Below are 67,921 nucleotides of genomic sequence, written 5' to 3'. Positions count from 1 at the left end.
CGTATTCAGCCGAAATTCGAATCATACGAAACTAAGGAATATCGCATTTGATCGAATTAGATTCAAAGTTTTTCCCAAAACTTTTCCACCAATTGACTCCAAATAGGTTCTAGGAGGTCCCCCATAGGCTAAAACAGCAATTCGGCAGGTTTTAGATGGTCGAATGGTAAAAGTTGTATTTTTAAAGAGACAGCACATGATAAATTTTGATATTCAAATTTTAGAATTTTTAGCAAATTTGAATCGAATTTGGACTATTCCCTAGTCGAAGTACACAAAAAATAGCTCGAAATTAGAATTTTTTGCATTTGAAAATTCAGCTCGACCTTTGATAAATCTGCCCCTAAGTGTCTCTGTTGTCCGTGTAGCACAGTGAATCCCTCAAACTCTGGATTGGGACCCATAATCGGGTAGTATGCTGTTTAGCGTGGATCTAAATTCATGTATCAGAATTGTCGTGCTATATTAGGCAATAGTAATAAAGATACGGTGAGTAATGAATACTAAACCATTGTGCTGGGAGTCCCCAAGCATCTCCCACACTTAGGGGATTATTTATCAAAATCTGAAAACTTCTCAGTATTTTCTGAAAACCACTCCAACCAAATCCATTCCCCCTCCCTATTTATCAATACATATTCACAAATTTTTCTTGTATTGAAAAAGTCACGATAAAATTGTAAAGAAATCTGAATCCTATGATTTTTTCAGATTTTGCGCATGAAACCCACGATTTTTTCTTAAAATCGCCCGAAAGTAACAATATTTTCAGGAAACCCAGAGCAACAAAAATCTTCCAATTGTTATTGGGCCATGGGACATCATCTAATGACTTTTACATGTTCTCGGCAGGAATACTTTTTCATCTGACTTTTTACACCATTGGACTTTAATAAATCCCAGAAAAATTTTTTTTTTTCTCAAAAAAAAATGGTATTCTCCACTTTAAAAGTCAGACTAGAAAAATTCTGATCTTAATAAATATCCCCCTTAATATGGGTGCCCTCCCCTGATACAAAGGTTATGTAACCTATTTTGCTAACCTGTTATGGACCTATATTCAGTGGAATTGTCAATTAAACAAATCTTTTTTATTAATCACGATTATATTTACAACTTTACTACAAATCAGAAAAAAATAATTTTAATAAGATGTAAATGGAAAAATTAAGTACAGGTATGGGACCTGTTATCCAGAAAGCTCGGGACCTGGGTTAATCTGGATAATGGATCTATCTTTAATTTGGATCTTCATACCTTAAGTCTACTTGAAAATTATATAAACATTAAATAAACCCAATAGGCTGGTTTTGCTTCCAGTAAGGATTAATTATATCTTAGTTGGGATCCAGTACAAGCTACAGTTTTATTATTACAGACAAAAAGGGAATCATTTAAAAAAAAAAATTTGATTATAATGGAGTCTATGGGAGGCGGCCTTTCCATAAATTGGATCTTTCTAGATAATGAGTTTGCGCATAATGGATTCCATACCTGTAGTTTTAGGGGCAGATTTATCAAAGGTCGAGGTGAATTTTCGAATGAAAAAAAAATTGAATTTTGAGCTATTTATTTTTTTTTGTATATCATAATTTTTATTGAAAGAAACATTGTGGAAAATAATTGGGGTCAAGCTATTTTTTGTGTACTTCGACTATTGAATTTTCTGAATTCGATTTGAATTTGAAAAAAAATCGAAAATTCCAATATCGAAATTTATCATGTACTGTCTCTTTAATAGGGATGCACCGATTTCTCGTTTAAGTCCAGGTGGCATCCAAGTAAGCCGAGGGCTCCTCCCGAGGCCCAAAGGCGGTCACACTACTGGTGAAGCACGAGCCGAGACCAGGGTGCCTGGTGTTTGTTCTGGTGTTGGGTGCCGACCGTTACACTAGTGCAGTCTGCATATTCTGATTCCTTGCTGTATCTGCTTCACATATTATTTGACTTGTTATGTTTTAATAATTTATGACGATCCCTAAGCAGCCCAGACCACACTGAGCATGTGCACAGTCTTGGTCTTGCAAAGATGTATAACAAAGTTACAAGATGGTGAACCCCCTGTGGCCAGCTTTGAAAGCATAAATTATTTGTTTGGTCGATAAAATTGTAAAGAAATCAGAATCCTATGATTTTTTCGGATTTTGCGCATGAAACCCACGATTTTTTCTTAAAATCGCCCGAAAGTAACGATATTTTCAGGAAACCCAGAGCAACAAAAATCTTCCAATTGTTAATGGGCCATGGGACATCATCCAGTGACTTTTACGTGTTCTCGGTAGGTCTGAAATGGAATACTTTTTTCATCTGACTTTTAACACCATCGGACTTTAATATTTCCCGGGAAAAAAAAAATTTCTCTAAAAAAAATGGTATTCTCCCCTTTAAAAGTCAGACTAGAAAAATTCTGAGCTTAATAAATATCCCCCTTAATATGGGTGCCCTCCCCTGACACAAAGGTTATGTAACCTATTTTCCTAACCTGTTATGGACCTATATTCAGTGGAATTGTCAATTAAACAAATCTTTTTTATTGATCACTATTATATTTACATTTTACTACAAATCAGAAAAAAATAATTTTAATAAAATGGAAATGGAAAAATTAAGTACATGGGACCTGTTATCCTTCTGTAATTTGGACCTTAAGTCTACTAGAAATTACTGTAAACATTAAATAAATCCAATAGGCTGGTTCTGCTTCCAATAAGGATTAATTATATCTTAGTTGGGATCAAGTACAAGCTACTGTTTTATTATTACAGAGAAAAAGGGAATCATTTAAAAAAAAATGTGATTATTTGATTTGATTTTTTCTCTCTCTTAAAAGCCGCAAGCGGGGGAGGATTAATCTCATGGAACCAATGCTGGGGTCTAGGTTATCTCTCCCCTTTGAAAGCTAATGGCGGGGGAGGACTAAGCCCTATGATGAAAACCAATGCCCAGGTCGGGAGACCTTATTTTTCAGGTAATGCTCTTATGCCGGGAGGCTTTAGCATTTGAAATTATGACCAGAGGTAAATAGTTAGGGACCGCCATATGGGTTTTACCTTGACGTGGTATGGTGGCTTATCAATCTTATGATCATAATTTTGTAACTAAAAAACCCCCTGTCTTTGTAAATACATGCATCTGCATAGATTACTGATATGACAGGGGCCCAGGGAATGTGCATTGATCAATTTTTCTTCTTTTTTTCTATGTCTGTAGTTAATTTGGCCAGATCAGTAGCACTTCCAATGTATTTTAGTACATTTTTATTTAGCCATGGAGTGCTCTCACAATTTTTCCTTTTTGTATTTTGATTATTTGATTATAATGGAGTCTACGGGAGGCGGCCTTTCCATAAATTGGATCTTTCTGGATAATGAGTTTGCGGATAATGGATTCCATACCTGTAGTTTTAGGGGCAGATTTATCAAAGGTCGAGGTGAATTTTCGAATGAAATAAAAAATTGAATTTTGAGCTTTTTTTTTTTTTTTGTATATCATAATTTTTATTGAAAGAAACATTGTGGAAAATAACTGGGGTCAGGCTATTTTTTGTGTACTTCGACTAGGGAATATTCCGAATTTGATTCGAATTTGAAAAAAAATCGAAAATTCAAATATCGAAATTTATCATGTACTGTCTCTTTAATAGGGATGCACTGAATCCAGAATTCGGTTCGGGATTCGGTCAGGATTCGGCCTTTTTCAGCAGGATTCGGATTCGGCCGAATCCTTCTGCCCGGGCGAATCCGAATCCTGATTTACACATGCAAATTAGGGGCAGGGAGGGAAATTGCGTGACTTTTTGTCACAAAACAAGGAAGTAAAAAATGTTTTCCCCTTCCCACCCATAATTTGCATATGCAAATTAGGGTTCGGATTCGGTTCGGTATTCGGCCGAATCTTTCACGAAGGATTCGGGGGTTTGGCCAAATCGCCAGGTGTAGATTCACCAGGACAATGTTAATTCACAAAAATCTGAAGTTGCGTCCGGGGCGCCGAACGCTGGCGAAGTTGCTCTAGCGTTACTGCGCCAAGCGAAGTGAAGTTGCGCTAGCGTTGGCTAATTTGCATACAGCGGGAAGTTAAATGGACGTATATGTTACAGCAAATACATTACACTACACAAGTCCGGGAAACCTTAATAAAATAAAATAAAGTTGTTATATTGCCCTGCAAATGAGCCCAGTGTATAGTTTATGTGCCATATGTTAGCAAATATAGGGGGGGGGGGAAGCTGGTTACCAAAAATACTGTATCCAAAAGGATGTGAGGATCTCCAAAAATAAAGAGACAAATATAAAAATTAGAAAAATTTATTAGGACATGAAGACCTATCGCGTTTCGTGCCTATTGGGGCACTTACTCATAGGCTCTGAGCCTGAGCCTATGAGTAAGTGCCCCAATAGGCACGAAATGCGTTAGGTCTTCATGTCCTAATACATTTTTCTACTTTTTATATTTGTCTCTTTATTTTTGGAGATCCTTACATCCTTTTGGATACAGTGTTTTTGGTTTTTGCACCTTGGGACTGAGGTGAACTGTGAGTGTTTTCTCCTTTATTATTTTTTCTACTATATTTTTGTATCTTTATTTGTTGAGTGGTACCATATATATTTTTTGTTATGTGGCAGTAGCACAAACCAAAGTATTTTCAGGGGAAGCTGGTTACCCCCAAAAAAAATTACGCTCTTTTTCAGCCTATCACCCTGAAAAAGGAAAAGACGCCAGTGTTTTTTGGGCCTTAGAAAAATTCTCAACTATTTTTTGAGGAACTCCTATCTACTCTATTGCACTTCGCCAGGTCTGAGGGGGTGAAGGCAAGTCTGGCAATTCTGGTTCAGTAAAATCCGCATCTTAGTGAAATTACGTAGTTACGTCCATTCGTTAGAGCAAAAATTCGTCAGGCGTTAGGGAGAAAAGTCTATCTCCTTTGCTTCCGAAGTTACGCCGGTGAATGTTAGTAAATCGGCAAAGTACTTAAATGACGTAAAACACTGGCGAATTTTCACCCGAGTTAGTCAAGTCGTCCTTTAGTAAATTTGCCCCTCGTTGCCTTCCCAGATGTGCAAGCTCTCCATGCCATGCGCACTACTGCACCCATACCATCACGGGTTACTGGCTTTTGAACTGTTTGCTGATAATAGGCCAGGTGATTATTTTCTACTTTAGCTCGGTCATGATTTGTCAGACAACAGGTTTTTTTGCTTCAGCTCAGTTCATTTTAAATGAGCTTGGGCCCAGAAACGGTAGCAGTGTTACTGAATCGTGTGTATATTTTGAATGGTAGTGTTTTAACTTACAGTTGTGGATGCAGAAACGAACTGATTTCCCAGGCAATGGTTTTTCTGAAGTATTCCTGAGCACCTGATTTCCACTACAGAAACATCCTGAAGATCATGGCCATCCAATACTGGCTTTCGACCTTGTCCCTTGCATACATAGATTTCACCAGGTTCTTTGAATATTTTAATGATATTATGTACTTTAAATGACGAAATCCCCCAATTCTTTGCAATATTACATTGAGGAATGTTATTCTTATTTATTGCAGAATTTGCTGCCCAGGTCATGTTTGATATGACAAAAAAAAAATGAATAAATAAAAGCAATGAAATGTTGCTTAGGTCCATCTAACATCTGTAATACACTAACATACTAAAACATACTCTGAAGTTTCTGATAGTAGGAAGAACCATTTCTGAAAAGCATATTTGAAAGAATATTTGAGAGCATATCTGAAAATAGCGGTAGTGTCTCTGGTAGGCATTTTGGAAGCATTTAAAGAAATATGTGTTGCGTAACGTTCTGTTTGAACAAAAATCCTAGGGACCTACTGAATCCAGGCTTGGGTTTGGGATTTGTCTGGGATATTGTTTTCAAAAATGGCCCCTTTATTGGCACTCCACATAGATGTCCTCTGGTCCCTCTCGTGTTTCAAATGAAGTATGGGCATGTCAAAACGGTCCCTGCTAGAAGCACAGTAGGAGGGTGATAGCCAATCACAGCCCTGCAGTCACACAAGCAAAGACAGGCTTCAGTTTCCTTTCAGGTCAGCCTAGCTGCTGATTGGTTCCTGTCCTACAGTGTAGTGTGCTGAGTGTGGCTGGCTCCGCTGCAGAGCCAGACATTTCAGTGGGCAGAAAGTGGGACTAGTAGAATTTTTGGAAAAAATTTCAATAAAGTAACCAGGCAGTGTAATGGCAGAGATTGGGGGGAGACTTAGTTGCCCGGTGAATCTAAATCACCAGAGGGATGGCACTCGGAGCACTTTGTTTTACAAAGTCGCCTGAAGTTTCCTCATGAGGCAACTTCGGTCGACTTCGGAAAATGGAGCGCCCCCGAGTGCCATCCCACCAGCGATTTACATTCTAGCCAGTGGGAAGGTAGTTCAAGGAGATTAGTCGCCCGAAGAAGAGGTGATTTGTCGCCAGACGACTAATCTCCTCGTATCTCCACGTGTGTCTCTGCCCTAAAGACTTTTGAAAAGAGAAGGTATTTACATGCCTCATGTTATACACATAGTACTGCCTTAATGCCACAATAAAGTAACCAGAAACACAACTTTTTAGGGCAGGAGCACATGGGCAGATTTAGGGAGATTTAGTCGCCTGGCGACTAATCGTCTCTTCTTTGAGGCAATCTCCCCAAACTGCCTTCCCCCTGCCTTCCGCCAGCCAAAATGAAAAATCGCCCTGCGGCAATGTACTTGCGACGCTTCGATTTCCGAAGTCTCCCAAAGTTTCCTTGTGAGGTAACTTCGGGTGACTTCAGAAATCAAAGTGATGTGAGTGCCATTGCGCTGGCGTTTTCTCATTATAGCAGGCGGAAGGCAGGGGGAAGGCAGTTCGGGGAGATTGTCGCCCCCTGAAGAAAAGGCGATTATTCGCCAGGTGAATAAATCTCCCCAAATCTGCCCGTGTACCCCTGCCCTTAAAGTGGATTCCTTCTATATCTAAGCATTTAATGTACTGGCACATTCTTGTTTAATATGTCTCCTTTAAGGGCTTCTTTTTATTGCAGTTCAATTCATTTTGCTTTTGACTTTCCCTCTTTATTTTATATGAATCTTGCTTTCCCAGTAATCCTTTATCTCACCCCAGTGTTCGCCTGGTAAATGCGATTCCATTTACGTATAAAATGAAAATCATTTTGAGCCCAGTTTAGGCTTTGGCACCTTGTTTCTGGCACATTTCTTAGTGATATGACAACGGGCTTTATGCACAATCTCCTAAAGCTTTTTATCTGCAAAACGAGCATTTGCCAGAAATGTACTGAATGAACCTCTGTTTGCATTTCAGAGGGAAGAGTGGATGACCTTAGACTTTATGCTTGTGAAAGAGACATCAGCTGCAGCGCTAAGAGCGGAAAAACAAAAAGAGAAAACATTGGAGAATGAAAAAGCCCAAGCTGCAGGAAGGGTAAGGCAGCCAAGAGGCTGGAAGCACTTGGAATCACAATGAGATTTTTAGGCATGGCTACTTTGTTTCAGCCAACGATTGTTTATAAAACATAACATGTGTTTTAACGGAAACTATACCCCAGAATGAATACTTAACCAATAGATAGTTTTTATCCTATTAAGCGCACTATTGAAGAATATAATTAAACTAGAATTAAACTAGAATATACATATGCATTCTCACAATCCACCGCATATGCCGCTCCTGTATTTTTCTTGGCCTACCAGACCTGGGTTTTACAGCAACTGTGCCTGTGGCCTTCCATTTCCTCATTACATTCCTTACAGTTGAAACTGACAGTTTAAACCTCTGAGATAGCTTTTTGTAGCCTTCCCCTAAACCATGATACTGAACAATCTTTGTTTTCAGTTTTTCTGAGAGTTGCTTAGATGATCCCATGCTGTCCAACAGAAGCACAATTTTCAATTGGCAACCTTAAATACCCTTTACCTGCCTATGAAGTTCAAGGCTTAACTAGCTAAACCAACCAATTTGGTGTTGCCAGTAATCAGTATTGAGCAGTTACATGCATTCAAATTAGCAAAAGTACATGGGGACCCACATTTTTCCACATTTGATTTAATCTCATACAACTGAATACTGCTTCACTAAAAATCTTTGTTCAGAAAACACCCCAGTACTCAGATGTTCCTGGAAAAAAAAATATTTTTTGTTGAAAGTGGAGTAAATTATTATCCAGGCTGAGAGGGGTTCCCAAACTTTTTCATATGATTGTATGGTACTGGCTGGGTTAACAAAAAACAACCTGTTGGTGCTTGAAGGTCTCTTTACAAAGCATTTCCTCAGCCTCCTGTGTTCTCAAGGCCAAGAATCATTATGAAGCAGTTGGAGAAGCATTTTCCCTAATTAACATTTTTTCCAGTGAGATATATCTGTACTTGAGTGAAAAATATACAGATCCTTACATAAATGTGGCACCCATTTATCATTTTATTAGTCTGCAGCCCTGACAAGTGATTCACACTTTATTATTTTCTAGCTGATATATCTTTAAATAAAGAAATCTGACAGTTATTCCAATATAACTTGATTAGTGGTGACACTAAGTCATTTATTTTCTGCAAAGTCTACAAAATTACTGTCAAAAAATCTATCATCCAGATCTTCTTCATATAAATCCTTACCCCCCATTCCTTGCTTTCCATTATTATTATGAATTATTACTTGTGTCAACATATTACCCCAACACTTTGCATACACACAATTCCAAATGCACTTGGGTCACAAGCTCATTAAAAGCTAAAGAATCCACCAGTAGGGGACACTGAAGCCATAGAAGAAACCTAGACAACAGGGAGAACATACAACATTGGTTTGCCAAAAAGAAGTATGGAGGACCTGCAGCTTGGCAGTAAATGTTACCATATACATGTATGGCCCCTCATATGGTGTCTGATCATCCTTAGGCTGATTTGAGGACTGAAGTTGTTGCCTTCCATTGAGTTTAATGGAAAAGTCTCTAATGCATTTTTTACTTCCATGACCAATGGACGTCTCCAGTAAACTGGTAAAAGTGGAGTTGAGGCAATTCCAGGTTTTTCTCTGGTGGAGAAACTACCTTGTGACTTTGGCCTAACATTAACTTCTAGCAAGGATTTAGAAGCAAAAGAACTCACATGCCCCTACTGCAGCCACTCCTGCATCGTGTCCAGTCCATAACAATGTGGTGGTTCCTCGTACTGGTCTCCATCCAGTGGACATTATATGTAGAGGGTTTTGGTGGGTGAGAAAACCAATCCACACATATCATTAGGTGATCTAACATGTCATAGAGTAGGAGTACATCTGTAATAGATGCCTGTTTGTTGTTTTATTTATACCAAATAAAGCCGGACAAGAATTTTATCCTATATGTGTGGATTGGTTTTCTCACCCACCAAAACCCTCTAACATTAACTTCTCCTTTACTTGGTTGGCATTCAAAGACATAGGGGCAAATTAACAAAGTGCGAAGTGACTAACGCTGTCGAAAATTCCCCAGCGTGACATCATTTCGGAACTTCGCTGATTTACTAACGGTCGCTGGCATAACTTCGCTAGTGAAGGAGATAGACTCACGCGGTACTTCGCTCCCTAACACCAGGCGAATTTGCACTCTGGCGAATGGACGTAACTACGCAAATTCACTAAGATGCGGATTTCACTAAACGTTACCTCTTGCGCCAGGCTTACCTTCGCCACCTCAGACCAAACGAAGTGCAATAGAGTAGATAGGAGTTCCTAAAAAATTTGTTGAAAATCTTTCCCAAAAAACGCTGGCGTCTTTTCCTCTTTTAGGGTGATAGGCTGCAAAAGAGCGTAAACTTTTTTTGGGGTAACCGGCTTCCCCCCTACATTTTCTAATGTATGGCACATAAACTATACACTGGGCTCATGTGTAGGGCAATATAACAACTTTATTTTATTTTATTAAGGTTCCCTGGGCTTGTGTAATGTAATGTATTTGCTGCAACATATACGTCCATTGAAATTTAACTTCCCGCCGTATGCAAATTAAGCAATGCTAGCGCAACTTCACTTTGCTTGGCGCAGTAACGCTAGCACAGCTTAGCCAGCGTTCGGCACCCTGGACGCAATTTCGGATTTTAGTGAATTAGCGTTGTCCTGGCGAATCTACGCCTGGCGAAGTGTTTGCGCTTTGAGCGAAGCAGTCGCTGGCGAATTTTCAGAGGTTAGAGAATTTGACCCAAGATGTGTTATAGGGTTCAAAGTTTGAACCCTATAACATAGCATCCAATCAGCTTGTAGCTTTTGCTGGTCCTCTGTGAAAACTTACATCTGTAATTTTATTACATTTCCTTGCCTGTGTTTAGCCATGCTAAGTAACTAACTTGTTTACCAATTAGCTTTGTTACTTTGTTTATAGTAAATTTATTTTATAAACATGCTTTTATTTCTCAGAAAATTGGATTTTTATTATATCGTACATCTGACTTGCGGCTTACTGTCAAGCCGCGTTTTTATGACTTTAATGAACCAAAAAGTGTGTTCTTTCTCCAAGCTATTTTGTAGTTGAACGTGCTTCACTTTTTTTATGTCTTCATGATGTGCATACTAAATCATAAGTGTTTATCCTCCTAAAGGCAAGTATATTTATTTCCGTAAATGTGTTTAGCTATTAAGTTGTTGTCCAGAGAACTGAACCCTTACTGGAAGTATAATGGTACAGGGCTGCCAACAGAGGAGGGTGATATGGATTCAGTGAAAAAGGGTAATTATTGCATCGCAACCTACTTTTCCTGCTTCTACATTCTATAACCAAAATGGTCTTACATGGATATACTTTGTACATCAGCCATCTCTAGCCAATGGCCCTGTTGTATATACCGGCATCCCCGAAAACCCTCTGTATGCTAGAGAGCTCTGTTAGTGGCTGCATCTCCAAATTGTCGAATTTTCTGTTCATTATCTAGACTCTAGAGCATTGACTTTCTAAAAAAGACTGTTTTTATTGGGCAGAGGCTCTAGATCTTTACCCCATCATAGAGAGGGACAAGGACAGTCAGTGTATTGGGTATTTCCAGAAAGTCTTTGGACTTTATCTCTGTTTAAAAAAGCCTAAAAATTGAAAGCTACCAGCTTGCTGTGTAATAATAGATAATATTTCATATATAGTCTTATTATGGGTATCTGCAGAGGTATGCAGTGGTTTACCACTATATCTACCTGCCCCGCATGTCTTGTGCGAAGAATATTTGCAACCTTGAAACGTTCATCAAAACCTAGACAAAATCTTTTGTAAATATACAGAAATACCATGTACAGTAACTATGCAGAAGTGACCCTTTTGTCATTTTCGAGTGACCTCTAGAATGGCCTAGAGGAATAATTTGCCTTTTCCGTTCCAGTGAAACATGTTGAAGATGGAGGATTGGGCTGGTTAAAAAAAGTCATATGAGAGGATGAAAGAAAAATCTGAAAGGGAAAATTGAAGCCTTGATGATATAGTGAGAGATATAGAGTGAGAATAACTGTGCAACCTTTATTGTCTCAAATGCATGATTGTGTTTGTGGCCCTCTTCCAGTTAAAAACTGCAGGTCTTAGCAATGTCTGGAAGCTGTTTACTACTGTACAATATTCATGCTACGAAAAACCCACTTCTTTAAAATACAAATATCTTGGGTTTAATTTTATTTTCCATTCCAATAAAAGGAGAAGGAAAGGCTTCGTACACTTGGGGGTGCCAAATGTTAGGCCCCCCATGTGATTGTATTGACTTACCTGAAGCCCCAGGCTGGTGCTCCTATCAGCAGAAAACTGCACCAGCCCTGGGTTATACCAGTGAACACCACGGAGCGATCCTCTTCAGGTAAGTATATACAATCACTTGGGGGTGCCTAACATTTCGCAGTGTACGAAGCCTTTCCTTCTCCTTAAAGTCAACGGAAATTTGCCAAAGAAAGTAGAAGCAGCAGAAAAGGCAGCTTCACAGAATTCTAATGATGGCCAGAGAGAGAGAGGTGGAGAAAATCCCATGAGGATGATCGGTCTAGAAGGTTTCAAGGTCGGGCCAGCACACTGATGACAAAAGAAGCTTCGCCATACGGATCATAATAAGTAAATACATATTCCTGTCAAGAATAATAAAAAGTCCAGTAGAAATAGAAATTAACCAGAACACAGAAGAACGCAAGCATCTGAAGATAGAATCCTGGATAAAATATGTCCTTGAAACCAAAGCTTCCATTTTTAAAACCCTCTGATGATGATGACAGATCCTTTAATATCAGAGACTAATGAGGTAACTGCTATTTAAGGCTTTGAAAAACCTTGTACCCAGAAACCATTGAGTAATGAGGGTGAAATATCTTGCAAAAAGCTTCCATCTAAAGGCTGTAGCGGGAAGAAGCAGCAACAACCCCACAACTCCGAGAAACCTAGTTTCCAGAAACCCTTAAGTAATGAGGGTGAAATATCTTGGAAAAAGATACCATCTAAATACTGTAGCGAGAAGAACCAAGAATCCCAAGAGGAGGACTCTCTGTCTAAAGAAAGGAAGGATTCCAGGGAGGAAACTGAGCCAGATCCCTACAGCAGGGAGTTGCCGTCCTTGAAAGAAGGACCACAATCACTAAGGTATTCTCCTTCTTTCAAATCGTATGTAGTTCAAAACAAGACTTTGTTTTATTATATCTATAGTGTGGGCTTCATGGTCAACTGTTTACCTGTACTCATGGCATATATTTAAACATAATTGCTTTTCTTCATGTGTTGATATAAAATGATGCGTTTACAGTAGTTTTTTTTAAAAAAAAGATAATTTTACTGGGTTCTGTGCTGCACAAAATAGAAAATCTTCCTTTTCAGACCTGTCCTCCCAAATTAGTCCCAAATGCAATATGAAAGGAAAAAAAGTCTTTGATCTGATAACCACCCGCTGTTCTCTACAGAATAAGGAGAAAAGAGAAAATATATATCTTAGTTACTCTTTGTTTTACACACAACCATCTCTATGCTTTATATTGTCCTGCACTCTATGAAAAACATTAAATGTTGTTTAATCTCTGTATGTGCTTATTAAACACAATGGTCCTGCTATCCTAATATTAGTATTGATGTGCAAATGTAATATGTACAGTACATGGGTCGAAGGATTTTGTGCAGTGAACAAGGACTTTGCTGCAGCGTAATTCTTTTGATATTAAAAAAAATGTATATAAATGTAATACAGGTATGGGATCCATTATCAGGAAACCCGTTGTCCAGAAAGTTCTGAATGATGAAAAAGCTGTCTCCCATAGATTCCATTATAATTAAATAATCCAAATTTTTAAAAAATGATTTCCTTTTTCTCTGTAATAATAAAACAGTAACTTGTACTTGATCTCAACTAAGATATAATTAATTCTTATTGGAAGCAGAACCAGCCTATTGGGTTTATTTAATGTTTACATGATTATCCAATAGTCTTAATGTATGAAGAGCCAAATTATCCGGAAAGCCCTAGGTCCCGAGCATTCTGAATTATAGGTCCCATTCTTGTACCTTTTTTGGGATACATATTGTAAGCTGGCAATTGCACAAAGATTTTGACCACCATTGTAGTGAAGCCAAAAGCAGTTGCTGGAAACAAACTGGTGACTGCCAGACCTCCGCTGAAAAATGCTGTCTTAAAGGGGACCTGTCATCCAGACATAAAAAGCTGTATAATAAAAGTCCTTTTAAAATTAAACATTTTTTTATTAAAAAAAGTTGTAAACTCATTTAGGAATCTCAGCTGTCAATCAAATATTGCTTGCCCCTCCTCTATTCCTCAGGCATAGAGGAGGGGCAGACAATTACTTTCACTTTCCATTCAGCACTTCCTAGATGTAACTGCTCTCCTCACATTCCCCCAGTTCTCTTTACCATTTAATTGTGTAACCAGGGATGGACATCGGGTCCCCCATTCTGGTGCAAAAATAAGATTTTGAGATGATGTAAGGTTTGTCTTAATAACAGTGTCCACAAAATGGCTCCTGCCTCTTTGCTAAAATTATGAATTCCCAGACTGAAGGAAACAAGATTCATAAAATGTCTATAGTGTAATTAAAGTTCATCTTGCTTGACTAATGTGATAAAATAGGATTGGGAATAATTTTTTAGGGCGAGGGATCCCCTTTAAATTATTTTGAATGCACCATTACTTCATATTATAATGTATTACAGTTGTTTCTGAAGGTTAAATATAGGGGAATCTTAAAGTTAAAGCTACAGGCCAACATCAATTTAGGTCTCTAGAGCTTGGAAGCATGGAGACGTTGGGGTGAGGTTCTCCGGCCTACATGCGAGTTTTGTTTCTAGATTTTGTTGACTGACCCATAGATATACTTATACTAATCTTAGCTTTGGTTAGCCACAGTCTTCCTGTTACTGATACAGATACCAAAAGAAGGAGGAATCCGTGTGGGATTAAAAAGAGCACAAGATTTATCACTGTGACAATATGGCCAAAAGATTTAGAAGGCTAAAGACCCTGCTTTGTCTTTGTCATTGTAGACCATGTTTTGAGGTGAAACTGCTTCCATGACTACGCTTTGTATATATTTGCTCTTTATCACACTGTTTTTATTTTTTCCCTCCTCCTTTGCAGGAATTATGTGGGTTATTTCTTCATTACTTTGTGGTGGTGGCCGTTCAAAAGAAAACCAACATGTTAGATACAAAAAAGTAACAGGACCTTTCTCCTATAGATCATTGATGGCTCCTGAAGGTAGCAAGTAGAAAGGACTGAACAGTAAGAGGAGCCCATGGATTGTTCCAGTGACCTCCAACTCAAATTCTCACATGTTTCAATTCTTGGAAGGCTATTTGTTCTACCATGTTGTTTTGAACAATTTTCATGTTTCTGTGTTCCTTTGATATTAGGAAGGATCTTTAAGAAAGGTCAGCATTTTAAGGTATTCTGTTCTCAGCGCCCAATCCATAAAAAAGATAACAATCTAAACCCCATTTATCTATGCACACATATTCTTTTCATTTCCAAGGGCATAGAGCAGGAATATGAAAAATATTTGTTTGTGCACCAAATTGCACTTCTGTAGAACGATAAGATTTTAGCAGTGAAAGTCAAAGTATAAATTAGAAGACAAAACATAAACATGGAAACCTTGCACTTAAATTGAGTAACTCCATATTTATATACACAAATATTTAGACAAAAAATAAAAAGTGTTCAGTAGAAATACAATTCTCCGTTCCTTTTCTAGTGCTGCCGGTAGAGTCCTGCACCAGGTCAACTAACCGTGAAATACCCAAAAAGCAGTCAGGTTACAGGTAGAAAATACCTAATTCCCTTACCATGGGGGGTGTTTGACTGCAGGCTTGCAATCCACCCCCTGCGTGAACAAGTATTCCCCCCTGACCTAGTTGATCTACCCTGGAATGACTTTTGGCAACGGTGATATCACTTCTGGGATCCCTGGTTCAGCTTAGAGGAATTACATTGTATATAGTATAGTAGAGTGAATAATTTGCAGTAATGTAACAATAAAAACTACAGCATAAAAATCATGAAAGGGGTGGTTTATTTAAAGGGGTGATTAACCTTTAAGTAATCTTTTGATATGTAATAGAATGGCCAATTCTAAGCAACTTTTCCATTGGTCTTCATTATTTATTTTTTATGGTTTTGTAATTATTTGCCTTTTTCCTCTGACTCTTTCCAGCTTTCAAATGGGCGTCACTGACCCCATCTAAAAACCAAATGCTCTTTAAGGCTACAAATGTAGCGTTATTGCTAATTTTTATCTCTCCTCTTTCTAGTAAGGTCCTCTCCTATTCATATTCCAGTCTCTTTTTTAAATCAATGCATGGTTACTAAGGCAACCGGATTTTTTATAATGCAAATTGAAGAGCTGCTGAATAAAAAGCTAAATAATGCAAAAACCTTAAATAATAAAAAATGAAAACCAATTGCAAATTGTTTCATAACATTACTCTATACATCATATTAAAAGTTAACTCAAACGTGAACCATCTCTTTAAGTAAACTTTTAGCATGTCATAGAATGGCTTAGTCTAACCAACCTTTCAATTGGCCTTCTAATTTTGTCTTTTTTATATTTTTTTAATTACTTGCCTTTTTCTAACTTTTCCAACTGTCATATGGGGAGGTCACTGACCCCATTTAAAAAACAAATGCTCCGTAAGGCTACAAAAGTATTGTTATTGCTACTTTTTATTACTCATCTTTCTATTTAGGCCTCTCCTATGCATATTCTTGTCTCTTAGTCAAATCAATGTGGGGTTGCTAGGGTAATGTTGGCCATGGCAACCAGATTGCTGAGGTTTGAATTCCTTGCTGGCTTTGGGCTAGTTAGATTCTTTACACTCTTTTTTTTTCTTCTTTGGGGTTATAACATAGCTTTGGGAAAGTTTAACAGAAAAGTGTCCCTATGTACCATATGTTCGTTTATAGGTCTAGCCGGTTACTAACCTATGTCGATCCCTGACACAGCTTTGAGCAGAGAGTGATGTCATGCTTGTGGGTGTGGCTAGGTTCTGATGACAAATCTCAGCAGTGCCCTGTTGAGATTTGTCCCCATTGAAAATTCTCTGCTGTCTATTAGTGATGGGAGAATTTGTGCTATTTCGCTTCGCCGAAAAATTAGTGAAATTCGCGAAACGGCGAAAAATTCGTGAAACGGCGCCGGCGTCTCATTTTTTATGCCAGGCGTCCTTTTTTATGCCGGCATCCGTTTTTTGGACGCCGACGCATTTTCGCCAAAAAAATGGATACCAGCGTAAAAAAAAGGATGCTGGCGTCAAAAAAGAGACGCCGGCGCCGTTTCGTGAATTTTTCGCCGTTTCCCGAATTTCACTAATTTTTGATGCCGGCGAATTTTCGCGCCCGTTTCATGAATTTATTCGCCGGCTGCGAATCTTACAAATTCGCCACGAATTCGCACCTGGTGAATAAATTCGCCCATCACTACTGTCTATAGAACACTGGTGGGAGCCATCTTCCAACGTAACCAAGGTTAAATAACGGAGGCCAGGGTGTGCACAGGGCAGTCTTTCTTTAAGGGCATAGACACATGGGGAGATTAGACACCTGGCGACAAATCTCCTCTTCTTCGGGCGATTAATCTCCCCGCAATGCCTTCCGGCCGGCTAGAATCTGAATCGCCAGCTGGATGGCACTCGGAGTGCTGCATTTTCCGAAGGTGCCGAATTTTCCTTGTGAGGCAACTTCGGGAGACTTCGGAAAATGAAGTGCTTTGAGTGCCATCCCGCCGGCGATTTATATTCTAGCTGGCATGAAGGCTGTTTGGGGAGATTAGTCGCTGGAAGAAGAGATGAATTGTATCGGGGCGACTAAATCTCCCCGGATCTCCACGTGTGTCTCTGCCCTAATACTGTCTAGAATTTGCTCCACACATGATGTTGCTTGCATAGCTGCTCTGCTTTTTGCTCTGTTGGGGATTGATAAGAGGGGGATTGATAAGAGGGGGAAACTTGATGGGCCATTATAAAACGTACCCTTTAAACAAACATGGGTTGCAACAAAAGTTCCAAACATTATCCTTTGTCCCACTTGTATTTCTGTTTTGCAGCAACTGTAATCTCACAACACGAGCAATATTGTAATGTGTACATAAATAATTTACCTAAATCATCCATAACGGGAAAGATTTGAAATAAAAGACTTGCTAATAGTGTTATTGGCACCGTTTTAGGGTTTTTGTTACTCCCTTAGCAATGGTTTTGAATTTATGACTGCCAGTTTTTCAACGGAAATAACTGTATTTTGTCATCAGCGATCACTTCTTGCATCTCATCTTGTATAAAGAACTCTGCTAAACCGTTTCTAGTGTCAACATTTCCATGGCTAAATCGAATACGTAAGAAAATATCAGGAAATAAGGGCTGTGTTTAAATAGGCTGGGCACCACTGATACACTGGGCCATGAGCATTCTGCTGAAAAGGGAGAAAATAGAACCCACTCGTGAATAAATGAAACAGAAGGCCAGTATGCAATCCAGAGATCCAAAGCATCGGTACAGTATATAGTTAGGATGCTTGAACCATGAATTCATCACAGGCTTAGTCAGGTACATAAGTAAGGATTTAGGAACACAGAATTTAAGCAGGATCAGAGAAACATTTGGAAATGACCAGTAGACTAGATCACAGCTAGAAAGATTAAAGGGATTGTTTGCCTTTTAAAGTAACCTTTAGTATGATATAGAGAGTGATATTCTGAGCAAATTATTTGCAATTATTTTTCATTTTTTATTATTTGTGGTTTTAAGTTATTTAGCTTGTTATGCAGCAGCTCTCCAGTTTGCAAATTTCAACAATCTGGTTGCTAGGGTCCAAATTACCCTAGCAATCATACATTGATTTGAATAAGAGACTGGAATATGAACAGGAGAAGCCTGAATAGAAAGATGAGTATTGAAACGCAGCAATAACACTACATTTGTAGCCTTACAGAGCATTTGTTTTTACATGGGGTTAGTGACCCCTATATGAAACCTGGAAAGAGGGAAAGAGCCAGAAGACTAGTTCGAAAGTTGCTTAGAATTAGTCATTCTATAACATACTAAAAGTTAACATACTAAAAGATAAAATCCCCCATGCCCTTTAAGGCTAATGCCAGACGGGGCTGATTCTTGGCCTGTGTTAAAATTCCGGCTGAGAATCGGTCCCTACTCTGGCATCTTCTTTCTTCCTTGCCTGCACCCAGAATCATTGTCAGCTTGAGTGAAGTACATGAGGTGTATTTCTGCACCAAAACGCCAGTATACAGGTCCCAACAGACTACATATTGAGTTAACAAAACCAGAGAATCTGTAAGTAGCTCCAAAGCAATTTTGAATGAAAAAAAAACAACAAATAAAAAACCTAGTAACTTGCGCTGGTGCTCAAAAGTACCTTTGTTTGCTGAGTTTATGTTCCCCATATAGGTACATAATACAGGTTTGGGACCTGTTATCCAGAATGCTCGGGACCTGGTGGTTTCTGGATAACAGATTTCCGTAATTTGGATTTTCACACGTTAAGTCTACCATAAAGTCATGTAAACATTAAGTAAACACAAGTGGATTAAGTACAAGGCACTGTTTTATTATTACAGAGAAAAAGGAAATCTCAGCTATACATTTATAGTCTAAATACAATATAACCCTAATTTGATTACTGTCTCTTTAAATAGCAATTAACCCATGGAAATACAGAGCCCTTAGTCCCTTTTGCGAATGAAAAGTACTGGGAACTGGGATTTACAGCACAGTGCCTTCACCTAGAGAACACTGAGGAGCACACCTCAGGGGATTTCCACTAGGAAAAATAAAACACACACAGTTTGCAATAAAACAAATATAAACTTTATGTAAAACTGTATTTATTAACTGTAAATGCAAATCACACAATATCACTTCACTCTGGGGAACCTGTGTGGACTATCAACCCCTGGCACAGTCTTTCAATGCCACAGTCCCACACTGGGTGGATTAATGCAGAATCACTCCAATCAGTTCAATGTCCCTTCCCCATGAGCTCTTATGTCCCCAGGTAGCGCTACCTGCCCCAAGGTACCTTTCCCTTTGAAAGTAGTAGCCGCTCCCACGTAACAGGTACACGAGCAAGACCTGTCCTCACCCTGGGGAAACACACAGTAGCCAAAATATCCACAGGCAGGAGATAGAAACTGGCTCTCCCTGATGCTCAAATACTTTCTCAAAGCAGAGCAAAATGCAGCCTTTCCTTCTCCCTGGAAATTCCTATCAAGCAGCACTGTTACTCTTCACAGATCTGAATCTCTCTGACTGCTGCATCAGAGATCTCTTTATAATCTCTGTCTGTAACCCTGTACATTTGGCTCCAAAGTCAGGCACTCCCCCTCTCCCAAGGATGCACTGGGGCGCCCAGCCAATCAATGGCTCATCAGCCTGTAACTGGGCTGCATATTGTCATAGAAAAACAAGGGAAGGATTTGTGTGATCCCTTACATCAAAAAACATTTATTATTTATTCTTTTAGGCTTTGGCATCAAAACTGAGAGACCAGCTAGAAGAAGCCCATCAACAGAAAGAAAGGAAGCCTCAGGAAACACCTCCTGTAACAGAGAGAAGGTCTGATGCAGAAGTAAGTCGGTAGCCTTGGAACACACGTCTGCAGCTTTTTAGCTTTCATTACTGAGAGGTTGGCATTATGTTATGTCTTGTGGGACAGTGGTTGTGATATACAGAATTCCTTTCATAGGAAGATAGGACTTCAGTTGTTTGCCAAAATATGCATGCACAGTGGCAGCAGTAAAATACATGTCTCCCCCCAAAATTAAACTGTTTTATGCAATATGACAACACTATCCCTTTAAATGCTAAGTAAAGCTCAACAATTAATATTATTTATATAATTGTGTCCCATGGCACTTTACAGTGAAAGAGGACACAAATATGAGACGTAAGTGACATAACACTTTTACATAATAAACTTGTTTGTGTAATCATATATTCCATAAATAGTGTAGGGACCTTAAGGGTTTAAGGGCCCCTCCCCTGCCTCATGGCCTGAGATATGGGTTTTCTGTCTGAATTTTCTGGGGACAGAGCCTTTGGATTGGTGCAGCATGACTGATCCCAAAAGGAACCACAAGGTGGTGCTGTGCAACCATATAAAAGGGTATGCCATGTGCTCTGTCAGCCATTACAGTTTCATGTTACAGTGATTGCTGTTATCTGCTGCAGATCTTTGTTTCACTTTGGATATAGTGACAACACTGGCAAAATGTAGGCTTCAGTGGAGTGCAATAGGCCTGCCAAAGGCTGGGCAGGATCCTCCAGTGCCTGGATAACTCAACTAACATGGTTTGGAGTTTGGATGCCGGATTTCTGTATTCACCTTTAGAGATGGGTGAGAGATGCAGTTCAGCATGGATGTCGTTTTGTGCTTTCGCTATAGACAGTGTTGGGAGCTGGATAAATCTGGATGCCTGCTTCATCTCTATGTGAGTCTGCCTGGAATGGCAGAGAAAGAGGATCTAGGATGTTTCTGTGTGTGCTCGACTAGAAGATGTCTGGAGCCTTCATCGCTGTGGATGCCTATCAGCTCAGTGTGAGACTACCATCTGTGTGACTCCCTTGGGTGAGTGTTACCTTTGTGAAGGGTAGGAAAGGACGAGGATCCAGCGATCTCCTGTTTATGGAAATAGGCTGTTTGTGAGCCTGCCACGTGGGAGCAACACTTTCCTGTGGGGAAGCATGTGGGCAGGTAGCGCTACCTAGACTGTACTCTTATGGGGACAAGGGATGGAACTCTTGGGCTGCCAAAAGGAGTGGTGCGGGACTTTGCCTGGCGGGGGAATCACCAGGACTGGACTGCAACATGTTCTAGGGTAGTGGGTCATGCTTTAAATGCATTTGTGTGTGAAACGTTACCTTTTACTTCCCCTTTAATATTACACTTATTTTTTATAAAGTTATATTGTTATATAATAAAGTGTGTAAGTGATTTGTTTCCTAATCGGACTATCCTCAGGAGTATTCCAGGACTCCATTAGGTGGAGGCACTGCCAGAGAAGAGTTTTCCCAGTACCTTTCACCTTGCAAAGGGAACTCAGGACCCGAGTTGGTAAGCTGGTACAACCTTGGCACCAGGGGGGTCGCCAAGAGAGTGTTACAATAGTCTTTAAAAAAAAAAACACTTTCATAAGGGCAGGTTAGAATCGTCCGTGTACACTTCTCCACATACATGTTAGTAATTTTTTTCTCTTAAAACAACATCAACGTCTCTGTCTACATTATCGTGGAGTTTTCACTGGACCCCCTCAGATACAAACATTTCACCAGTGCAAAGTTGCAATTGCATATTCGTTGACAACAAAGAATGTTATAAGTTAGACATACTACACCTTAAGCTGGCCATACACAGGGACGCTTATTTGTCGCCAAACAAGCGGATCTCTCCCCGATATGCCCATATTGAGGTGGGTGGTATTGGGCTGATCCGATTGTGGGCCCTAGGGGTTAACGATCGGATCATAATGCAGTCCATACGGGTGGTCGGATCACGGGACTGCCAGATGTGGCCGCGATCCGACTGGATTTTTTAACCTGCCTGATCGAGATTTGCCCGACTTTCGGCCAGATATCGTTTGGGGAAGCCCCATCGTTTGGGGGGCCCCACACACGGGCCAATATGCCAATAAGCCTTGGAAGATGCCGCCATTATCTCTACATCATCTGCTCTGCTGATTCCCAGCACATGCTCTGGGCTGCTGTCACTTACTTGAGCTTAGGGATACACTCACAATATACAGTGTATTATAGAGTGAATAAAGTACCCCCTCTTGTAAAATATAAGGATATTATAAATTACAGAGGAGTTCCATGACCATACAAAAACACGAGTGCTTTTATACAGGTCATGGAACTCCGAGGTGACTTCTAATATCCTCATATTTTGCAACAGGGGTACTTTATTTATTATAATACACAAGTTTCAGAGTCATGTAACAGAAATGACATTGCTTAATTCAATAATAACTAATGACATCACTAAGCACTATTTATAAGGATATCATTTACAGGATATTCATGGCTCTTGTGTATTATATAGTGAATAAAGTACCCCCTCTTGTAAATTATAAGGATATTATAAGTTACCGAGGAGTTTCATGACCATATAAAAAAATGAGGCCGAAGGCCGACTGCTTTTATACAGGTCATGGAGCTTAGAGGTTACTTCTAATATCCTCGTATTTTCCAACAAGGGGTACTTTATTTATTATAATACACAAGTTTTAGTGAGTCATGTGACAAAAATGACAGCACTACCCACCGTTTATAACTGATGACATCACTAGTCACAGTTTTTAAGGATATCATTTGCAAGATATTCATGGCTTTTGTGTATTATATATATCTATATAACTATATCTATATATATATATATATATATATATATATATATATATATATATATATATTTCACCATACTGCGCTCATTGGTAATTAAATAAGATTACATGCCAGAATAAAATCAGTGTATCCTGCTCAGGACCCAAAGTATATCCTAATACTGTATATCAGGCTATACTTTTTCAGACCAGATCCCTCTTATCAAGTGGGCACACAGCTCTAACAACCGGAATAGTTACATTATAAATTTAACTGCGTTATTACTGGCATAAAACTAAGCCTCTATCATTTTTAGACTCTGCAATTTTTTCCATTGTTGCTGTCAGTAATCTGTCAAGCACTTCATCAGACCTCTCGTTCTGTTCATTACAACTTGGGGGTCGATAAAGCCTGGTGTGTCGCTGCTTGTGGATAAAAAAGTAAGATTATCAGCCGTTGTGATAGAGGCTTGTTATGTACTGTATTTTGGAACAGGATTGTAAGAAAAGATAGCCATTGCTGTTTCCCTTTCTCTGTCTTGTTCATTTCTCTAAGGTAAAACAAGCCCGAATGTTTCTTGGTCACATCTCTGAGTTTCAGAAGTAGCAAAGCTGATAATTAGGGATTCTGTCTCAGGACCAAACCAAGCATGTCCGCTAAGATTGCAATTGATTTTTGCATTACGCCTCTAAAGAGAATGTATAATATGGATTTGCACATTAAGCTTGATGTAGGAGCGCTCTGCATGATGTCCTGAGCAAAACCAGGCTCGGAATACTTGGCCATATTAGTAACCCATGGCTGCTTGAAGTCTGTATTCATTTTCTACTCACTACACACATTTAATTGTAGGATATTTGTTCCTATATCCTACTGTAGCAGGATCCTACGGAGCATCAGCTTATTTATATATTTTGTATTTGAGTTCACTTACAAATGTTACAAGAACTTAATAACTATAGCAGACGGGTAGTTATTTGGAAGTCAGAATGGAAGATCAGTAGGAGAGTTCCTGAAAAGAAAGATGAACCAAATAAAAATTGCAGTACAATTGCAGTCAATTTAAACCTGCATATTCCCTCTGTTTTTTTTTTTGGTTGCCAGGGTCAGTGATTCCCAACAACCAGGTTGTAAAAAGGAAGAACGGGAAGGCTAATTATTTAAAATAATAATAATGAAGATCATGTAACCCATTTTTGGCCACCCCCTGGTGCCAAAGTGGTACATCACACTATTCACTGACTTACAGGTCCTGAGTCTCCTTTGCTAAGTGAAAGGGTACTGGGAATTCTTCTCTCGGGCAGTGCCTCTACCTAATGCAGTGTTCCCCAACCAGTAGCTCACGAGCAACATGTTGCTCTCCAACCCCTTGGATGTTGCTCTCAGTGGCCTCAAAGCAGGTGTTTGTGTTAGAATTCCAGGCATGGAGGCAAGTTTTGGTTGCATAAAAACCAGATGTACTGCCAAACAAAGTCTTCTGTAGGCTGCCAGTCCATATAGGGGCTACCAAACAGCCAATCACAGCTCTTATTTGACATCTCCATGGACTTTTTCATGTTTGTGTTGCTCTCCAACTATTTTTTACATTTAAATGTGGCTCACAAGTAAAAAAGGTTGGGGACCCCTGTATGGGATCCCGGAATACACCTGAGGATAGTCCCATTAGGAATAACATGAAACACACACTTCATTATATAAAAACCATAACTTTATATAAGGAAAGTGTAATTCAAATGGGAAGTAAAACACATTTACATCATATCAAATATAACCCACTCCCATCAGAACCTATTGCAGTCCATTTCCTGGCCCTCCATGCCAGGTAAAGTCCCGCAACTCCTTTGGCAGACAAAGAGTCTCTGTCCCTTTTCCGCAAAGAGCACAATAGGGACCAAGTAGCAATAGCAGCCCAAAATACCTTTCCTCCGGTTAGGTATTGGCTCCCTCGTGGCAGGCATAAACAAAGCCCATATCACAAATGGAATATAGCTGGATCCTCTCTTCTTCTACCCTTCCCTGGCATCACTCACCCGAGGCCTCGCACACAGAGCTGGAGCAGGCATCCACAGCAATGAATCCATTCCATAACATATGCAGCTTGTATTAGCTTCCATGACATAGCTCCCAGCACTGTCTATAGCGCAAGCACACTGTTGCTAAATCCAAAGCTGACTGTAGCTCCCAGCACTGTCTATAGCACGAGCACTCCGATATCTTCCTCTGCAGAACTACATCTCCCAGCACTATCCATAGTGCGAGCACAAAAAATGTCCAGCAAACTCCAAACTGGCATGGTTGAGCTTTCCAGGCTTTTGGAGTACCCTGCATCAGCCCACAGGGCTATCAAACTCCCTTTAAGCCCCTTACATCTTTTCATGAGTTCTGGTCACCTTCCTACATGAAAGTGAAAGTAGGAATCCTCCAGCAGTAATGGCTGTGAGCACATGGCAATCTCCTTTTATATAGCACAGCAGTGACACCTGGTGGCTGCTTTTGGGATCAGCCATGTTGCACCAATCAGGAAACCCTGTATACACCAAGACATTTTTTTTAAATTAACCAATCCATTTGCCTATGCATGACTGCTTTTACTATTTAGTAAAAAAGGAGAAGCGGTCTTAATCAATTACTTCGAACTCACCTCTCTTGAGAGGAGAAGGTGTGAATTACTAAATAATTTATGCGAAAGGAAAGAGAAAGGGTAGTAAACCCCCGCACCCTCAAACACTTACTAATTCTTTATCACTGATATGGTGTGCCAATAAATATCTTCAAACCTTAATTACTAAATTGATTCTATATTATCATCTGTGGAATTCATTAATGATTTTAATTAATTATTTTGATTATATAATAAAATGTATTGATTTAAAGTGCCAGTGCTTGTTCTATTAACGTTCTATGGCTATTGCAACTGTCAGTTGCATTGATAATCACATACCCATAACAAATCAATTCATTAATGAAAAATAACCACTGTTGTCTTACAACAATATAAATAGGAGGATAAAGTGCTAATGCTTTACTGTGTAACTATGAGTGAGCCAGAAATTCCAAATGCTCCAATAGATTTAGTTAAATTAAAGTGCTAGTGCTTATCCAAATACAGCCTCAGGCTGTCAGTGATTCAAAGTTCATAAGAATTAGTTAAAAAATTGCTAGTGCTGATTAGTGTTTTAAAAAAGGATGAGTTCATATTAAATAATCAATTTAAAAGTAACAAAATTCCATAACCGTCATTTAAGAAATAAAAGTAGGAAAAATGAAAATAGAGACTAGGTGGAGAAGTCCAGAGAAACTACTACCAGGTTTTTTTCTAGGCCCTGGGGCTCCACGCGGGGAAAAAGTAGGACACTGAGGACTGTGGTCTCTTGGTTACCTTGCTATCTATTGGTAAGAACTAAGCTTCCCTGAAAAACCACAAATCTTTCAGTGCCATAGGGTAACAAGAGATATGAAGAATTTTTAAATGCCGGAGACTATGCCAACGCGTTTCGCTTAATGCTTTATTGAGGCTTGTACCATTGCTACCACTGACAGATTGTACCAGTAGTTGGCTTTTCTCGATCCACTACTCCAAATAGCTTATTCTTATATTATCTTATTTATATCTTATTCTTATAAATATTATATTAGTATATATTATATTCCTATTCTTATATTATATGATATATTCATATTATCTTATTCTTCTATTGTCTTATTCTTATGCTTATTAACGGACCTGTGAAGAAGAATAAAAGTGGCCTTACACGAGCTGACAAAAGCTGCGACTCTATCCCTCATCACTAAATTGCAACTTATTAACCACCTGACTGGCCTGCCCGACAGATATCTGGCCGAAAATCCCCACATATCAATCGGGCCGGTAAGAAATTCCCATTGGGTAAAGAGAATGTTACATCATTGATGCAGTACTTGCCCAATGGGTATCTGAGGGTCCCAGTGGATAATCCAATTGTTGGCCCTAATGGATGATCCGATCATGACTCGCACTCATCTTTTAACGTGGCCAGGCTCTAAAGATCTATAGAGTCAAGTGGCAAATGGCCACCTTAACAGGCTGGGTATTGCCACCATAATAGAGCAGTGCAATGCATTATGGGAGTCTTCTCAAACTTGAAATAGATAGACAGCAACTGATAGGCAACAATTACATTTAATCATCAAACATTTTTTATTATTAAAAAGTTGCTCAAAATACATTTTACTTTTTTATGAAAAGAAAAGCCATTGCTTTGCTTGAAGTCCCCATTAAAGGAGAGATAAGCGTGAAGATTTGCCATAAAGTGACAAAAACATTAGTCGCACATACAGTAACACGTTTTATAAAGCGCAGGAGTATAATCTTTACTGCAGTTGAGGCACAGAAGGAAGCAGATTAAAGCCTTTTATCTGGTTTTCATTTGCCGCTGCACTCAAGTATTTTCTTGTTTTGCGAATGATTTGCATCTGTAATAATGAACAATAATGACATGATAAATGATAAATGTTTTATCTGAATAGCCTTGTATCTTTTCTTTGACTTTCTTGATGTTCGTGTCCAGTTCTGATTGTCTGTGCTTTCATTGTTAGCATCTGAGACGCTCGCTCGGAAGCCTGCGGAACAGTCTGTTTCAGCCGATGGCGCTGCAATTCATTCTTTTTATTCCTTCTCTAGCGGTAGTCTATTTTAAAATGAGTAGTGAAATTGTTATCTGCAAGGAGCCGGCAATTTAGTTCTCTTTTATAAATAGCAGCAAGAAGAGTGGAGTTCGCTGCCAGGCCTGTATTCATTGCAAGAGATAACAACATGGGAGCTTTCAGGACTATTGTCATTTTTTCTGATTTCTGGATGATTTACAATGCTTTACCCAGTTTACTCATTCTAAGGGTAAGGCATAAGGGACGTTTTCTGACAAAAATGGACTCAAAGCTGCACTTGCCGCCTTCCATTGACTGACATGCAAACACCATAATAGTTCAGTACTGTCAGTTCTAGGCCTAAGAAAGAAAGTCTTCTCAAGTCTTCAACCTAAGAGGGGCGTTCAGCTAATAGACTTGTAGTTTTAGGTTGTTAATCAAAAGTCCTTTATGCACATTTACTCCCCTTATATTTAAATACCTTAGGACCAGTAACATAAATTTAAAAAAAAAAAAAAATCGTTAGTATAAAACAAAAAAAAAACACAAAGACAAATTCAACTTTTAAAATAGCTACGTTTTTATTAAGAAATAACTTACCGTTGTGAGGAATAACTTCCACTGTCTTGATTTCTCTTATCTGCCTTCCTTATAGGAGATAGCCAGGGAGGAGAAATCGAGCGCCGCATGATGGATCGTCAACATTTTGACTTTTTTTTGAATAGGAGTGCAAGCGGAGTTACAGTAAGTTATTTCTTAATAAAAACTTAGCGACTTAAAAGTTTAATTTGTGTTTGTGGTTTTTTTTTGTTTATATTAACAATTTTTTTTTTTTTTTTAAAAAAAAAAAGTATGTTACTGGTCCTTTAAAGGAGAACTAAAGCTTAACTAAAGAAGCAGATTAGACATGCTACAGATTATGTTTTAGGGTTCTGTACCAGCCCAATGCACCCACAACCCTTTAGCAGTAAAGATCTGTGTCTCCAAAGATGCCCCAGTAGCTCCCCATCTTCTTTTCTGCTGATTCACTGCACATGCTCTGTGCTGCTGTCACTTACTGAGCTTAGGGACCCACTCACAATATACAGTACACATAGAATATAAATGTCACTTTATAAGGCTGAATAGAAATTAATTCAGTTTGCAATGACCCCTAAGCTTAGCTTCTCAACAGCTGCTCAGAGCCCACTGAGCATGTGCAGTGTCACTGACACTCCTAGCAAAATCCAAGATGGCCAGCTCCTCTGACAAGTTTGGAAGCCTGGAACATTGCTGCTATAGAGATACTGAACCTTGCAGTAAATTTAGTATAGAAATATAATATACATTTTTATATACTAAATATATATTTAGTATATAAAATATGACATTTTGAGCCTTATTCCTTTTTAGAGTTTGGTTCTCCTTTAAGCACTGTCCATCTTGGAAGCCCACTGTCCAGATATGGCCTCCAGTCCGCTCAAGAGTTTCACTGACCTTTTTGGATTTCATCATCATGTCATAAGCGCCAGGTACTGTCCTCTCCTCCTACAGTTACTCTGCACGGTCTGGAATGTGGGTGTCGGGGTAACATTAACATTGTGTTGTGCATGATGCAATTTTTTATCTTTCTTTAGTTCAGGTATGTAGCTTTAAGAAGTGACTGTTGAATAAACTGCATTTTGTAGTAGGAAGGGGATCCAGTTTACAATCCAGATTATACTGGGGATGAATTCGGTTTATTGGAGTGGACCATCTTTAATGAAGTGTTGATTGAGCCCCAATGTCTCCTTTATTATCTATTTAGATATCTCCTGCTGTCCATGATTGTATAAGAACTTTTTTATGTGAGCTCACTGTATATTTTTCTCACAACTAAAGCCTCTTTTAGATTCTATTCAACACCATTTGCTTTATTCCTTTTTCCCCGTCCACAAATCTCATTATTGAAGTGGCCTAATCATTCTGTTTAAGGGAGAAAAAAAGGCACAGCGAGTCTTTCATTAGCAATAAAAGTTAAAAGCCTTTTGCACATTTGAATAATTTAACACCCTCTACAGAAAGAAAAAAAGGTCAGCTTCTCCAGGAAAGAGCAACAAGTAAATGTTAGATAGTTTTGCTCTGTGCAAAAATCATTTTAACATTTTAGCTACGTGTATATTTTATACTCTGTGTTACAATATAGCCTCGTTTAATCCAAGCTGGTTTCATTTACAGGCCACTAGGCCAGAGCTGCCTATGCTTTATTTCTTCATTTTAAAAGGTTTCAAATTATATTTCCTCTCTCTTTTTTATAGGGATCCAACTTGAATAAAGACAATGAAATTCTCCTTGTCAGGACAGATCAATCAGGACAGGCATGGCCTCTGAATGCAGCAGCAGATTCAATGGAGCCAAAAGGTATGGTATGTACTTATGTATAGTTTTATGTGATGTGCAGGCTGGCCCAAAACCCGCGGGACCGGCGGGTTTACCTGCGGGTTGGTCGGGTTCAGACCGGCCTTGCACCGCCATTTGTTGTTGGCGGGTGGGTCAGGGTCGAGCCCTTCGTCCTCCTCTTCCCGCCGCCACCTTCCACTTATATATATAGCCACGCACCTGCTCGCCCCGCCCCGTTTGTGATGTCATTGGCTCGGGCGGGCACGGGTGGAGGGAGGGTGGGTTAGGGTCGGGTGCCCATCACTAATGCATAAGGCTAGGACACTACATCAGAGCTAACACCATGCAGGTCCCCTGAGGATGTAGTCAAGACAGTACAGCACCTCCAGGCAGAGATACCTCACACGCGGTCTGGAGTGGTCAGGGAAGAGAACCTAACGCCTGACAACCTATACTTGTCCCTTCACTGTAGGCAATTCTTACAGCCTGGGAAGCTACTCCCTACTACACCTCCTTGATGGCGCACAAAGCTGCTCTTTCTCTCTTCCCTCACTATCTTAAGGTGGCCATACACTGAGAGATCTGCTCATTTGGCGATGTTGCCAAACGAGCGGGTCTCTCCCTGATATGCCCACCTTGAGGTGGACGATATCGGGCTGATCCAATCATGGGCCCTAGGGCCCAACGATTGTATCATAACGAAGGGTAAACGAGTGGTCGGATTGCGGGACTGCATCAGCGAACAGATGCGGCCCGTGATCCAACGGGATTTTTAGTCCTGTCCAATCGACTTCCAGCCAGATATCGACCGGGGAAGACCGTCAGACGGCCCCATACACAGACCAATAAGCTGCCGACTCGGTCTGTCGGCCGCTTTTATTGGCCCGTGTATGAACACCATTACTCTCCTAGAGAGTACTACGTGTAAAACAGATAGTAAACCTGTCACTAACTAGCCTCGTTCACAGGGTCCCTGCTCCCCAACTTATCTCTCTCTAGAGGTACTGGTCCTTCTAGTAAAACTGGCTTTACTCAGCGTTGTTGTACCCAGGCTCCCGGGAAACATCCAGATGGATCAGCAACCAGAAGCCAAGAGGAAGATCCACACCTTCTCACATACCAAGGTATGACAGGAAGTAGTCACAACACCTCTTGGCCAATAACTGGGATATGTAAATCATAACTAGATACACAGGGATCTGCCCAGCAACTAGGAGATTGAGGAAGTGTAGGGATTTAAAGCCTTAGGGGCACATTAACCCTATGGGTTCGTACAGTCTGAAGACCAGTAAAGGTAAAAAATGGGTTGAATTGCTATTTTCTCTCCTAGATACACACACAATCCTAACATGAAGGTTAATTATGATATTTCAGATGAAATATGTATGCTGTCCTAGTTTTGTTTGGAGCTAATTACCTATTTACCATGAACAATGCTAGAACGGTGGCCAAAATTGGGACCTTCTCAGGGGACATGAACTAAAAATATCTACAAATACTGCTTTAGACGATGTGGAAGTGCAGATCACATCATTCCTCTAAAATAGGAATGTGTGCTATAAGAGATGATGAGAAATCCCCAGTATGACTAGGAGTTACAGATCGTTTTAGGCTGATGACGCACAGAGTGTTTTGATTGCTTCAGTTCTCACAGGGAGACTCAACGCAACCGAAATTGGCCTGCTTAAAGTGACTCACAATTTATTTGAAGGTAAACACTTCTACAAGAGACACTAGCAAACACACTCTGTAAAATTGAAGTTAAAGAGTCAGTGAGCTAGGCATTGCAATACATTAGAGCTTGAGATCCCACCACAGTGACTGTGTTGGCTCATTGCCCCTTAAAGCCCTGAACACTTTTTCTACACAAGCAACATTTATTGTGATCATGTTGAATGCAGATGTTTATTTCCCCTTTAAGGAGAAACGGCCGAAGATCCACGTTCTTGTATTGTTGTTGAGCCCTTGCTGTGCTATTGAGAAAAAGTTTCTTTATTTGTATGCGCTCCTTGCCTATGAACAATTTAAAATGAAAATCATCTTCAGGGTCGCTGGGATTTATGGAGGAAAGTATAAATTACTGTTTTGTTTCTCTCTCTCTGTGTTAATGTTTTCACCAACTGTTACTGCTCATTTTCTTTGAGGGCTTTTTCATTTAAGTTTTCTCTCTAAGGATATATTAGCATCAGCATGACGGCAGTGCAGAAACTGGGAAGCTTGAAATATTTAGAGGACAGGGCTGTTTAACAGGATAGTTTGGTTTGTATCGGTTTTTAAACATTCAGTGCTGGGCTACAATATGCAACTTGATAGCAAGCAATTGGAAAAAAAGATCTATGTATAGTGGTATCACTGATCTACTTCTGTGAAGGTTCTATGAGGGCAATGATTCAAATATTGATATTAAAGTTGCCAAGCCACCATACCAATTCAAGGTAAATCCCATGTTTTAGCCCTATATTTTTAATGCTTGTGTGCATTTCTCCTCACTTAATCATTAGTCTAAGTCAGATCTTCTTCCACTGTAGATTTTATGGGGGGGAGACAACACATGAGCCCGAGACCCGAGCTCAAGACCCGAGCCTGAGACCCAAGCCCCGAGTCCAAGCTTGAGTCCAAGCTTGAGACCGAGCCCAAGAACCATTTATAAAGACATGATACCACCACTATCTACACCTAATTACTTTGTGAGTCAGCCTATACCTTATTCTATTGGGCCCTAGCAAGGTTTAGCTTGACAAAGTCAGGCTCTCCCCCTCTCCCAAGGATGCACTGGGGCACCCAGCCAATTGGATGGCTCACCAGCCTGTCACTGGGCTGGATGATGTCACAGACATAAAAACAGGGGAAGGATTTGTCTGATCCCCTACAGGTATATATGTATATAATACACAAAAGCCATGAATATCCTGTAAATTATATCCTTATAAACGGTGAGTTCTGATGTCATCAGTTATAAACGGTGAGTTCTGATGTCATTTCTGTCATGACTCACCGAAACTTATAAATAAATAAAGTACCCCCAGTTGCAAAATATGAGGATATTAGAAGTTACCTCGGAGTTTCCTGACCTTTCCTGACCTTCGGCCTTCGGCCTCGTGTTTTTATATGGTCATGAAACTCCTTGGTAACTTATAATATCCTTATATTTTACAAGAGGGGGTACTTTATTCACTATATATTCTGGTATAGTTTCTTATAACTTCTCTTATTTTAGGTGGTCCTATATTTGACTGCCTTTTTTGCATCATCAGCTATTTAAGCCAATTGATGGGCTGCCTCAATTGCTGGCTTCTTGTTAGAAAATTAATAATCTGCTGCAGGGTTCTAGAAGTTGTTGGTTTGGGTTTTGGCTATATAAGCAATGTAGGGTTATTGAAGCATACAATGGAAAGCTGCTTTAACTTTTTCATATAATCAAAGCCAGTGCTAGTTAACTTTTCCTATGTCCTGGGCTGATCGTCCACTATAATAGATATGGAGGCCAGATTTTCATAAAGTGATGTCTAGCTGGAGGGCCACAAAGCCCTAAATCTAAACACATTTTAATGTTTGATTTGTGACATACTCTAATGCTGCTCCAGTCCTTTTCTTTTTGACCTCACGTTCATCAAGGGATTAAAATCTACATGTATTGTTCATTATTTGCCCAATCTAGCCACCAAAGTAGTAGGTCAAAGCTGACTGATCCAGTTGTTCAGCTCTTGGCCAATGTTAGGATCTCATTGGACACCCGTGCAAGACTTGTCAGGAGAGGACTGCATCAATGGTCCAATGTAGCCCTTGCATTTTGGGATTTTCCAGGCCTTCAAATAATATATTGGATCAAATAACGAATGCCTATATCAGCTAAATATGGAAAGCATCACTAGGAAAAATTGCCTAGTTTGATATACAGTGTTATCAGTGTCGGACTTGACCACAAGGATACCAGGAAATGTCCCAGTGGGCCCTCATGATGGCCTATTTCATGGCCATTCCCTATTTCTATGAGAACAAAGATGCTAAATAGGTGGAATAATAGAATACAGTATGTAAAGAAAAGAGACTAGGAGAATAGAGGTTGATTGAGGAGAGGAAGAAAATAGCACCAGGGGTGGGCCCCTGGTCTAAAAACTTTTGGTGGTCTAATGTCCCAGTCCGACATTGAGTGTTATTACTGATTATCGCTATTTTCTTCAACTCACTTTTATCAGCATACATCTGCAACTCCTTTTCCTTAGCCATTTGGGCTAATACCTCACTTGGCACATTAGTGCCTTTGATTTCTCCTTTGGTGGCAGCTTATCAAATAACAGAGGCCTGCCTCCTTCATCTAATCACCATGAAAATATTTCTCAAACACGTATGCGAATAACTGGCAATGCAGTTTGACTGTTCCGTTGCAGTCTACTAGTAGTAATTCAGTTTAGCTCAGCAGAGCATACAGGCAGGGGCGTAACTATAGAGGAAGCAGACCCTGCGGCTGCAGGGGGCCCCAGAAGGTATAGGGGCCCCACGAGGCTCTAATTCATATACAAATTCAATAAAACTTGGTAAAACAGGTCAATCTCTAGACATTTTTGGGGCCTATAAAATTATTTGCTGTGGGGCCCAGTGATATTTAGTTACACCACTGCATACAGGCATGGCCAGGCCCGGACTGGCAATCTGTGGGTTCTGCCAAATGCTAGAGGAGCTGCTATAAGGTGCCATAGAAAGTCAGTATTTAGTGGGCTGGTGGGGGCTGTTTGGGCCTCTGTGTGGGCTAATTGGGCCTCTGTGTACCTGAAATTCCAGGGCCTATTTTAATTCTCAGTCTGGACCTGGGCATGGCATCTTCCACTCACATTTAGTGCCTTACATAGCCTTAACCCTCATGTCCTACTGAAAATGTGTCTCGAAAGAAACTGAAAATAGACCAAGTTTATAAGGTAAATTTCTAATTTAAACTGTGGAATACCGGTAACGGTATATATGCTGTGCCTTTCTAGCTTTCATTTGTATTTTGCCTGACGAAGCGGCCTTGGTGCTCTGAAAGCTTGCAATGTATTTTTTATTGTTAGCCAATATACAGTAGGTATCACTTTTACAATACTTTTTGTATTTGTTTATATTTTTATTTAAAGTGGAATGTTGGAAAGATTAGGAATGAATCACTCGGCAAGGGTTTGCAAGTAGAAGACAGGGACTGGAAATATGCCCCCAAATGTGTTCGTTGTCGAGAACACTTCATATAGTCATCCATTCATCTGCTCTTCCTGTCCAACAGCAGTAGTCTAGTCATGTTCCGTGACACTGGGGTTGATGGTTTTATAGCAAAGCTTAGGAACAGAACGCAATCAGGGAGAGCTCAAGGGTTATGTTCAATATCTGTGTGGCCCCAGCACCTCTGGCTTCTTCCATCCTCCATGGAAACATTGATCTGTTTCATTTCCAAGCAATAAATACAGCGAATGCCGAAAGTATAGTCATAGGTATGATTATTGCCTGTGGAAATGTTCTTCTAGGCTCCAATAGATACAATAGAAATAGAGTGCACTATGGTACAGGTATTTTAACTTGGAAGGGCAAATTAATGTTTTTTTCTTATTGGAAATAGCATTAAAAAAAAAAAATGTGTGTGTGTGTGTTCTTTGATGATTACCAATGTTTTTTAAAGTTAATTGTAAATAAAATTGCAGTATCTGTCAGTCCCTTTCTGCACTGTTGGTCTGACTATGCTTCTTTTTCACACACATGCCTTCTTCTATAGTGTTCTAATAGTCAGAACCAGCGGTGCGTAGAAAGGGACAGAGCCCAACTGAGAAGCAATACTTTACAAAAAGGAAGTCAATTAAAGTCATTAAAAAAATCAGATATTGTAAATCTAAAATGTGCTTAAAATTGATTATTGTCCATTATGTACAAAAACATCAATTGCTCATTCGAGAATAGAATTACACTGATCCCTGCATAGATTTGAGCTTTGTGGAAACCTTACTTAAATAGCAGTACAGGTATCCAGAAACCTGTTATCCAGAAATCTCCAAATAACGGAAAGGCCATCTCCCATAGACTCCATTTTATCCAAATAATACAATTTTTTCTAAATGATTTCTTTTCTCTGTAATAATAAAACAGTAGCTTGTACTTGATCCAAACTAAGATATAATTAATCCTTATTGAAAGCAAAACCAGCCTATTGGGTTTATTTATTGTTTACATGATTTTCTAGTAGACTTGAAGGTATGCAGAGCCAAATTATGCAAAGATCCGTTATCTGGAAATCCCCTGGTCCCAAGCATTCTGGATAACAGGTCTCATACCTGTAATAGTCTGATATTCAGCTTTGCTGCTAGAAGAAATGGCTTTTGCTGCAAGGCAGAATTCCTATTCCTTTGTTTTAGATTATATTAAATCTGTATTAAGTGAGTGTAGTGGATTATTGCATAAACACGCAGTCTGGAGGAGATATCATTACAACGGAGCTGCAGTTTGTTGATGGAGCTGTCCATGTTTATTAAGAGCAGTTTCTCTTCTGCTTTATCTGCTGTGACCTAGTTTCCTATTCTTTATACCTCCCGTGCTTTATGGAATTCATGATGTTTGAGAAAGTCTGTATGAGACGGATTTTGGAAGTGCAGCTATAGAAAGTGCAGATCCCAGCTATCTGCATGACTAAACAGGGAGTTGCAGCTCACAACAGCTTTTCACTTGAAACCATCGTAGATGAGGTTGAACAAAGACAGACTTGCAGAACAAGCAGCTTTCAGTTATGTATTAATGAAAATTTTAATATTTAATATAAGCTTCATCATACTGAAATAAGAAACTTTCTAAGTACAATTAATTAAATATTCGGTACTTTTACTGAAATAAGTTTATCTTCACTATCCCTCTCTCAGTATCTGTTTCTCTTCATTCTCTCTTCATGCAGCAGTTGGGTGTCAGATATTCATTGACAGTTAGATCCAATATATATCTTATAGGGGGGCTACTTTCCTAGCAGATGTATTAGAGCTCACTCATATAACTGATTCCAGTACAAACAAAATCTAACAAAATAACTGCCTTTTGCACAAATCCTGCATGTAGAGAGACATGATATCTGGTGATTTTAATAAAATGAGCTCTAACACATCTTCTAGGCAAAAGGAGCCCCCCTATAAGATATATTGGAGCTAACTGTCAATGAATATCTTTGAATATCTCCTTTATCCACTCTTCTGGGAACTCTTTCTTCTACATTATGTAATATTGTTGGTGGCTTTGGCAGTTAGGCACTGATGTGGCTTGCATGAACATTCCAATTTATCCTCCCCTTGTTCAGTTGGCTTGAGGTTGGGGCTCTGTGCAGTCACAGTTACAGTTAGGCCCATAAATCTTTGGACAGAGACAACTTTTGCTCAAAATCAGTTGGACAAATTAAAAAACTGAAAATAAAATTTTCATTTCTAATACTTGGTTGAAAACCCTTTGCTAGGAATGACAGCATGAAGTCTTGAACTCATGGACATCACCAGATTCTGGGTTTCCTCCTTTTTAATGCTCTGCCAGGCCTTTACTGCAGCGGATTTCAGTTGCTGTTTGTTTGTGGGTCTTTCTGTCCGAAGTTTAGTCTTCAACAAGTGAAATGCAGCTCAATTGGGTTCAGATCAGGTGACTGACTTGGCCATTCAAGAATATTCCACTTATTTGCTTTAATAAACTCCTGGGTTGCTTTGGCTGTGTGTTTTGGATCATTATGAAACGCCTCCCAATCAACGTGACTGCATTTAGCTGGATTTGAGCAGACAGTGTCTCTGAACAGCTCAGAATTCATTCTTGTGCGTCTGTCCTGTGTCACATGATGGATAAACACTAGTGTCCCAGTGCCACTGGCAGCCATGCACACCCAAGCCATCACACTGCCTCCCAAATGTTTTATACATGATGTGCTATGCTTTGGATCATGAGCTCTTCCACACCTTCTCCATACTTTTTTCTTGCCATCATTCTGGTAGAGGTTGATCTTGGTTTCATCTGTCCAAAGAATGTTTTTCCAGAACAGTTTTGGCTTTTTTACAAGTTTTTTTTAGCAAAGTCCAATCTAGTCTTTCTATTCTTGATGCTTATGAGTGGCTTGTACCTTGCAGTGCACCCTCTGTATTTACTTTCATGCAGTCTTCTCTTTATGGTAGACTTGGATATGGATACTCCTACCTCCTGGAGAGTGTTGTTCACTTGTTTGGCTGTTGTGAAGGGGTTTCTCTTCACCATGGAAATGATTCTGTGATCATCCACCACTGTTGTCTTCCATGGACGTCCAGGTCTTTTTCAGCTGCTGAGTTCACCAGTGCTTTCTTTTTTTCTCAGGATGTACCAAACTGTAGATTTTGCAACTCCTAATATTGCAGCAATTTCTCGGATGGGTTTTTTCTGTTTTTGCAGCTTAAGGATGGATTGTTTCACCTGCATGGAGAGCTCCTTTGCTGAAACAGTGCTGGTAATGATGGTTTCCCTTCGGTAACCAATTCCACATAGTTATGGCCTTGTAGTGTACTTGTTAAAAGGCAGATAAGACAAGAAAGAATATTTAGTTAGATCTAAAGTTACACCAATAAAACAAAAAAGAATATTTTATTTTGATCTGAAGATTTATCTGTTTGTTCAGCAACTGCAGTTAAAATATTTCTTGGCAGCAACAAGCCTATTTTCATGCTGTAGATGCAATGAGCCACGAATGGCATTTGACCCCTTTTTATTTCCAATGAAGTACTAAAACCTTTGTATCCTAAATAATTTACCTTTTATCTACACTGCAAATGAGAACCCTGCAGCCCTGTTTAAACATCAGTGGCTGCCTCCTACACAGCAGCTATGTATCTATGTAAACAGTAGAGCTTTTCAAGCAGGTACATTGTTTTTTTTTCTGTGCCACAGGTATGGGATCTGTTATCCAGAAACCTGTAAATAAGAAAATATCAGAATTACAGGATTATCTTCTATAGACTCAATTTTATCCATAATTTATCCATAATATTTTTTCTCTGTAATAATAAAACAGTAGCTTGTACTTGATCCAAACTAAGATATAATTAAATCCTTATTAATCCCTATTGGGTTTATTTAGGGGGTTAGTCAGTAAACTCCGGTCAGGGTTTTCAGGGCAAAACTCGAATTTTTCTGTTTTTGATTTTGTATAAGTCAATGCAAAGCAGAGGTCTCTATGCTACTTAAAAGTTTCTGTGGTCTGTGCTGGAATAAGCCCAAAAACTCAACCTTTTTGGGCAAAAAATCAAGCGATTTGGGGAAAAAACGTACGATTTCGGGTTTTGCTTGATTTTATCGAGTTTTTACCCGGATTGTAAATCGTGCTTTTTAAATAATAAACAAGGTCAAATCGTGGATTCAAGTTTGGTCTGACTTTTTTTTATTTAAGAAATCAGAAAAATTTGGATTTTGATAAATAACCCCCTTAACGCTCAGCAGTTCGAAGTTATGCTAGCTTTGGCTAATTTGCATACGGCGTGCAGTTTAAGTACAATGGCCGTATATGCTGCAGCAAATACATTACACTAATCTTAATAAAATTATATAGAGATGTTATATTGCCCTACACATGAGCCCACTGTATAGTTTAGGTGCCATATGTTATCAAATGTAGGGGGGAAGGAGGGTACCTCAAAAAAAAATTCGATCTTTTTCAGCCTATCACCCTGTAAAAAAGGAAAAGATGCCAGTGTTTTTTGGGAACTTTTTTTTGAGGAACTCCTATCTACTCTATTGCATTTCGCCTGGTCTGAGGTGGCGAAGGCAAGTCTGGCGCAAGAGGTAACGGTCAGTAAAATCAAAAACTTAGTGAACTCTTTCGCCAGAGTGAAAATTTGCCTATCGTTAGAGTGCGAAGTTGTGCCATAGTCTATCTCCTTGGCGAAATTACGCCAGCAGCCGTTAGTAAATCGCAGACGTGCCGAAATTATGTCATGCTGGCGAATTTTCGCCAGCGTTAGCCACTTCACCCTTTAGTAAATTTCCCCCATAGTCTGAAGATCCAAATTAGATTAGATCTATTATCCGGAAAACCCCAGGTCCTGAGCATTCTGGATAACAGGTCCCTGTATTATATTTAAATGCATATAAAGAAAGTCCTAATTTGTTAGCGTTGTTGACCTTTTAAAGATTGCCAGTAACAAGCAACAGCAGTAAAATACAGATCAAACCGTAATTCTTTGGATTGCTGCAAATTAGCATTTCTCCGGATACCTTTCTATATATCACTTCTCTGTATGATGTGCAAAGCAGAATTTCAAATCTATAACCTGGCTGAACCACAAAGGAAGCAATTACAGGTACATATCCATTCTACGCTTTAGATCAGGGGTCCCCAACCTTTTTCACCCGTGAGCAACATTCAGATTTAAAAAGAGTTGGGGAGCAACACAAGCACGGAAAATGTTCCTGGGTGGTGCCAAATAAGGGTTGTGATTGACTATTGGTAGCCCCTATGTGGACTTGCAGCCTCTAGGAGGGTCTGTTTGGCAGTACATCTGGTTTTTATACAACCAAAACTTGCCTCCAAGCCTGAAATTCAAAAATAAGCTCCTGCTTTGAGGCCACTGGGAGCAACATCCAAGGGGTTGGAGAGCAACATGTTGCTCACGAGCTACTGGTTGGGGATCACTGCTTTAGATCCTTCATTGGTGATGAGTGCTGAGGTCAAATGGTTGTATTTATCACTGAATGGCAGACCAATAACTAATAGCTTTAATCATAAGGATTCCAGAATGCCTGTGGGTTATGTGAGAGAGAGATTCCTGCCTGAAGCCTCACATGTACAATTATTTACTTCTCATTTCAAAAGAAACAGTTTGAGTTGAACTTGTATTGAATGGGAAATAACTGGAGCAAATTGAGATGCTGGGTCTTGTTTATTATGCCTGGTGGTCCATCTATCCTCAGCAGCGGATGATATGAAATTCATTGATTTACACAAGAGCATTTGACATTTTATAATATCTGATAACAAATGGCCTACATATACAGATCCCCCAAGGCTTAGAATCCACGATCTATGGTTTATGGGGGTGAATTTTTTACCACTTAATGTTTTCCATGTATGTTGAGGGATCTATGTGATAACACCAAAGTTTGGTCTTCGATATGAAATGTGTCAATGTTAAAATGTTGATGGCTCCCTAGTGTAAGCACTTAGGGCAGATCTATCAACGGTTGAATTTCGAGGTGATGGGCATTTTTTTAAACTCCCATCAACTCGAAATTCGCATAAAAACCCTGAAATTTATTTAAAAAATATAATTTTTTAACTTCGAGTGAATAAGTTGAATTTGATTGTTCGAATCAAATTCGGATTGTATCAGATCAAATTAGAATCAAAGTAGTTTAAAAAAAATCAAATTGAATTTGGACTATTCCGTAGTCGAAGATTTTTCAATTCAACCCTTGATAAATCTGCCCCTTAATGTGGTAGTAAGGTCCATTTGTGTGAATATGAAAATAGTTTGGTAATGGATTGGTCCATCCCTGGTCTGCTTAAAGCTCACATAACTAAAGATATTTTAGAGAACAATTTAGAAGGAAAGTAATACAGGTATGGGACCCATTATCTGGAAACCTGATTTCCAGAAAGCACTGAATAAAGGAAAGGCTCCCATAGACTCCATTTTATCCAAATCATCCAAATTTTTAAAAACGATTTCCTTTTTTTCTGTAATACAGGTACAGAAGGGGACAGTACCCTAAAGGTTTAAAGGGACAGTACCCTAAAGAGCGCTGAAGATAAACAGACTGTTTATATTAAAGGACATTAAAGTACTTTGCCTTGTTAGTTAGCTAGACAGATTGTGCTAGCAAGTTAGTTAGTGAGGCCCTATTGCCACCGGTTAAGAGTGCTGCATGTACTAGTTGGCCATTTATTTTATATAAACAGTTATTCAGTTTAACCAATAAGGTGTGTGTGTATGTTATTACTGTATTCCTAGTGGGCCCACTCGTAGGTGCATTACCGGATCCCACTAGGTGGATGCTCTGCGCTAGTAAGTACCAGGTACCCAGTCTCTACCCATACCACTGCGGAGTGGCTCAGATTTGTCCCGTGTCATTGGGTAAGCGCCACACGCAAAGTGTAACACCGACAAAGGGGTGTCAAAAGGGTTACATATAATAAAGCAATAAAATTCTTAATGAATCAGATGAAAATTGAGCGTAGGACTGGCCAGATATGGGATGACTTTGACATAGTTGGCCAGCTTAAATATATTGCAATATATGGACAAACAATCCCTGTTTTGTTTAAAGGGTAAGGCATTTTTTAGTAGCAGTATGCACAAAATGTCTCTGTCTTAAATATATTGATAATGGGTTGAGTGCAGAGGACTCTTGTATTTGTCTATATATATATATTTATATATATACAATCCGAAAAGCTCCTAGCGCACACCGTTAAAGTGAAATACCTGGGTGCTACCTTCAATGGCAGATTACGTAGTTTGCAAAAACGAAGATGCACACCAGGATTTGGCAAAAAAGTTAAAAATCCATTTTTATTAATTTACATTTAAAAAGAGCTGGTCAACGTTTCGGTCTAATTCTAAGACCTTTATCAAGACCCTCAGGGTCTTGATAAAGGTCTTAGAATTAGACCGAAACGTTGACCAGCTCTTTTTAAATGTAAATTAATAAAAATGGATTTTTAACTTTTTTGCCAAATCCTGGTGTGCATCTTCGTTTTTGCAAACTATATATATATATATATATATATATATATATATATATATATATATATATTTATTTATTTATTTATTTATTTTTAATTGTATTATACGATGTGCAGCTCTGTAGCTTTGCAGGTAATGCTTATCCATGCCATTTCAGAGTTTGAGCTACAGCTGACCAAAAAAAAAAGGTATCCTTGGACTAAACCGGTCAGTTTGACTAAGTTCAGCCCAGCGGGCGCATATTGAATATCTGACTCCGGTCTGTCACTTGTCTTTATCAGTAACATTTGCAGCTGAGCTCTGGAGTCCTGCAAGCACCATATGTGGCTGCCCCATTATGTTCCACGGGTTCATTAATCAGTGTTAGGTTAGAGAAATGAACAGACACCTTGCAGGAGAAGATGCTGATGTAGATTGATTCCTGTTGTCATAATCCTGACAGTGGCCTGAAGGATTTGGCCAACCTGATCAGCAGACGATGGCAAATAACTCCTTGTATGCCTTGCTGCCATTGTATGTTCTACTGCAAGCTAACCTTTAAGGCATTAGCTCACAGCTACAATGTATGTTTTAGGGTTATATATAAAAGGGGTTATTTATTAAAATCCGAATGCCAAAATCTCGAAAAAATCTGAGTTTTTTTTAACTATAAAATCCGAATTTATAGTGGAAAAAAACCCTTGAATTTTTTTAAATGTATTAAACCCTGAGGGTGTTAAAAGTCCGAATAGAGAATTACAGGAAAGCAAGTGAGCCCTTTAGGCAGCACTGTAAGCCATAGGCTTTCAAGGGGAACTTAACGTCACTGATTTGTATCTCAATATTTTTAACATTTTGGGGGTTATTTATCAAAATCTGAAAATTTCTGATAATTTTCTGAAAAAAATTCCCTTTATTTATCAATACACTTTCCGGAAAATTTCCAGTGCGGGAAAAAACTCGATAAAATAGTGAAAAAATTTGTATCGTACAAATCTTTCGGATTTGACGGATTTGTACGCTGACCTGCATGCCATGCCGAACTCCATATAACCGGGTTTTTCCCGGTGTCCCGCCAGGCCAGTCCGACACTGTGCACTGGGTTTTGCACAAAAATCTGAAGATTTTGTGGTTTTCAATAATCCAAAAAGGTAAAGTTTTATTATTTTAAACATATAAAACATGCACAACATAACAAAACCGTTCATTAATCATTATATGGAGTTCGGCATGGCATGCAGGTCAGCGTACAAATCCGTCAAATCCGAAAAATTTGTACGATACAAATTTTTTCACTATTTTATCGAGTTTTTTCCCGCACTGGAAATTTTCCAGAAAGTGTATTGATAAATAAAGGGGATTTTTTTCAGAAAATTATCAGAAATTTTAAGATTTTGATAAATAACCCCCAAAATGTTAAAAATATTGAGATAAAAATCAGTGACGTTAAGTTCCCCTTGAAATCCTATGGCTTACAGTGCTGCCTAAAGGGCTCACTTGCTTTCCTGTAATAACATTATGAGCAAGGCAGACATACCGGGGTATTTTGTTTTCTGCTGCTCCCTGGCAAAATGTCCCACTAGCAAAGGATTTCTGTGCCATCCCAATCTGCTTCTCTGGCACATAAAACACTCCCATCAACCAGTAACTACTTATTTTAATAATGAAGGAAGAACCAAATTGTACAAAAAGACCTCAGATGACCATGGTCTGCTTTTGAGAACTGACATTGGCAGTTCTGGTGTTAGAATTGTGTGGAGACCTCTAGGTATCATCTAGTCACCTTCCAGTTAACTTTTACTATGTTATAGACTTCCTAATTCTAAGCAACTTTTCAATTGGTCTTCATTGTTTATTTTTTATCTATTTTTTTTTTTCAATTATTTGCCACCTTCTTCTGACTCTTTCCAGCTTTCAAAAACAAAATCTAAAAATGAATACTCTGTCAGGCTACAAATTAATTGTTGGTGCTACTTTGTATAACTCATTTTTCTGTTCAGGCCTCTCCTATTCCTATTCCAGTCTCCTATTCAAATCAATGCATGGTTGCAAGGTTTATTTGGACCCTAGCAACCAGATTGCTGAAATTGCAAACTGGAGAGCTGCTGAATAAAAAAGCTAAATAATTTAAAAACCACAAATAATAAAAAATGAAAACCAATAGCAAATTGTCTCAGGATATTACTCTCTACATCATACTAAAAGTTAATTTAAAGGTGAACAACCCCTTTAAAATTAACACATTTTATAAAATAGTTGTATTTAGATGAACATTGATGTAATACAGATATGGGACCTGTTATCCAGAATGCTCAAGACTTGGGGTTTTCTGGATAAAGGATCTTTCCGTAATTTGGATCTTCATACCTTAAGTCTACTAGAAACTCATGTAAACATTAAATAAACCCAATAGGCTGGTTTTGCTTCCAAAAGGATTAATTATATCTTAGTTGGGATCAAGTAGAAGCAACTTTTTCATTATTACAGAGAAAAAGGAAATCATTTTTTAAAATTTGGATTATTTGGATAAAATGGAGTCTATTAGTAATGTGCCCATCCGGCTCCCGGTTTCCTTTTATAGACCCGCACCGCCCTGCCGATGATGTCACAAAAGGGGCGGGGCGAGCAGACGCAGCTTCTATAAAAGAAAAAGACGCAAGCCGGCATTGCAAGGTTGCGAAAATGAGTGCAAGGTCGGCCCGAACCCGCCCGAATCACGGGTAAACATGCGGGTCCCGTGGTTATCGGGCCGGCCCACACATTACTATAGTCTATAGGAGACGGCCATATTTGGATAAGGGGTTTCCACATAACGGATCTGTTACCTGTAATAATTCAAGATAAATATATGTGTAGAGACCCTGAGATTTGGGTGTATTTATCTCAGGCATTCCTCTGTAGTATTTGGACACCTAAGGGCCCTTTTAGTTAATTCAGGCAGCTATGTCCCTTGCTGGGTCCATATTAGTACATGGAGTTTGTCCACTAGATGGCACTGTTGGTTAATATAAAAGGGGTTAGCACCATGAGGTTGGGGTCTGTCCTGGGACTTTGCCTCAGTGTGAGGTACTACAGGTCCAGGTCTGCCGAGAAAGTTAGTGAAGTGTAAGATAGTGTTAGTAGTACTGTAATAGTCGCTCTAGGAGTGAAAGTCAGCTCAAGGTAGCTAGTGAGCAGATGTGGCTCCAACGAGGAGGTGTAGTGGGGTTAGGACCCCGTGGTATTTGAACCACTAGTGCAGGGACTACAGTGGGTAAGTTGAGGACCAGATAGGATACCAAGACCCAAGATCCCAGGCTGAATACAGTGGGTGAGGTGAGGATCAAGTCCGGTGCCAAGATACAAGACCCCAGGCTGAGAAACCCTTGCCTTAGTGTTTCACCAGAGGGATAGTGCCTAGTGAGAGTGGTAACTATTTCCCACGTCTATTGTTGCTGTAATACTGAATACTAGCCCGTTTGCTGCACCCTGTACTCTCTAGAGGGATTATTGCTGTGTGAAGCTATTCTATGATAACTGTGAACATCAAAGTGCCTGTGAACTACTACCTTGTTACTGTTCTCTGTAAATAAACCAGTTATAGTTTACTGCAAAGAAACTGTCTGGCTGAATATCCTGCTGCATTGATCTACACCAGGTACCGGGAGTTGCAGGGAGTTGCACGGGTACACTGGGGGTCCAGGGCACACTACAAGCAGTTTTAGCCTGGTCACACACAGCCTTAATACACAGCAAAAGTACACTCAAGGGTGTGCTACATATGTAAAAGGGTATTAGTCTGTAGCCTAATCAGAGAAGTTGCTTAAGCTGTCTGTTATATACCCCCCTGTTTTAAGTATCTTACTTAACTTGATTTCCACTGTCTTCTGTTTAAAAACCTGTACCTGTAACGGCTGTATAGAGCTCATCAAGCTCCATTTCTATCCCAAGTCTCCGCAGGCTGAAACAGGACTGGAATCCCAGTGTGTGTTACGGTCAGTTGGTCGCACTTCTAGGCTGCCCCTGGTGTATTTTGATCGCTTATTCACAAATGCCAGTGCTGTCAGGCATGTCTTCAATGTAAAAGAGATCTGACACATGGTCCTTGCTGTATTGTTGGCTGAAGGAATTATCTATCAACACCTCCAGCTCCATTTCTGTACTTTCTGCCTAGCGTTCCTGGTGCTCTTCTATCATAAACCCTCGCAAGCAAAATAATTAGAGATTGGAGTAAGGTCCATCACCTTTTTGCATCTAGAATGGGTGGGGGTGCTGTTAAATAAGTGAAACTATAAAACAACTACAGGTACGGACCTGTTATTCAGAATGTACTGGGCTTAAAGTTTTCTGGATAACTGATCTTTCTGTGTTTTGGATCTTCATACCTTAACAATTAAACATTAAAGGGATCCTGTCATCGGAAACCATGTTTTTTTCAAAACCCATCAGTTAATAGTGCTACTCCAGCAGAATTCTGCACTGAAATCCATTTCTCAAAAGAGCAAACAGATTTTTTTATATTCAATTTTGAAATCTGACATGGGGCTAGACATTTTGTCAATTTCCCAGCTGCCCCAAGTCATGTGACTTGTGCCTACACTTTAGGAGAGAAATGCTTTCTGGCAGGCTGCTGTTTTTCCTTCTCAATGTAACTGAATGTGTCTCAGTGAGACATGGGTTTTTACTATTGAGTGTTGTTCTTAGATCTACCAGGCAGCTGTTATCTTGTGTTAGGGAGCTGCTATCTGGTTACCTTCCCATTGTTCTTTTGTTTGGCTGCTGGGGGGGAAAAGGGAGGGGGTGATATCACTCCAACTTGCAGTACAGCAGTAAAGAGTGATTGAAGTTTATCAGAGCACAAGTCACATGGCTTGGGGCAGCTGGGAAATTGACAATATGTCTAGCCCCATGTCAGATTTCAAAATTGAATATAAAAAAAATCTGTTTGCTCTTTTGAGAAATGGATTTCAGTGCAGAATTCTGCTGGAGCAGCATTATTAACTGATTAATTTTGAAATTATTTCTTTTCCCATGACAGTATCCCTTTAAATAAACACAATAGACTGATTTTGCTTCCAATAAGGATGAATTATATCTTAGGTTGGAATAAATACAAGGTACTGTTTTATTATTACAGAGAAAAAGGAAATATTTTTTAAAAATGTTGTATTATTTGGGTAAAATTTTAGTCTGGATAATGGGTTTCCGGATAACGGATCCTATACCCATACAAAAATGGGGCTTCCTTCCTGTTTAAGGTAAAACATCAAAGCAGGTCCTCTCAATGCCATAAGTCAAGGCAAGGACCTTACCTAAGTCTACAGTAAGCGGCAGTTACCAGGGATGGCAAAAATCCACCTCCTGTAACTTTAAGAGCCGAATTTCCATTTTCCCATACCTGTATAAGAGCCGAATTTCCATTTTCCCATACCTGTAGAAACAAAATCCTCCCACATACTTTATTTATAAGTGTAGTTTCACTTGCCCTTATTTTCCCATTAATGAATAGCATGAAGGGGACATTATCTTGACACTGTAGGAACCCAGATGTGCCATCTTCATTTTATGTATTTGTTTTTTTATTCATTTATTCACATTTGTGTTTATAAAGTAACACAGGAAAAGACTAAGTGCCATACAGTGCTACCCACGAATTACAGAAATACAACCGTCAAAAACCTCAGGGAAATGAGTTTTGTTTTTTTCTCGTCGGGCTAATTTGAGTGAGGGTAGTGCTGAGGATAGAAGCAGAAGTGATTTGTGGGTTGAGGCTTTCCAGCAGGCGAGAGACAATAGAAAGAAATGGATGACTCAGAAATAAGGCAGCTTAATGTAATGTATTCTGCTCGAGCATAAATATCAGCACTCTTGGGTATTGTCGGAACACATTTTCTAAACAAGCTAAGTTTACTTGTACTTACAGGGAACCTACTTTTGCTTATAATATGAAAACTCTATCATCTCTAGGGCAGCAGCTGGCAATATTTAGGCAATAAAAGTCACTGATCTTTGGGTTGGCTAAGCTAATCATCTTATCATAACTCTCATATACAACAGCTACATGCATTCAGTGTTCTGGCCCTCCAAAATCCAATGCTGTAGCCTCCTTAGCTGCTCACTTCAGTCTTATACTAAGCAGTAGAGGACACCTACACCTACAGGCTTCGGGAATGTATGGGTATAGGAATGGTTTACATTAAATATCATGCAACAACCCTGCTAAGTGAAAGCAGCACACTGGCTAGTTTTAGCTTCAGGCTTCAGTTTCCCCTCCATGTTTAGTTTACTTCTCTCCACTCTTAATGAGCCTCCCTCAAGTCCTTGCCAATTAAATCCTCTCCAAGGACACATTTAGTTAAAAGCTCCGGGGAAAGATTTAAAGGGTTTTGGTAGTTGGAACAGATCCAGGTAAGAATGGGAACTTGTCCAATTAGCACCGGAGAAACTTCTTCACAGGCTTTTGCTACAATGACCTTAAAATGTCATGGTACTGTCCCTGATGCATTGCAGAGTTGACTTTTCCAGTAGATTAATCACTCCCCTTGTGTCAGATTGTCTGCACGGTAATGAATGTCCTAGCTTACACAATAACGTTAAAGAAATATAAAATAAATGTTTCATTCTGCTAATGGATTTTGAGAAACCTCTACTGTTCTCTGTGGTTCTGTTCCACTGTTCTTTTGGGCTTGGAAGCTGGCTATCTGTGTTTCAGGGGCGTAACTACAGAGGAAGCAGACCCTGCGGCTGCAGGGGGGTCCAGGAGGTATAGGGGGCTTATGAGGCCCTAATTAATGAGAAATGTCAATAAATATTGGTAAAACAGGACAACCTCTGAAATGTTGGGGGCCCTAAAATTAATTTGCTGTGGGGCCCAGTAGCATCTAGTTACTCCACTGCCGTGTTTGTTTTGAGTGTGACATAATGGCACAATTTATTTTAGAGCCAAAACACTGGCCAAGTTTTGGGGCATCTTGAAACAGGCCGAGGGTCAGGGCTGGCAGCAAGAATAAAGTCTGTATAACAGGCTGAAGGTCAAGTGCGGGCAGCAAACATACAGGGTCCAAAAACAGGCCAAGTTAAAAACGGGAAAATCAATTCAGTGGGAACAAGAACAGGAGCAGGATCTCAAGAGCAGTGTCAGGAACAAGGTTTCAGAGTCAAAAGCAAGATCTCAGGAACTCAGGTCTTGAAATCAGCAGAATGGCTAATAACCCAGCACAGGGAGATGGGGAGCTGGCTTAAATAGCCCTTTAATGAGCAATTGCCCGTGGCTGGAACATGGGCATTGATTAGTGAGTATTGACAGGGAGGAAGAGTCAGACATGCCGTCAGGATCTGGCACTGCCTCTTGTGGCTCAAGCAGGAGACGCAGAGGTCAATAAACAACAGGTCTCTGGTTCAAAACCGGACAAACGTGATCCATTTTTAGTAGCTGCTTTTTAGGAGACCGGTGATGGGCATACAGAGTGCAGACATTACAAGATGTTCGTTATTATTGGTGAAAAGCACCTAACAAGCAATGAACTTTGTAAATTTATCATAAAGTCATTAAAATTGGATCATATTATGTAACTTCCTTTACACTGCCAAAATTAGATATTTTAACTGGAAACCTGGGAAATATAATAATTCCCATTTAAGCCAGAGCCTTTTCTGAGACCATAAATACATTGTAGGCCATATAGATTAACAGAAGCTTAACACTTTCAGTGCCAACAACGGCTTTGAAATGGATTTTGATGGACAAATATTGCCAGCATGCATTGGCACATTAGAGAGCTGAATAACTGTGTCTGCCTCTATGAATTTGGGCCTAAGAGCTCAGGGAGAGACATGCCTGTAACATAGACCTGTTTCAGAATGACCACCATACTAGGAGAACATTGGACCTGCATACAAATAGCCATAACTACCACTCAGCACCATGTCATTTACTCTCTGTTTATGTGGCATGTGCACTATTGCAAATCAGATACAATTTTTTGGTGTTCAGATGTTGTTCTGTATGCACAAATTTTCAGGAGCAGGCCTCAGTGGGAGTCCTAGAGCTACCATATCACCTTTTCGAGACAGACATGCAGAGTGGAGCCATTACAATATATCTTTGTGTCCTCCAAGAAAACCTGAGAGTCAAATAAGGGGAACATGGCTTGGAAGCCTTCTAGCCAGGTGCCCGTTAAAGGTACCATGTGGCTGTGCCAACAAAATTTTATACCATGCTTATATAAATGAATATTTAAATGGAGCAGGCACTCAGAATAAAGGCAATCTTCCACCAGGTTGTTCACAAAAGAGTAGAAAAGGTTTATTGTGTCCTCAGCCTTACGCGTTTCATGTTAACAAACACTTCAACTCCAACCATTTCAAAATTAGCCAAAATATTCAGGTTTGCATGCCATGTAATGATGTGAATCTTTGTAAAGCATTGTGGGGAAAAATTAAAGATCTACACTAGTATAATAAGCATTTCACCTGCAGGAAGACCATGAATACTGGTACAATGGAAGCTGATGCTATATAGATATGTGAAGTGCATGAACAAACTGTATTGGCTGATTCTAGGCTGCTGTCTAGTTTTGTTATATGTGTCGCCCCTCTGAAACGATCTCATGCTCGGTGTAAGCGAATCCAAAGGTCAGCCCTGCTGAATGAAAGCTACCAAATCTTTCTCACCGTATGAGTGATTTCCCATATTATCATAGTGACAAATAACTGTATCATGTTCCCCATTTAAGGGAACTTGTCATTGTGAGTTAGGAAATGATTTCAAGAGATGTTGTCTCCAGACTGATGCTTTTGGTCAACACGTGACTACTGGATCTCCACACGTACATGTAAGAGTTTATACGAGCTGACGCAATTCTAGATTGAAAATGCACCATTAGCTGCATTATTAAAGGGCACTCAACCTTAAAATTGACTTTACAATAATGTAGGCTCTACAGAGTTGCTCTTCATTTTTATTTTTGTTGTTGTAGATTTTTAGGGATTTCATTTGCTTGATGTTGTTCCAATAGAATCACATACAAGTGCACTTCCATGTCCAATTACCTCAGTGGGGCAAGTTGTGCACATTTGCAGTTTACCAACAATAACAAGTATTTGCATCTTTAGCGCAAATATTTAATCAGGTGAAAAATGTTGTCCCTGATTGTTTCAGTCAGAGTTATGCTAGCAATCTGGGAAATAGTGTTGCCTTGTGGCAAAAACACATTGAAACCCCTACCCTCCATTGTCCCCCTGCACAGGTGTTGAAATCAGTAAATGCCCCTCAGCTGGTAATTACCCCTCATTGCAGAGTTAGCGCAGCAGAGCTCATGGGGGCCACCTTCAGCACTTCGGTAATCTTCAATAAGTAAGCGGATGCACAGTTGGAGCAGTCTTCTGCTTTGTGATAACTGCGCATTTGGCAAAAGTGTTGAAAATTACCGAAGCGCCAGAAGAAGACCCGAAGATTACCGAAGTGCCGGAAAATAATGCCCGTGAGCTCCGCTGTGCTGACTCTGCAACAAGGGGTAATTACAGGCTTAGGGGCATTTACTGATGTTAACACCTGTGCGGGGGGAGCAGGGAAGGGGGACTATGGTGAGTAGGGGGTTTTATATGCAAGGGGGTTTAGTTCTCCTTTAAACATTATGAAAGTTGACAGTAAATTGTTCTTTAAATCTATTCTAATGGAATACTAAATGTAGTCATACCAGGCTGCCAAAAACTGCAAATTCAACTCTTCCTGGCTTTGATGGCAGCTTATTGGCCTGCCCAAAAAAGAAAAAAGAAGACATATATATCTATCTATATATAATTATGTAATGATTGTTGCTCCGGGGGCCAAATGATGGATCAACCAAGTTTGGCCTAGTTCATTGGTGGGATCTGCTTGTGATGCAACCTCACCAAATGAATAGATCTCACAGTGTATGACCAGCTTATAGTTGACCCGACACAGGCAGATTTAATCTCACCTTACCTCACCTTCTTTCCTTGATGGCCATTTTTATTGTGATCCGACAAATCCGTCAAATTAACGTGAGGTTAGTGAGCACCGAACAATCATGCATGTAACGATTTTTCATTTGACATTGGTCAGAAAATCGATCAGGCAGGTTAGAAGATTTTCTTTATTCACAGTGAAATGTATCCATTGTCCAATTTTCTGCAGGGCAAGCAGGGGACTACCCACAGTTTTCCTGGTTCAACAAGACGATACCTCTTGAAATTGTCTTTTTAGTGAATGGACAAACCCTACATCAATCGTTTCAAGATAATCTTGGTTTTATGATAACGAAAAGATCAAAATTTTAATCTATGGCCACCTTTAATCTGACGATTTGGCTCCTTCAGACAGAGTCAGCAGTTAATCTGCAGGTGTATGGGCCTCTAGGTGAAAATTGAAGACCGTTTTGATACAGTCCTCTCCTGACTGTTTGCATTGGCCCAGCACATCGGACAAAATTCTTCAGGTGTATGGCCACCTTTAGTTTTGGAACACTTATTCAGATGTGCCCATTAGACCATCAGACTACTCATATGATTAGTAAATATTTGCCATATTTTCACATCAATGAGAAAGAACTTGTATATTAAATATACAGATGAGTAGTGCTCCCTGTACAAACCAACGTATTTCAACATGTTTTATGAATGTGAGATTGATGCAGCGGCAAAGTGGGCTCAGCCTGAAGGTTAGTTAGCAAGAGAATTGTGGAAAATGATTGCCAGTTGTATCCTAGATACATCTGAAAGCAAATCTTAAAAGTCAGTTAGGTTGAGATTTGAGTGAATATGTATTTGCTATCCTAGATATGTTTGAAACTATGGCTAAATCACTGCAAACATTTCCTATACCTGTATATATTTCATGTTTTCATGGGCCCTGACCAAAGGTTGGTCCTACAATGGGGCACTAGCCAAAGGTTGGACCTTTAAGGGGCTTGAACTGAAAAAGTTTGAAAAACAACCAGTTTTTAAGCTAAATATGAAGTTAAAACATTATTGTTAATCATGTTCTGTTTAATGTGTACTGCTCCACAATGTGCTCTCCAGTTCCTGTTGCAGACATGTTATGCTGAGCACTAGTGTAAATCACTTGAGAACATTTGGTTGCAAGACATATGTGCACATTCCAAGTGAAAAATTCCACAAACTGGGAGACAGAGCTACAGAAGGTGTCTTGGTTGGATACAGTAAGCAAAGTAAAGCTTACAGAGTTCTAAATCCTAAAACCTGCAAAGTGACAGTAAGCCACAGACAAGTCTTCCTTATCAAAAACCATGATACCTGAATCCTCTGAAGAGACAACAACAGTGTCTGTGACAGGAGGGGTAGAACTACTTGGCAAAACAGGTGACTCTATGAAGCACATGATGGAAAATTCACAAAGTACACCTCAACAACCAAATGTCACAGAGGAAACTTAAGGTTAAGAAGGTTAAACCGCACCACAAAAGGGATACCAGCTCCCAGATACTCTTACAAAGCTGACATACAAGAAATATTTGAACCAAACTCCTGTGAAAAGATCAATCGGCTACCAAAAAGTGAAGGGAAAAAAATGGCAAGTTTCAGCACAAGAGGAAATTGATTCCTTGAATAAAAATGAAACATGGACAGTTACCTCAGGGTCGCAAAGCAATAGGTTGTAAGTGGATTTTAAAATGAAATACAATGCAAATGGAGAAGTTGAGTGTTACAAGGCTAGATTAGTCGCCAAAGGGGTTACTCACAAAATTTTGGTCAGGGCTATGATGAAACTTTTGCTCCAGTAGTGAAACATACAACTTGTCAGGACTGCCAGAAGCACCCGATGGCACTGCTCACCTTCCCGGTGGTCGCGATGAAAATCCAAGATGGCGGCGCCCATGTTGAACACATGGGTGCAGCGTCGCTGCATGATGATGTCATCACTGTTGCCGGGATTTTGTCATAAAAGGGCGCCCTGGACACTAAAACCCTGCCCAATTATAGGTTTCTTGTGCTAGAGAACCTGGGTGTGTTTTGCTATTGCTATCCTGATCCTGATTCCTGCCTGAAACTCTGACTTTGAACCTGATCTGCCTGCCTCCTGAAACTTTGCCTGGACTTTGACTATTCTCTTGTTTAACCCCTCGGATCTTGGACACTTGTTCCTGGCTTCCTCCTTGGTCCGGACTACTCCCTTTGGGAGCTGCTAGGCCCCCTGACACAACTGTGAGAACACTCATATGTATGGCAGCCAGCAAAGGTATGCAAGTAAGACATCTAGATGTGAAAACTGTGTTTCTTTATGGTGAAATTGATGAAGACCTATACATGGAACAACCACCTGGTTTCGTGAATCCAGAAACCATAGATTTGGTATACAAGTTTCAGAAGGGCCTATATGGACTTAAACAAGCTGCCAGAGCCTGGAATGAGAAAATAAATCAAGTCCTTTTACATGGAGGATTTTCCAGAAGCAAGGCAGATCCATGTCTTTACAGTAAGAAAGAAACCAACATATGGATATATGTATTGATCTATGTTGATGATGTGCTAGTCTGTTATGAGCAAGAAGGGGACAGTGATGATATTGTTCAAAGACTAAAGGCAAACTTTGAAATTAAGGATTTGGGAAATGTCACGCATTACCCAAGGATCACTTTGAGAAACTGATTGAAAGACTAAATCTTGTGGAATAATCTCCATACTGTTGAGAAGGGGTGTTGGAAAACAACAGACAGAGATTGTTCCAGTGCATGTTACTTAATGCAGGGAGGGTCTATTGTTGCTTAGCAATGTGATGACATGTTTTTTTTTTTGTAACTTATATTTTTATTGAAATTTTTCATCAGAAAATGAAAAAAGCACTCAAGAACAGAAAGAAGAAAATGAGTGGGTTTTGCAGTACATGAAAAACATATGAAAAGACATATGAAATACATACATATGCGTGCCAGCCGATGTTTATACATGGGGTACAAGAAAATGTCTACAATTATGAGTAAACAAACCAATTTGGATAAGTGGACCAGTCAGGAAAATGCACATAACAGGACCGGATATATATCAGGACTCCCTCGCCTGGTTTGGTTATCATTAGGCACCTATAGACAGTACAGCTAGTCTACATTTCGCAGTTCCCATAGAGACCATATTTCCAGGAATTGTGCCATAGTGTTCCGAATGTAAGCAATCCTAGATTCAAAGTTCCTATTAGATTCCACTCTAGTAAGCACTTCAGCCAGGGTAGGTGGGTGAAACATCTTCCATTTCGCTGCAATAGCCTGACGAGCTGCCGTCAGTATGTGGTTAACTAGTTTTTGAACTTTCCTTCGTATTTTGGGAAGCGGTTTGCCGAGTATAAAGGTAGAAATGTCCTTTGTAACTGGCTGGCCCAATACCGTGCTCAAAAGCCTCGTTACCTCTTCCCAGAATTGCTGTATTATAGGACATGACCAGAAAATATGTAGGAGCGAGCCGACTTCCCCACATCCTCTCCAGCAAATATCCGGATGATCTGGGAAGAATTTGTTTAGTTGTTGCTGGGTATGGTACCAAAACATCAATATCTTGTAGATATTCTCCTTTTGCTTGACACATGTCACCATATTTTTAGCATTCTGCCAAATAGCAAACCATTCTGCCTCAGTTAATGGTTGAGCTAATATATTGTCCCATCTCAGCATATAGGAGTGGCAAGTCGGAGTTGCCTGTAGCATTTTATATATCCTGGATATCAAGCCCTTTTGTGGAAGGCCGGCTCTAGCCACTTTCTCAAATTCAGTTGGAGTGGTATGTTTTGCACTAGTACTATATGGGTCGACAAAATGTCTGATCTGGAAATATTCAAATAAATGCAGGCGAATGTGGGGAGCTCTCCGGGTAAGATCATCCAAGGGTAGAATCGATTATGTTTTTGAGTCCAATAAATCATTGACAGTATGTATTTGAGTTTCAGACCATCTAAAGCAGAAGTCCAGTGATTGGCTGGGTGGAAAAAAGGCATTATTAAGATATATCGTACCTAGGGGCTTATCAGAGGAGAGTTTAAATTTCCATCTGAGTCTTTCCCATATCTGCAGAGTTAGCTTTGTAGAGGAAAGGAAGTCCTGCAATGATGGGGTAGACCTAGTTGGATTCCATATAAATGTGTTTAGGTGTCCTTTATCATACTATTGGTTTTCAATTTGCTCCCAAGTGGTATAGGGTTCCCAATGTGACCATGCCAAGATTTGCCTTAGTTGTGTCGCCTCATAGTATTTGGCAAAAGATGGAACTCCCAGGCCTCCCCTATCTGTCATTATTGATTGCGATATCCGAAGTCTACGGTTATTCCAGATATATTGGTGGCACATGGTCTGAATTTCTTTGAGTGTCTTATAGGGAACTGCCACTGGCAAGGTCTCAAATAGGTATAAGAATTTGGGCAAGATACTCATTTTTATAGAAGCCATTTTTATATAAACCAGGATAGGGAGTGTCCAGCCCACTTTGTCAACAATTTCTTTGTCTGTAGTATCAAAGAAACATAATTATGTTTATATAAATCCTTATAATGGGGAGTTATCTTTGTCCCTAAGTATTTTAAGGAGGATGTCTTCCAATTGAAATGAAAATCTGCCTTCAGAGTATTTAAGCTGTCTGGTGGGATGTTTAAGGGCAAAGCCTCAGTTTTACTCATATTTAATTTATGACCCGAGAGTGTCCCATATTTCTACCAGTATTGTGTATAAATTTGGAAGGGAAATAACAGGCCGTGTCAGAGTCAATAATACATCATCAGCGAATAACGCAATTTTATAGTTATTGTTTTTGACAGAAATTCCCAAAATATCCGGACTGTGTCTAATATAGCTGGCCAACGGTTCAATGCTGATTTCATAAAGGAGGGGGGATAAAGGGCAGCCCTGCCGGGTCCCATTTTTGATCGATATTGGTTTGTCTGTTTGACCCGAAAATTTCAGATAAGTCGTTGGAAAGCTATATAGGCTTTTAAGAGCCGTTAGATAGGGGCCGGCTAAATTAAGATGCTGCAACAAGGAGAAAAGATAAGGCCAGCTCAGTCGATCAAACACCTTCTTGGCATCCAAACTTAAGACAAGCATTTGATCTTCATATTTATTGGCCATTTCAATAATGTCAACTGTCCTTCTAATGTTATCTCCCGCCTGCCGACCTTGTATGAAGCCCACTTGGTCATTATGTATAATTCTAGGGAGGATTGGGGCCAATCAGTTTGCCAATAATTTTGAGAAAAGCTTCAAATCTGAATTAAGTAAAGCAATAGGTCGATAATTAGAGCAAAACTGGGCGTCTTTGCCTTCTTTGGGGATTAAAGTAAGGTATGAAGTAAGGTCGGCAGCTGGTATTGGCATTAACTGCAAGTAGCCATTGAACAAAGGGACTAGATACGGTACCAGAATATGCTTATATAACTTGTAATAACTATAGGGTAGGCTATCTGGGCCAGGTGCCTTCCCGTTGGGTAGGTGTTTCAAGGTTGTGAGAACTTCCTCCATTGATACTTCTCTGTTAAGCTGTTCTAGGTCATCAGCACTAAACTGGGGGTGATGTCATGTTTGACCTGTAACCATGTGTGTTTTCTTCTTCCACTTTCTGTGTATTCTCTCTATGAAAAGTTCCTGTTGCAGACATGTTATGCTGAGTTCTATAAAGCAACCAAGTTACTGGTCACACAGAAGTTGGCGTGTCTGTCCTCACTTACAGAGATGCTGCACATGCAGTTCAGACCAGCTCTCTGCTAACATTGAATAATATATAAAACCATGTTTTCTTGTTTCTGTTTACATGAGAATTTAACTCAAAACACAAGTGTCTACCAACTCACATGGCATCTCTTGTTGGATCCGCTTTTAACTTTGCAGTCATTCTAAAGCTAACACTTCTTCTGATGAGTAAGGACATGGATGTTTTCTGTTTTGGGGGATTAGTGAAAATAAGTAGGTAAAAAATACTGTTGCTGAATTGATATACTACTGTTAAATGAAATGTGTATTAGGGTTTCAGATAGCTAGTGGTTTCTGTTCACAAGATTACATCAAGATTAGTTTGTTGCTTGAAGCCACAGACAGAATCAGGATAGCGTGAAATTGCTGTTCTGATTACATTTAGTCTTCGTAACATTACCAATATGGGGCAGGGGGTCCTGGCTGACATCTTGGAGATGAAAATTGGCGTAGCCTTGGAAAACATTAACAGACGAAAGCATGATATGATTGATAAAACCATACCCCTAACAGCATTTTACTAACTGAAAATAGTCAATAGCTGGCTGATGCTGGCTGTGTGATGTGCTCATTTTTATCATATCATTTGAAATCAATAAATGCCCAAAGAAAGAGAGGCACATCTCACCAGCTTCAAAGTGGGGCTCCTGACCTTCAGGACAAAATGGCAAAGCACTTGCTCCCACAAGGCATTGAACTCCTTAGGTAATTTTTTTATTACATGATATATAGCCATTTAGTGCCTTGATGGCTGGCTGATGTTATACGTTGGTGGATGTGAAGTGTAGAACTTGTCATTGGACTGTTCCTTATCAGAAGCCTGGCTATTACAAAAGCAACATGCATGCTAATTACACCAATGTGTCCTAAAAATATGTTATTTTCACATCAATTTGGATCTCTAAGCATATTATCAAAGGAGCATCCACTTAACAACAATACCTATTTGCTCCTCTACATACACCTGGAAGACCAGCTTGAAGGTCATATAGACGGAAACAGTATTTACTATACTAGATCTGGGAACTGTGGCTAAACCGCTAGTAAAACAATGTTCTCTTATACCTCTCTTAAAAAGTTTGAAAACCACAGTCCTACTGCTTTACATTCTAGTTCAGAACTGTCAAAGAAATGCATATTTGACATCAATTATGATTGTAGTTCATCAAAGTAAGGTAACCCTAGCATTATAGGTGGCAGAGGCAAGGGATACTTGTAGCCTGTGAAACAAGCTGCCTGCTTTAACACCGATACAGCAAATGTTGGCTCTGTACATGTTCCTACACTTTGGCTTTGCCCCGCTGATTCCTTCTATTTATTTTCAGCTCAGCAGTATCCAAGCAAGCTCCTATCTCTTCAATAATGAACAATCAGACACAAGACTATATTTAGCTATTCCTTCCAAACCCCTATAAATGTTCTCGTGCTGCCCTACTCCTAGGCTGGAACAAACTGCTCTGCAAGCTTGTGGCAGAGGGATTCTCGTGGCAACTACATGTTGCTGAATGGGCCTTTTCCTTTATTCCCTTTTTCTAATGTCATTTTATTTTATGATATATTTTGAAGCTTCCATTTCCTGGCTGAAATACTATCATGGAGCATTTGAAAGCCACTTCTCCAAATAAACCTAAGAAATACTTTTCACATCATGCCTTTTCACCACTTGCCGGCATATCCTCTGTTGTCCCAAACATCAAAGAAAACATAAGCACCTCAATGGACTGTACTTTAAATTTATGTTTTGAGTTGGGTAATACCTCAGCAGAAAAGAATGATACAGTATCACAATTGCTACCCAGTAGTACTAATGTTAATCTGCATGGGAGATGCTTATTCTGATTATAACTTGTAATCTCATACTTTATAGGCTGTTTTGGAATATAAACTCTAATTAAAGATAGGGTGCTTTTTCCTATAATAGTGCCATGTTCTCCTCTAGCTGGGACCTTTTAATTGTTTAACCTTGATGTTCTTTCATAGGTTGCTAGGCAACAATACAGGTAGGCGAAAAGAGCTGTGACTAAATGTATGGGAAAACAGCAGCAGTTACAGAAAAGCTTTTGTCTAAAGGGGCATTTAATGCTGACTCACAAGTATCCCCTAAATAAAATGGGTTATCATCACAGGCGTGTTTCACATGTTTTCATACACTTGGATGTGCGTGTATATGTTTACTAAGGCTGTATACACAGAAACACCATTTAAGATGATCACTATAAGTACTACACCTTTCTGCCTGCTCAAAAAACAGGTGAACCAGTTAGAGGGGTATAATTTGTTTGGCGTTTTCACTTCCAGATAGACAATAAAGTCTTCCTTGATTTTCTTCATTTACCTCCAAGTAGACATTAAAGCCTTCCATGATTTTCTTCCCTTACCTCCAAGTAGACAATAAAGCTGCCTTTGATTTTCTTCACTTACCTCCAAGCAGACAATAAAGCCTTCAATGTTTTTCTTCCCTTACCTCCAAATATGCAATAAAGCCTTCATGATTTTCTTCCCTTACCTCCAAGTAGACAATAAATCTGCCTTTGATTTTCTTCACTTACCTCCAAGTAGACAATAAAGCCTTCCTTGATTTTCTTCACTTGCCTCCAAGTAAACAATAAAGCAGACTCTGATTTTCTTCCCTTGCCTCCAAGTAGACAATAAAGCTGCCTTTGATTTTCTTCATTTACCTCCAAGTAGACAATAAAGCCTCCTTGATTTTCTTCCCTTACCTCCAAGTAGACAATAAAGCTGCCTTTGATTTTCTTCATTTACCTCCAAGTAGACAATAAAGCCTCCTTGTTTTCTTCATTTACCTCCAAGTAGACAATAAAGCTGCCTTTGATTTTCTTCATTTACCTCCAAGTAGACAATAAAGCCTTCCATGATTTTCTTCCCTTATCTCCAAGTAGACAATAAAGCTACCTTTTGATTTTATTCCCTTGCCTTCAAGTAGATAAAAATTTCCTGTTAGGCATCCAAACAGGGGCTACCATATTGTCTTGCTTATTCTGTGCTGAGATGTTTGCTTAAAGGCAATAGGGATGTAGCGAACGTCGGAAAAAAAGTTCGCGAACATATTCGCGAACTTGCGCAAAAATGCGAGCGGTTCGCGAACGGTTCGCGAACCCCATAGACTTCAATGGGAAGGCGAACTTTAACATCTAGAAAAGACATTTCTGGCCAGAAAAATGATTTTAAAGTTGTTTAAAGGGTGCAACGACCTGGACAGTGGCATGCCAGAGGGGGATCAAGGGCAAAAATGTATCTGAAAAATCTGCCTGTGTGTGCTTGGAAGAGATAGTGTAGGGGGAGAGCTGTTAGTGATTTCAGGGACAGATGATAGTAAGCTTGCTGGCTAGTAATCTGCTTGATACTGCTCTGTATTGGAGGGACAGAAGTCTGCAGGGATTTGAGGGACATTTTAGCTTAGGTAGCTTTGCTGGCTAGTAATCTACTGTTCTCTTTAAACAACTGCCATACGTTGACCTTGTAGGCATTGTTTGCCCAGTTTTTTTGGACGCAGCCACTGAAGCACAGTTGCCAGAAAAAATATGCCATATAAATGCTGAAAATAGTAATTTTTCGCCATACGTTGACCTTGTAGACATTGTTTGCCCAGTTTTTTTGGACGCAGCCACTGAAGCACAGTTGCCAGAAAAATTATGCCATATAAATGCTGAAAATATAAATTTTTTTGGTTGCAGCCACTGAAGCACAGAGGCCAGAAAAATTATGCCATATAAATGCAGAAAATATGCATTTTTTTGGTCGCAGCCACTGAAGCACAGTTGCCAGAAAAATTATGCCATATAAATGCTGAAAATATAAATTTTTTTGGTTGCAGCCACTGAAGCACAGAGGCCAGAAAAATTATGCCATATAAATGCAGAAAATATGCATTTTTTTGGTCGCAGCCACTGAAGCACAGTTGCCAGAAAAAATATGCCATATAAATGCTGAAAATAGTCATTTTTTGCCATATACGTTGAGTCAACGTATGGCAAAAAATTACTATTTTCAGCATTTATATGGCATATTTTTTCTGGCCTCTGTGCTTCAGTGGCTGCGGCCAAAAAAACTGGGCAAACAATGCCTACAAGGTCAACGTATACACTACTACAGCGGTGGATACGGATTACGTAAAATATATGAATGCTGCTTGAAAAAAAGTAACTCAAGTGGTTTTTCTAGAGACGATAATATTATGGATATTTAGACAGAATGTGAACAAGGTCACACAGCTAGATGGCGGGTTGAAGAAAACAGTGTGCAAATAATGCCTACAGGGCAAATAATGCCTAAAAGGTCAACTTATACACTACTACAGCGGTAGTAAAATAAAAAAAAGTAAAATAAAAAAAAATGAATATTAAAAAAAAAAAATTAAAGTTGGTGCTGCTGAACTACTAGGAGCAGCAGATTAGCACACCAGTCCCACTCCCCAACACTGCTAGACTAATAGCACTGGGCTCTTATAGTAGTAGTAGTAGTAGTAGTAAAACAACAAAAAAATAAATAAAAGCAGTCCTTACAAGGACTACTGTTATTGCAGCAGTCAGCAGATGAGATCAGAAGCAGGACAGCTGCCCACTGCAGCTACATACAGAGCACTGCAGTAGAAGGTAGATTACTAGCCAGCAAAGCTACCTAAGCTAAAATGTCCCTCAAACCCCTGCAGACTTCTGTCCCTCCAATAACAGAGCAGTATCAAAACGATTACTAGCCAGCAAACTTTCAACTGTCCCTGAAATCACTAACAGGCAGCAGCTCTCTCCCTACACTATCTCTTCAGCACACACAGGCAGAGTGAAAAAACGCTGCAGGGCTTCGGTTTTTATAGGGAAGGGGAGTGGTCCAGGGGAGAGCTTCCTGATTGGCTGCCATGTACCTGCTGGTCTGGGGTGAGAGGGCAAAAAAAAGCGCCAACAATGGCGAACCCAAAATGGCGAACGTCGCGCGACGTTCGCGAACTTCCGGCGAGCGCGAACACCCGATGTTCGCGCGAACAAGTTCGCCGGCGAACAGTTCGCGACATCTCTAAAAGGCAACATAAAAAAATTAAAGTGTTTTAATGGAATTTCATTATAATGTAGTGTTGCCCTGCACTGATAAAACTGGTTTGTTTGCTTCAGAAACACAACTATAGTTTATATAAACAAGCTGCTGTGTAGCCATGGGGACAGCCATTCAAGCACAGGATACACAGTAGATAACAGATAAGTACTACTATAGTTTATATAAACAAGCTGCTGTGTAGCCATGGGGACAGCCATTCAAGCACAGGATACACAGTAGATAACAGGTAAGTACTACTATAGTTTATATAAACAAGCTGCTGTGTAGCCATGGGGGCAGCCATTCAAGCACAGGATACACAGTAGATAACAGATAAGTACTACTATAGTTTATATAAACAAGCAGCTGTGTAGCCATGGGGGCAGCCATTCAAGCACAAGATACACAGTAGATAACAGATAAGTACTACTATAGTTTATATAAACAAGCAGCTGTGTAGCCATGGGGGCAGCCATTCAAGCACAAGATACACAGTAGATAACAGATAAGTACTACTATAGTTTATATAAACAAGCAGCTGTGTAGCCATGGGGGCAGCCATTCAAGCACAGGATACACAGTAGATAACATATAAGTACTACTATAGTTTATATAAACAAGCTGCTGTGGAACCATGGGGGCAGCCATTTAAGCACAGGGTACACAGTAGATAACAGATATGTTCTGAAGAATTCCATTGTATATTACAGAGCTTATTTGTTATCTGCTGTGTATCCTGTGCCTTTCAGCTTTGAATGGCTGCCCCCATGGCTACACAGCAAAAAAACAGTTTCATCAGTGCAGTGCAACAGTACATAATAATTTGATTACTTTACAACATTTCAATTTTTTTTGTTTACTATTGCTTTAAGGAAGCTGAGGCAGATAAATGGCATACAAATGTATAATTAGAAATACATTTAAACAGAAAGCTCCAAATAATCATCCTACTGATGAATGAAGTTCAATTTTTCTTAAACGAGACCTGTCACCATAAGAAATAATAGCAAATCCTATTTTATGATGTTAGACAAGCAAACTAAACATACCCTATCAAAAATATTTCAATCTTGTTTTTTGTGGCCTATGAATTCACAATCACAGAAAACAGACAGGCGCAAATTTGTGAACAATGAGGCAAGCTTTGAATCTTGCCAAAATCATGGTTATGCGCCAGAATGGGGAACCTGATACACATGACCATGCACTGGTTAAACTGTATAATTAGATGGTGAGGAGGGAGGGGGAATGTGAGGAGAGCAGTGAAATCTAGGACGTGCAGAATAGAAAATGAAAGTAATGACTTTCCCCGCCTCTATGGGCACACAGGCTGAAGGCACAAGCAGATCTGCTCCATTCCACTGCTCCATTGATATGAATCCGATCAGCCTGTCTGTGCTCACGCACACACAGCAGAGCTAAAGCTGAGGTTAGCCCAAATATGCAAAAGAAAGCATCTCTGGGTTGACCTCAGCTTCAGCTCCGCTGTGTGTGTGTGTGTGTGAGCACAGACAGGCTGATCAGATTGAAATCAATGGAGCAGGGGATTGGAATAGATCTGCTTTTCTCAGCCTGCAAAAATATGCAGCCTGACAACAGCCGGAGCCTAAAGTCTGTGTGCCAATAGCACATTGACAGCTGGGAATTTAAACACATTTGTAACAGGTATGAATGGTTAAAAAAAAAAATCTAAGTTTCATGTTTATTTTGAAAAGGACTTTTGTTATACAGCTTTTTGGGAGAGAGGCCCCTTTAATTTATATATAACATACATATTTTTTTATTTTAATTTATTGGTAAATATGGCCACTAGACAAACATTTACTACAGTATTTGGTATCTTTCTCTCTAGTTATACTTGCGTCTTCCCAACCATCTGTCACTCACAGAGGGGCATTGCCTGATCGTTCCATTGCAGCAACACACAGCGAGCACTCTGCTTTATCAAGACATATATAATAAAATCCGGGTACTTTTATTAGAGATTTTCTATATATTATCTGTCATCTTAGTGACCTGATCCCATGGATAGCACAGCTCACTGCCAGCAGTATCCATACAGTGGCGGTAGAGTGCTGTGAAATGTGGGGGAGATAAAAGGGAAGGCTGCATTATAGTTTAATTGTGTAGATCAATAAATAGAGCAAACTATAGATGCCAGCAAAGGCTGTGGATGGGGAAGAAAGGTTATTTAAGCAGTAAGCTGGTTTCTGGGTCACACAGACGTGATATTGTCTTAGGTAGGAATGTATGAGTATCTACTGCTTCTTCACCGCTTGATATTGGTTCAGGAAAAAAACACATATTCTACAGTTATGTCTAGTACAAGTAATTCTAGAGCAACAGAGTAATCATTGAAGACATTTCACTACTCATCCAAGCAGCTTCTTTAGTACAGCTGACTGGTATGGGAAATCCTTGGCATATAAACTCTTCCGCTAACTGGTTGCTGTTGTTTTGCCAAATTCCCATTCTGGGTAGCCACACACTTTCAAAGCTCCTCTGAGATGTTTATGCTCCTGGTCCTTGGACTCTGTATCCATTGTCACACTTTCCACCCTGTGGTACAGAGTTTGACACCCAGTTTCTTCCAGGAACACATAATTCTGCACCACAGGGCGGAAAGTGTGACAATGGATACAGAGGAGCTTTGAAAGCATTTGGCTACCCAGACTGGGCATTTGGCAAAACAACAGCAACCAAGACCAACAGAAACACCAAGAAAAATAACTTCCCAGAGACACATAGTAGGCAGAATATAGTCAGGCCTGGATTTGTGGAAAGGCCACCAAGGCTTGGTTTTATTGAACATTTGACTGCAAAGACACGTGGCACATACATAATGTCTGAAAGTTTGAAATTGAAATTGATAGACCTTTCTACAAAGGACATTTGAAGAGCTTTAAGAAGCCTAAAAATTCTGATATCTAAGAGCTGCCGTCACTTTGTACTTCCCAAGTTTGTTCTTGCTATTCTATTATGGCAAATGCCTTAAATAAACAGTAACACCAAAAAATGTATGTGTTTTAAATTAATTACGATATAATGTACTGGTGTCCTAAACTAGTAAAGCTGGTATGTTTGCTTCAGAAACTCTACTATAGTTTATATAAACAAGCTGCTGTGTAGCCATGGGGGCAGCCATTCAAGCACAGGATACACAGTAGATAACAGATAAGTACTACTATAGTTTATATAAACAAGCTGCTGTGTAGCCATGGGGGCAGCCATTCAAGCACAGGATACACAGTAGATAACTGAAAAGTACTACTATAGTTTATATAAACAAGCTGCTGTGTAGCCATGGGGCAGCCATTCAAGCACAGGATACACAGTAGATAACAGATAAGTACTACTATAGTTTATATAAACAAGCTGCTGTGTAGCCATGGGGCAGCCATTCAAGCACAGGATACACAGTAGATAACAGATAAGTACTACTATAGTTTATATAAATAAGCTCCTGTGTAGCCATGGGGGCAGCCATTCAAGCACAGGATACACAGTAGATAATAGATAAATTCTGAAGAATTCCATTGTATACCACAGAGCTTATCTGTTATCTGCTGTGTATCCTGTGCTTGAATGGCTGCCCCCATGGCTACACAGCAGCTTGTTTATATAAACTATAGTAGTACTTATCTGTTATCTACTGTGTATCCTGTGCTTGAATGGCTGCCCCCATGGCTACACAGCAGCTTGTTTATATAAACTATAGTAGTACTTATCTGTTATCTGCGGTGTATCCTGTGCTTGAATGGCTGCCTCCATGGCTACACAGCAGAGTTTCTCTTGAAAAGAAGAAGCACATTCAGACTCCTATCATATGGTATAATATTATGGTTGGAGTCTGTTAGAATTGTACATATTGGTATTTGTACAGTAGATGGAGGGATGGAAAAGTCATATGAGTTTTTACAGCTTGACCCTGAGAGTAGACACATTTTGAAATATTTTGAAAAACAAGGACCAAGGCACTGGCTGCAAAATTTGTGGTGTGATGTTTATGAAACTGAATGCAAATGCACAAAACTAAATTTGAAATCTTGTATCCCCTGTGTGTTTCCATTGGGAGAGAACACACTGGGGGTCATTTATAAACACTGGGCAAATTTGCACTTGGGCAGTAACCCATAGCAACCAATCAGATGATTGATTTCACTGTTCAACCTGCAGCTGGCTGAAAAAAGCTCATCACTGATTGGTTGCTATGGGTTACTGCCCAGGTGCAAATTTGCCCAGTGTTTATAAATGAGCCCCACTGTCTCATACAGAGGTATTTACTGTTCTGGCTGATCATGATTACTTATCTAAATATGAGACAGCCTTGTTTCTAATACTTATAATTCTCTGAGCCCCATGTGTCCAATTGAGTTTCCTATCATTGCCTGCTTGTTATTAGATCTGGCCTCATCCATTTTAGAATGTCACTTAATCTGCATTTTTCTACTGTTTAATCCCCTGTTGGTTTCTGAGTCACCATAGCTTAGAACTTGGATATAGTTTTGTTTCAGCTCAGAATTTATCAGGTTAACAGAGAAAACACTGAATATCCTTGGAATTTGGGGCATAGGCAAATACTGACCATGGCTATTTGTCTTGAATGCTGTTTCTATATGTATCTCTCTAGCTATCATCTATCTATCTATCTATCTATCTATCTATCTATCTATCTATCTATCTATCTATCTATCTATTATCTATTATCTATCTATCTATCTATCTATCTATCTATCTATCTATCTATCTATC

The 67,921-nt window shown here is 39.5% G+C and overlaps 1 pseudogene; it reads left to right on the top strand.

The window, feature by feature from the left end:
• The first annotated feature begins 7,296 nt into the window (after positions 1-7,296).
• On the top strand, positions 7,297-31,764 carry LOC108709021 (annotated as a pseudogene).
• The last annotated feature ends 36,157 nt before the right edge of the window (positions 31,765-67,921 follow it).

This window comes from Xenopus laevis, chromosome 2S (genome assembly GCF_017654675.1).
Source record: "Xenopus laevis strain J_2021 chromosome 2S, Xenopus_laevis_v10.1, whole genome shotgun sequence".
NCBI classification, from domain to species: Eukaryota; Metazoa; Chordata; class Amphibia; order Anura; family Pipidae; genus Xenopus; species Xenopus laevis.
The sequence above is the reverse complement of the archived record's forward strand: the minus strand, read 5'-3'. Positions and strand labels throughout refer to the sequence as shown.